We start from the raw sequence: 60,948 nt of genomic DNA on the forward strand, positions 1-60,948 counted from the left end.
TTCAGGTGCCGTCACTTTTAAGTTCATTTCAGATGTATAGATCATAGGTGCAGGTGCGTAAGCTACAAATGGGCTTCTTAGAACCTGCGCAAGCAAGGTTTTTTATGCTCAGTATCATTTATAAATCGAACGTAAGCACACCGTCGGAAATTATCTCACAACTAAGTTCAAGTATAAATCTAAGAACATTTTTATAAATGAGAACAATGGCCTCGACAATCACCCAACCTCAGCCCAATTGAGATGGTTTGGGATGAGTTCAACCGCAGAGTGAAGGAAAAGGAGCCACCAACAAGCATTCAGCATATGTGGGAACTCCTTCAAGACTGTTGGAAAAGCATTCCAGGTGAAGCTGGTTGAGAGAATGCCAAGTGTGCAAAGCTGTTATCAAGGCAACGGGTGGCTACTTTGAAGAATCTCAAATATTAGATATATTTTAATTTGTTTAACACTTTTTTAGATTCAATGTGTTATTTCATAGTTGTGATGTGTTCACTATTATTCTACATTGTAGACAATAGTAAAAATAAAGAAAAATCCAGGAATGAGTAGGTGTGTCCAAACTTTTGATTGGTACTGTATTATTTAGTTGCTTTGACAAGGTCATTTCTGAAGATCATTATTTATTTGATGAGATTAGTAATCAATTTAAGGTCCAAAAACCCCTGTCCCTTGTTTTAAAGGGGCAGTGCAGTCAAAAATGGGATGCTAGATCTTAAAAAAAAGATGTATTTCCACACTATGAGGTTGAATTAACACTCTGAAATTGTGAAAATGATAACACCCTTTTTGAAGAAAAAAAACCCACCTGGAATTTCAGCCTGTTCAGGTGGGATGGAGTTTTTGGCCCACAGCATGACATCACAATCGGATTATTCTGACCAATGACCACTTATCTTTTATTTGCATATGTAACCTCCTACTTTAAATGGGTAAATTGGGTAAGCTATAGAGTTTAGACGATCCTATCCGTTAACCAGGGATGTGTATGTAAATCTATTTACATTTTTATCAGCACCCCCACACGATCAGACTGAGCATTTTAATGGCAAAAGTACCCTAATTTAAGTCATCAACCCTGTTGCTTTATTTGGCACTTAATAGGCACTTACTATAGTATTTTTTAAATTCTTGAGATGGCAACTGTTTGGCGGAATGACCCTGCTGCCTTGCTCATTTCAACATCGTTTGAAATTCCCATGCAGTACACATGGCTTGCTTCTAGAACACTTGGCTGTAATGTCACCCTAGTCCGCTTGATTTTTCCATAGTATGGTTTCCTCAGTGATGTTTTGTTCTTTATGTTTCGGTTCTTTGTTGCCTTGTTCAGCCCTCTCCACAGCCAGCAACATTTTCTCCAATGGAAACCTGGACCCATGGGCAAATGGAAGAGTAATATATGAATAAAGTGTGTATGATTTTTGTTCTGTAGGTGAGAAAGTCCTTAAGCTCATCACTGATTGCATCTTAGAGGGGGCTCACCATTTGGATTTGAGGTGAGAGGACTTATGTCATTCAAAAATCACACTTGACTTTCTTCCACTCCACAATCAACTACTGTAAATTCAAACAGTATACAATTATTTACTCTAGAATATTATTTAGTATCTTTTACGGTACCACCACAGGCATGGTTTCAATTCAATGCTAATATTATACCATGCGATCTTACTTCCCAGAGAGGCCAATGACGCTGATCCGACATCTGTTATAAAGGCCTGTAAGATGGAGTCAGATTCCATCACCCAGTGGGTGAAAATGGAGAGATATTGATGAAATGCCTTCGACATGGATTGTAATGATCGAGTGACAGAGTTGTAAAATGTTCAATAAAAGTATTTTAATGTTGACATTTATACAAAATTAAAGCAGGTCCATGGTTTAATAAAACTAAGTGACATGATTCATAACACATTTTGAAAGGCCATGACTTAAAAATAGTTCACAGACACAGAAACACTGGTCTCATTAGCTCCCAGCCCTTGGTTTAGCATGTTCATGCCCAAGTTGAAAGAGATTTAAATCAAGACATGGGTGTACTACTTTCCATCTGAGTCAGTGGTGTTGCAGTCTCATCACACGGGCTGTTCCAAAATACAGTGTTGCAAATGTCATAGGCGCATAGTTGAATTGAAATGGAGAGATTCTGACCAATGTGTAACATTGACTGCAAATGTTTACAATATGCAAGAAAAATACAAGAACTTATATTTCTTATTTTGCCTTGAGGTCCCAGGTGGGTATATGGCATTAGCAGTTTGAAATAAAAAAGGTCCTCCACAGCTTGAGGGAATCAGAACAACAGCAGACGTGATTAACCAAGACAGTATTAACACGCTGTTGACCTTGGTTAGCCAACAGCTGTCAGCAGGCTGCAGCTGACTTCAGATGCTGTATCAAAAACTCCAATAGTCCTTAGTTACATTGTTATAAAACATGGCTTAGGGAAATGGCGTATTGTGTCATTCCTCACAGAATGAAGTGTAGATTCATTCCAGATATTGTAATAACCAGGATATCTTTGGTTTATAAACGTTTAGAATCCATTGGAGAAACATCAGAGTTCTAAAAAAAGGAATCTGAAATCCAACCAGCAGTATAATAACTGATCAGAAATGTGAAAGAGGGATAGCAAGTAGAGAGCCCTTATTTGTGATATGTGCTATAAGTGCATGCACAGTTTGAAAGTTACGGAAGTACATCCAGCAAATGGTTGAAAGACTGCTGGAAAATGACAATCCTTATTCCACACCATGAATATGTAAAACAAAAATCTGTGCACAACTATCCACATTTCCATAACAAAACAGCAATTTATGAATGATGTCAAAATAGTTTCATAAGGTTATCCAGCGCAACGTTGAAGGCACAAGTGAAGCAACATTGAAGGAGGAGAGCGCTGAACATTCCAATTGGGAAGAAAACTAAAATCTCACACTATACACCTAGGATTTTGAATTGCGTCTCAAAAAGGTTTAAATAAAATACTACTACAAATAGAATCATGAGAGTGAAAAATGTACATATTACATTCCCCATAGATATTTACAGGAATGATACAGCCTATCCAGATATACAGTGCCTTCAGAAAGTAGTCACACACTGACTTTTCCCACATTTTTGTTGTGTTGCAGTTTAAAATTTCGAGTAAAGTATTCAACCCCTTTGTTATGGCAAGCCTGAATAACTTCGGTAGTAAATATTTGCTTAACAAGTCACATAAGTTGCATGGACTCACTTTGTGTGCAATAATTGTTTAACATGATTACCTCATCTCGGTACCCCACACATGCAATTATCTGTAAGGTCCCTCAGTTGAACAGTGAATTTCATACAGATTGAACCACAAAGATCAGGGAGGTTTTCTAATGCTTCGCAAAGAAGGGCACCTATTGATAGATGGGTAAAAAATTGAAAAAGCAGACATTGAATATCTCTTTGAGAATGGTGAAGTGATTACACTATAAATGGTGTACCAAAACACCCAGTCAATACAAAGATACACTTCATATTTTCAAGCATGGTGGTGGTTGCATCATGTTATGGGTATGCTTGTCATTGGCAAGAACTAGGGAGTTAATGATAAAAAAAAAACAGAATAGAGCTAACACAGGCAAAATCCTAGTGGAAAATCTGGTTCAGTCTGCTTTCCAACAGACACTGGGAGACAAATTCCCTTTTAAGCAGGACAATAACCTAAAACAAGGCCAAATAAATCAAATTAAATGTTATTGGTCACATACATGTGTTTAGCAGATGTTATTGCGAGTGTAGCTAAATATACACTGGAGTTGCCTAGCAAGATTACATTGAATGTTCCTGAGTGGCCAAGTCATAGTTTTGACTTAAAATCAGCTTGAAAGTCTATGGCAAGACTTGAAAATGGATGTCTAGCAATGTTCAACAACCAACTTGACAGAGCTTGAAGAATTTTGAAAATAATAATGTGCAAATATTGTACAACCCAGGTGTGCAAAGCCCTTAGGGACTCACAGCTGTAATCGCTGCCAAAGGTAATTGTATTGACTCAGGGGTGTGAATACTTACGCATTACATTTCTTTATAAATTTGCTAAAAACATGGTTTTCACTTTGTCATTATGAGGTATTGTGTGTAGATGTGTGAGAGAATACATTTATTTAATCAATTATGAATTCAGACTACAACAACAAATTGTGGGATAAGTCAAGTGGTATGAATACTTTCTGAAGGTACTGTAGTATACCACAATACACTAAATTAATTCAAATGATACTAACTAAATTCAACTTACATCTCAAACATTTGTATAACTAAAATGACCCAAATGTCCACTCCAAATTCCACTAGTTTGACCCCACAACAAAGGAAAGCATGACAAATAAGGAAAACGTAACATTCATTAAATAGAATAGCAGCTGAGTCAGTCAAATTCAAAACACAAGGAAATTAAACAATACGTGCTTGCAGTCCCCATACACAAAAAGGTTCACAGTATGCAATTAAAAATCAGACTGATTCTCTTTTCAAAATCTGTATAAACCATTTCTTAAGAATGCGATCAAGAGACCGGAGAGTGAGAGGATCCAGGGACACAGAATGTTTTATCACAATACTTGGTCATTTACTGTAAACCCACATACATTAAAAAAAATGAATACTACAGTACATACTATAGAATTCCATAGTAAGCTGTAGTATGTTATACTACACACTGTAGTATCCCTCAATTATGTGTAGAACTTACTATAGAATGTTGTAGTAAATACTACAGTAATGTCCACAAAAACACTACACTTTTATAACTATAGTAAATACTACAGTATTTAATTAGCATATACCCTGCCCGTTCCCCTCCCCAATATCCCAATTTGCACCACCCATAAGTGAGAAACCTATATGCCAAGTATAGACTATATATTGTGTTCCCTACAGGTTATAGAAAAGAACAGAAGCTCTGAACTCTCCATTCAGACCCCAGTCCTACCTACCTACAGGTTATGGAAAATGTGCTTCATTAGTGATTCTCCAGTAGGTTTTTGGAAGGAGAAAGCCTCCCCTTCTGTGTCAAAGATAATAAAACAAAAACACTATAATAAATACTACAGTATACTACTGTTTTCCTTTACTGCAGTATTTATAATATAGTTAACTGTAAATACTACCGTATACACTACAGTGATTTATACCATAGTATACTATAGAATTTATTCATGTGGGAAGTCCATGATAGGGAGTGTCACTGGTCACTCAGTGCTGTATTCTGTCAAACTAGCACTTCCTCTCAGGCTGCTGCTGCCTCCAATCTAGGCACAGCTTGGAGTCCAGTCACGCTCATATCTTTCTCTAGTGTTGGTGTACAAAATAACCATGATGATCCAAGGACATAGCTTGGCTGCCTGTCATGTTTTCCACTCTTCCTTCAGAGTAAACAACAGTCATCAGAGGATAGACAGGCCCCCTCAGCAGCAATGTGGCGAGAACAGACAAAGATAACCAAATATACAGTGGGGCAAAAAAGTATTTAGTCAGCCACCAATTGTGCAAGTTCTCACACTTAAAAAGATGAGAGGCCTGCAATTTTCATTATAGGTAGACTTCAACTATGACAGACAAAATGAGAAAAAAAATCCAGAAAATCACATTGTAGGATTTTTAATGATTTTATTTGCAAATTATGTTGGAAAATAAGTATTTGGTCAATAACAAAAGTTTATCTCAAAACTTTGTTATATACCCTTTGTTGGCAATGACAGAGGTCAAACGTTTTCTGTAAGTCTTCACAAGGTTTTCACACACTGTTGCTGGTATTTTGGCCCATTCCTCCATGCAGATCTCCTCTAGAGCAGTGATGTTTTGGGGCTGTTGCTGGGCAACACGGACTTTCAACTCCATCCAAAGATTTTCTATGGGGTTGAGATCTGGAGACTGGCTAGGCCACTCCAGGACCTTGAAATGCTTCTTACGAAGCCACTCCTTCGTTGCCCGGGCGGTGTTTGGGATCATTGTCATGCTGAAAGACCCAGCCACGTTTCATCTTCAATGACCTTGCTGATGGAAGGAGGTTTTCACTCAAAATCTCACAATACATGGCCCCATTCATTCTTTCCTTCACACGGATCAGTCGTCCTGGTCCCTTTGCAGAAAAACAGCCCCAAAGCATGATGTTTCCACCCCCATGCTTCACAGTAGGTATGGTGTTCTTTGGATGCAACTCAGCATTCTTTGTCCTCCAAACACGACGAGTTGAGTTTTTACCAAAAAGTTATATTTTGGTTTCATCTGACCATATGACATTCTCCCAATCTTCTTCTGGATCATCCAAATGCTCTCTAGCAAACTTCAGACGGACCTGGACATGTACTGGCTTAAGCAGGGGGACACGTCTGGCACTGCAGGATTTGAGTCCCTGGCTGCGTATTGTGTTACTGATGGTAGGCTTTGTTACTTTGGTCCCAGCTCTCTGCAGGTCATTCACTAGGTCCCCCCGTGTGGTTCTGGGATTTTTGCTCACCGTTCTTGTGATCATTTTTGACCCCACGGGGTGAGATCTTGCGTGGAGCCCCAGATCGAGGGAGATTATCAGTGGTCTTGTATGTCGTCCATTTACTAATAATTGCTCCCACAGTTGATTTCTTCAAACCAAGCTGCTTACCTATTGCAGATTCAGTCTTCCCAGCCTGGTGCAGGTCTACAATTTTGTTTCTGGTGTCCTTTGGTCTTGGCCATAGTGGAGTTTGGAGTGTGACTGTTTGAGGTTGTGGACAGGTGTCTTTTATACTGATAACAAGTTCAAACAGGTGCCATTAATACAGGTAACGAGTGGAGGACAGAGGAGCCTCTTAAAGAAGAAGTTACAGGTCTGTGAGAGCCAGAAATCTTGTTTGTTTGTAGGTGACCAAATACTTATTTTCCACCATAATTTGCAGATAAATTCATTAAAAATGCTACAATGTGATTTTCTGGATTTCTTTTTCTCATTTTGTCTATCATAGTTGAAGTGTACCTATGATGAAAATTACAGGCCTCTCTCATCTTTTTAAGTGGGAGAACTTGCACAATTGGTGGCTGACTAAATACTTTTTTGCCCCACTGTATATTAAAGCTACTACGCTTCAATCTCACCCCAGCACTGCTGCAACCCCTCCCCATCATGGCTATAACAATCACTTTTTAAACAAACAATGAATTCCGGCTTTTAAAAATAGGCATTTTTCCAGAGTTTTCGATTAAGGAGAGGGTAAACCAACCCAAATTTGAGTCACTGAGATATGCAATAAGGAATAACAAGATATATTGGTGGTAGCCAAGCCCTGAGCTGTGATGTATTACTGTATATGTGCTTCATGTTGACTTGCCCTGTGTATCTCTCACTGTGCAGTGGGCCAGATGGGCAGGGGGTGAGCCTCTGTGTTGAACACATACTTGTCCAGACTGAGCAGCTCCGGGTCATCGGAGAACAGCAGGTAGAAGTATTTGAGAGTCTCCCCCAGGAAGAAACTCTCCATCTTGTCCCGGGGGCTGGGGTACTCTGGGTCCCGGACGTTGTTGATGGACGTGTAGCCACCAGTAGAAACCTGGTGAGACACACATGTTATTACGTTATCACATGTTGTTATCACACGTTATTATAAGAAGGATGCGTAACGTCTGTGGAATACTAACTCAATTAACACATAAGGATTCATCACTCACTTTAACAATGCATTTCTCAGTAGCCTGGTTCCAGATGACTCCTATTGTCATGCCAAACAGATCTGGGACCAGGCAGGTTCATTTACTTACAGTATTTACAGTAGTCTAGGCTGGTTAGTGACTGTGCTCGCTCACCTTGGTGTACTTGTTGAAGTTCTGGAGGATCTCCCAGCCCCAGTCCCTGTACTTCCTGTCTTTAGTGAACCTGTACAGATAGAACAAGCTCTCCACCGTCTCAGGGCGCAGGAGGTTGTGTCTGTCTGCAAGCTGAAGTAATGACACACACACGAGAAACAATCATATCAATTGCATCAACAGAAAAACACACTTCACAACAGTGAAATAAATTGTCAGGAACCAAATAGCACTTCAGTTGGGTGTTGATCATAACCATATCTCTGCTGTGAGTGTTGTTCAGAGCACACCCCTACCTTCACGTCAACATCTCCGATGCTGCCCTCGTGCATGTTAAAGTGGACAATCTCAGGGCTCAGGCCAGTCTCCATCTGGGCATACATCTGGTAGCAGGTCTCCATCAGCTGCTTGGCCAGCTCCATGTGTTCTGCTGGCAGGCCGTGGTGGGCCCCTAGAGCCAGGGTCCCAGGGAGGAAACACACCAGGTGGTCCTGACATGGGGGGGGGGGGGGGGGGGGGGGGGGGGGGTTCAGTGGAGAATGACCATGTCCATGTTACACAATCTAGAGAAAACAGCAGCTTTTTCAACACACACTCATCTAGTGTGCATAGTCAGTATCCTAACCATTTTGGGGCTGAACCTGCCATGGGAAAGCTCCCCTACGAAGGTCAGCCTGTTCGGAGAGGACTTCTTCAGCAGGTTCTTCTTCACTCCCTCCAGGGCCTGCAGGTAATCCTCCAGCAACCTGAGGAACACACAGTCACAGCTTTATAGCCAAGCACTCTGGAGCACAACCCGAGGAACACCCAAAACAGCCACAGCTTTACAGCCAAGCACATCTGTTTATGTGTACTGCTCTGTATAAGCACAACACTGCTTTGACTTAAATGAATATAGCCTATAACTTCACAAATACTGAGAAGCAGTCAGCTTAATGGTACTTGCGTAGTTTTCTGTTATTTTATACGTGTCCCATAGAATCCACAACACCAACTGATACAGCACTGAGCCAAGAAAAAAAAAATACAAGGATCTACTTTAAAAACATAGTACAATAACTCAAATCTGTCCTCAAGCTGTGCTGGGTCTGAGAGAGCTGTTCCAGGCAGCTCTGAAGACCTAGTTGTGCATGAAGTTGAGCAAATATCACCAGACAGAGTCATGAAATTTTCAGTCTTATGCACAGCCTGATACGACATACAGCTAGCTGTTCCTTCACATCCACACAGCTTGTCCAGCACTACAGGTAACAGAGAGACTTGGGCTGTTTAAGTCATCTCAGTTACATCAGGGGAGGGACAGCTCTGAGGAGATCAAGCTATGAGACTGTCAAACATGACAGCAAGCTAGAGCAGGGACAACTCCGCTGCCTGCCCCCAGTACTTAGCAGGGAGCCTAGACAAGATCAGTAGGACCTGAGTGGCTAGACCTGACTCAGAGAATTAGCGTCAGCCTAAACTTCATATACAGCCTTGAGAAAAGTAGACCGGAAAGTGTTTAGAAAAGAGTTTGACTCACGCCGTCTCCTTCTTGCCTCCCTGGATCCACTGTTTGAGGAGGTATTCGTAGTAGCTGTCTGCCCGTGCACCCAGCGTGAACATCCCCAAATGGGTGAACTGGCCGCTGTTGGTATTGATGAACATGGGGACGAGGCCATCCTGCTTCCCCTCCAGCTTGTGGACTTTCTGCATGACCTCATCCACTGCAGCCTGTAGAAGAAGGGATGGAGAAAGTCAGTTAAATGTCATCAGAGATGATTGATAGAGTGCTGTATAAATCAAACCTGACGTCAAATCGAGTCCTGCCATTGGAACATTGCTTTTGAGTGTTGGTATGAACATTACCAACAGATCCTGATACTCTGTTGTGGCTTGGTTTACCTGGTAGCGTGTGTCCTGAGTGAGGCGACTCAGCTCCCTAAATTCCAGCTGGATGCTTGTGACCTCCGCAACAGTGCTGTCCGACGTCCATCGAGGGGGGTGGGCCGTACCCTTCCCAATGTTCACATCTGAGTAGGGGATCTTGGATGGGGTGTTGAAGGCAGGCATTAACCTCGTTCCTATATCTTTCTGCAAAGTCATAAAAATAAAATAAAAAAACACAAATGCCCATCAATTTGGTTTCCTTAACCAGACCCCCATCTCCCAAATATGTTTTTCTTAATTTCAGGACTTAATTCATATGACCAGCAGCATTAGCAGCAGCCCATGAAAGGGTCTTTGAGAGACAGAGGGACTGGAGGAGGAAGTGCCAGAGGCCCAGCAGCAGAAACAGTAAGTGCCAGCTCTCTATAGGTCTCCCTGTACGTGACTCACAGCCTTGTCCAGGAACAGAGTGTCTCCAGTCAGATGGTAAGTGCTTAGCAAGCCGCCCAGGATACGGATGGTGCTCTCAAACAGGTTCACGTCCACGTCTTTATCAAAGGACAGCTCTGTGGACACCCAGGTCTTAGCCTCCTCAAACTCTGTCCAAAAGAGGGCAAGAAACTTTAGTGGTCTAACTCCATGAAAACTCTGATACAGAAGGTATATAGAAAAGCTGGATCATGAATGTACTGTAGGTACCTTTTTTGAGGTTGAGGATCCACATTGTATCCAGTGCATCAATTAGGGTCAAGCCTAGGCCAAACCACTCTCCATAGGACTTAGACATGGGCCTCAGCTCATCTTTCCCCCAGGCAAACTCTTTGTAGCCCTTCCATGCATGTCTGAAAGCATCACGTACTGCCTCAAGCCTATCGACTTCTGAAACACACACGTGCCAAGATAATAGGCCACCATCCAAGTCCGTTCCAGAATTATGAATTCACTACTTCTATTTAAGTCTCTTTCAGGCCATGCACACATCAAACTCAAAGTGTGGTTAATAAACTCAGCTGTTGTTCATGGTCATGAAGGGGTGCTATGGAGGGTTTGAGCAGAGACAGAGAGAGACAGTAGGGGCATAAACATGGCAAAGACCTGGCTCCTTGTGTGAATGGCCCTCTTGCTCAACCTCTGGGACATCCACCTTGTTCGCTGCTTCCTTGGCAGTTCTTCTTTCAGTGGCTTGGTCAATCATGGCCACACGCCAGCTAAACACACATAGGGGCCAGTCAATGAGATGAGAAGACAAGAAAACATGTATATATTTGCTTGGAATCGAGTTGTATATTTTATTCAGATTACGCATCACAATCCACTTCTCTAACCCATGCAATAAAGGTGTATCAGTATGTTGTTATCAATCAGTCCATCAGTTCTCTCCACTGATTAGAGGCTAGTCTTACTTCTCTCCCTCCTCTTTCTCCACCTGGGTATCTGACACATTCCCTTTCTTTTGCAGTCGGTTCTGCAGGCCGGGTGGCCCCCGCTTGTGGGCTGCCCTCTTCTGCTTCTGAAGGAAGAGACATGGTAAAGGGAGGGAAAAGCTTTACTTCAGAAACCCAGCTTACTGGATGTGTCAATCCACATATTTTCTCATAGTCAAAGGTTGGCTTTAGTAGTAAAGCAGAGGAGTGGAATGTACCAACCTCTGAAGGTGACTCTGGTACTAACGGTCGGTTCAGTTTGTCCAACTCAGGTTGGACCTCATGGATGGCAGGTTTCAGAGCATGGTCCCCTTCCTCCTTCGCAACAACAGCCAAGCCTGGGGAGGAAGCAGAGGGGAGAATGCTCAGTCTCTGGTGCCTCGGGAACAGTCACCACCATACATTATAACAATTCCATTGTTTTGCTGGACTTACCTCGGAAATGTTCTGTGACACTGGGGTTAGTAGCAATCCCACAAACTAACATGAGAGCCACGGTGAAGAGGATTAGGTTGCGCTGCAATCTGGATAACAGTTTCCATTTCTGTGGATATATGGGTGCAATTTGGGTGAGAGAGAAAATGACAAAGCCATAAGCACAGGGTGAATTAGATTAAAAACTCATTTGTAAATTGACTGCGCTGGCTTGTCCGTCAGGAGAGACAAACACACGGTCAACTAGAAATACAGAAGAATCACTGAATGTCACACACAGTGCTACATGTCTGATCAACTGCGTCACTATAGTAACATGCTGCTACTATACAGAAGCACTGCAGCGTCGTATTCTTCTGATAAACAACGGTCATACCTCTACTGACTAACAGTGACAGGTCTGAGCACCAGTCATGTCCTTTCTGAGTGGCTATCACATGATATTATGGTTATGATCACAATTATGTCTTTGAGACATTTTTTTTATTCAAGTTAGTAAACCATTAAAATGTCATGCTACATTTGATGTACCAAACATTCAGTGCGATATGCCTTACAGCATATAAATAAACTGTAAATAGCACATAATGAGTCATCGGATCAGTGTGTGAGATAAGTAAGTTGGTTGACTTCCTTCAGCCATCACTCACCCTCCAGCAGGACTGTCTTCTCCACTGTTTATTGTTATTATAGATGCCACTTCCTTGTCCAGTGAGGGTTAAAGACACAAAGTCCGTCCTTGATGGTGGGTTCATGTCTCCAGCCCACCCCACGGTGAAGTCATAGGCACAGTGCTAGAGGGAGAAAGTGGGCTGCCAATTAGAAATGACAGCAGATGCAATATATAGGCAACACATTATCTTCTCTGATACAAACTCAACTGTAGAGATGTGGTTTATTAGATCAAAACAGATTGAGCTACTTTTAATATTGAGGACACATGCATACATATATATATATATATATATATATATATGATCACTTTGTTTTAATAGAGAAATAAAACTAATCTGAAAACAAAGCAATGCAGTTTCGTTTACATTTTGCTGCTGTCACTTATTGCAGTCTGTCAGCCACTTGTCCTCACTATTGAAAATATTTCTTACATTTTTTCCTAAACAAGTAAATTGAGTTTAGAAAGGAAATGCATGCCTTTAGTTGTGTAATACTGTATGCCATCTGACGAGGAAGCCTGGAGGCTATTCACCTCAGGAGTCCTGGCGCAACAGCTGTTAATTACGATGTGAAACATCAGCGCCAAACCTACATAATCATTTACTGTCTGCCAATAAAACCCAGGCTAAAACTACAGATGTTGAATTTAGAAATACCTTTACATTTTAAACTACAACGTATCGTCTCTTGTGCTCTTCGGAGCTCCCAATTCCAATGTCCTGGGTCTTGAGCGAGGCTTGACGGATTCACAGAGCGACTAGAGACCGAGGCATTACGAGGCCTACAGCCTAAAAACAAGCCGTTACACGAGTACAGTCAATTCGCAATAAACGAGGAGCATGTCTTACAGGATAAACGCAAGTGTTTGTTTAAAATGATTGCCTACCTTGAAGAGAATGGTCCTCTACTCAACAGCAGCAGAAATGTCTATGCTCAGTGTCAGGAAAAAGTCATCTGAGCGATCAGAGCAATGGCAACAATGTCCGAGGACGATACACTGTAGTTATCGCCTTTCTCTCATGTCAACACTTCGCCCGATTATTTTCATGAAACATCATAGCTTCTTCATCGGTAGTCAATGTTCATTAATCTAATGTAGTCAAATCACATCGCTTTTTAAGTGCTTTAAGTTTTAATTAAAATGGCTTATATTTTCCACTTGTTTGGGTGCTTTTTGTGTAGTGGCAATACCAATGAATTATGAATAAATTAGTACAATACTTTAATTTATTCATATATTTCAGTTGAACCCCAAACAATTACTGGTATCTCGTGTGCATATTACAAAACATGAGAGCATATGGATTATATATATATATATATATATATAGAGAGAGAGAGAGAGATCGATCATTGACTGGATACTTAAAACACTTGAAGAAAACTGGCCAGCAAATAAATTAAGTAAATCACACAATTTACAAACACACACCTTTCAGCAAAGATGAAACTGAGCAACACTTTAAAGATACCTTTGTCTCTGTCATTGAAGTTCCATACCATGTTCAAAGCCTGCTGCATGCAATCCAGTATCAATTGTAAGCACATTATCAAGAGCAGCCACCACATAAAGTCCCTCCTGGAGTTTTTCCATTCGAATCAGAACTGTTTTTCACAGAACTGGGGAATCATTTTTCCCTTGTCAAAGCTTCTCAGGTTGGGGTTCATGATAGAATAAAGCCAAGTAAGGGTGTAAAATCATGTGGTAAATTGAAGAGGGACAAAGATAAACCTCTAGCAGGGACATCATAATAAGGTGCAGTGAGGTAAAAACACAGGAGACACAAAGGATCTACAGAAAACGTCAACGTTGGTCTTATTGAATGACCTATATACATCAACTTTGTTTTATAGTACCGCAATGTTCCTCTGTATCAACAGACATCAGAACATTACAATTTCACAAATGGTACTTAGGCTACTGCATCTATCAGGTGCTGCAATAAAATGTTATCACCAAATACAATTAATTGCCATAGCTCCTAATAGTTCTAATTCTATTAGTCTTCCTACTTTTTGACCAAGGGATCAATATTGATATGTTCCTTAGTTTCTAACTTGGGATGTAAGGGTAGAGTGAGCACAGATTTGGGAAACATTGTTAAGTTGCGGCAGTGAAGGTTGTGTAAACCACAGTGCTCTTGGTCAAGAACATACCTGAATTAAGTATGGGAATGTTTGTAAAAAACTAAATTATAGCACCATAAACATTTAAGGAAACCACCATCATTTAAACCAATTACATGAATAAGCATGTTTCAATATCACAAATGAAATCAGTGTACACAAAATACAAAGATACTTTCATTCAGGAATATCCCTGGCAACAGACCAACCAGTTCATGTTTGTTATCTGGTTAACCTTTGGAGAGAGAAAACAGACACTTTGTCCTGTTGGTTGGTACTTCTACTTTGTCAATAAACAATTCTGTCATGAGAAGTGGAGAAATGCTGATGCCTTTCTCTGTCTCTTTCCAGTATCTCAGTCATTTCCCCACTAGCTGGAGGTTGTCTGGTGATTGTCTCATTGTTGTCTCTGCTCTTATCAGTCCTTAGAGAGAGTGTCTCTTTTTCCTTTAGCTGAAGCACACAGACCCGACAGTGAATCCAAACTCCTGTGTGAGGTCACTGCTTCCGAACACTGCCAGATCTCTCAGTGGAAGCAGATCGAGGTCCTCGCTCTCAAACTGGAACCCTGACTCACGACGGTCTCCGGAATCCAGCTCCTCAGAGGACTGCGAAGGAAACACAAAGTAAATTACAAGCACTGAAGTGACACTCTTCACCATCCCTCAACAGCCCCCTCCTCTACATCATCATTTTGCTACACCCGCAATAACATCTGCCAATTGTGTATGTGACCAATACAATTTGATTGATTGATCACCATCATCATCATCATCATCTAATACAGTACATGGTAATCATTATAGTCTGAAAACATACCACACACTCTCGTAATGTCCCCAGGTAACTTTGTCTTTGTGTGTCTGCCAGGAACTTCACCTCTCTTTCCCCTGGTCCCTGTCTGTCCCAGGCTGGCAGGAGTAGGTCATGTTCTGACTGGTGAGCCTGCTGTTAACCTAAGGAACCTCATCTGCACTACATCCGGTCCTGGATACTCAAACTGGGAGAGGGAATGGAAGGTGTGGTTTCAAAGCATCAAATCAAACTAAGGACACGAGAGCAAGACAGAATCAAGGTTGGATTTGAGCCTCACTTGAAAGCCTCTTTCCATTGAACTCAACCAATGAAATTAGATATTTGTCCTAGAATCCTTCAGCCATGCCTTCATTGGCACCTGTGGTTTGAACGAATTTCAAACACACATAGCATATGTTATTACCACATGAAAAAATATCTATAGTTCAGAGGGTCCCAGAGCCAGAGGTGTGTGTGGAAGTACCTGAGGCTGGAGCGGAGAAAGACAGCTCTTTGGTGCTGCAGTGAAGTCACAGTAGACCAGAATGACATCAGCTGGGCTGCCCTGGTTAGGATCAATGTAACACATCCCTGGAACATCCTTCACGTCAAAAAATGATTAGAGTTTAATCTCTCTGCTGCTGTAGAGTACAACTGCTCCCACACAAATCTAATAAACACATTGTACATTTTTTTTGTAACAGTATTTTTATTGGAATTTCACAATTTTCACCCATATTAAGAGATACAACAGAGACAAAGCACACAGAAAAAAAGCAAGAAAAACAGCACCCACTTACACATATCTACGCGTATATATATATATATATACACATACACACACACACACACACACCCATACATATACATACATACTCATGCATATACACACATATACGCGTACGCACACACACACCCATACATACGTACACCATTTTCCTCTTCCCGCTCGGTGCTTCTCTCACCCTATCACCATCATTGCGTCTCTCAATACATACATTTTAAACAAACTTACAAACAGAAATTAAACAAAAAAAGCTCAGTTTAAACCAAGAGGTTAGGTTCCACACATGGAACGTACAGTGTAGTTCTGAAATACATAGATCCCCGCCATTCTACGAGAATCCTTGCAGCATAATAGCTGATACCTCAGGTTCTAGGTAATTTAGATAAGGTTCCCATACTTTGTAGAACTGGTCTGTTTTAGAATGCAATGTACGTGTCAGATATTCCAGAGGCAGCCATTCAAATAGTAACTTATGCCAATCTTTAATAGATGAGCCTTATCACTAATCCACTGTAAAAGGATGTTTTTCCTCGCTGCGAAGGTAAGGATGTTGTAAAGCCTCCTTTTACCCACAGAAGTAACATGCCTACTAGGGAGACCTAACAGTAAAGAAACTGGGTCCAATTCTAGATCAACCCCTAGGATCTTTTCAATTTCTTGCAGAACACCAGACCAGTATCTTTGTATTTTGGTACATGACCATAAACAATGTGTCAGGGTGCCTGTATCAGTTTTGCATTTAAGACACTGAGGGGAAGAGGAAGTGGGGCTAAAAGCATGTCTGCGATTTGGGGATATATGCAATCTGTGTATTATTCTTAATTGGATTGCTCTAGTACGATTACATATAGATATTGTTTTTGCATATCTCCAAATGTCCTCCCACATCTCTTTGTCAATAGTAACAGACAATTCTTTCTCCCACACTTGTTTCACCCTCTGTGTGTTGACAGCAGAAAGGGACCTTAAAGTATCATAAAACAGACTTATAGACATTTTCCTTTGTGGGAAAAAAAGCATTCTTTCAATGACAGATACATCAGGGTTACCAATTAAGGTGGTGCTCTTCAGAATATAATGTCTTACTTGTAGGAAGCGGAAAAAGTCCTGTTTTGGGAGTCGATATTTCTCGACCATCTGCTCAAATGACAACAAAATTTTATCAGCAAATAAGTCATTTAGCCTGCGTATGCCCTTATTAAGCCAAAAGTTAAAGCCAGCATCCAGCAATCCTGGACTGAAATCTGGGTTGTTAAGAATTGGGGTAAGAGCAGAGGTTAGTTTGGACCTTCCCAGGAAGCGTTGAACTGACCTCCATACTTTGAGTGTGTTAAGTGTAACGGGATTATTGCAGTGATCTTCTACAGACTTGAAACTTCTGAAAAATAAAAGATCCTGTAAGGAGTATTTTGAAAGAGAAGTCTCAATGTCTAACCAAATAGAGGAGTCATCATTTGTGATCCAGTCAGAAATATAACAAAGGTGGGCACACCATTGATAGAACCTGATATTGGGCAGGTCCAAGCCGCCCATAGAACTTGAACATCACCAATGAGCAGCCCCTGTATAGCAGGCGTTGCCCTGATGGCCTCGGCCAGTGGTTCCATAACGAGTGCAAAGAGGAGGGGGGATAACGGACAGCCCTGTCTGGTACCTCTATGTATAGAGAAGCTATTTGACCGTAGCCCATTAGTAAGGACAGCAGCCTGAGGATCATCATATACAACTTTCACCCATTTTATAAAGTTGTCACCCAGACCAAATTTATTTAGAGCAAATAATAGGTAAGACCACTCCACACGATCAAATGCTTTCTCAGCATCTAGGGAGAGCACAAGACCATCCACAGCACTTTGTTGGTAGGCTTGAATTACATTAAGAAGCCGCCTGACATTGTTGCATGACTTACGGCCCTTAATGAAGCCAGTTTGGTCTCCTTTCACAATTAGTGGCAGTGAGTCCCCTAATCTTGTGGCTAGAATTTTAGAAAGCAATTTTCTATCCACATTGAGAAGGGAAATTGGTCTGTACGAAGAACAAGACTCTGGACATTTTCCCTTTTTGAGAATAAGTGAAATGTTGGCTTCTCTCAGCGTTTGAGGGAGTTGGTCATTTGAAAATGAGTGATTAAACATATCACGCAGTGGCTCAAGGATCAGGCCATGGAACTCTTTATAGAACTCACTACAAAACCCGTCTGGTCCTGGGGCCTTACCATTTTGCAGATTCTTAATTGCGAACATTATCTCTTCCTTGGTAATAGGGGCATTAAGGAGGGACCTCTGCTCTTCGGAGATAGTAGGGAGCTCAATCTTACAAAATAAGTTCTCCATTAATTTGGGTGCATCATTTGGCAGTTCTTAGGCATAAAGGTTTACATAAAATGTCTTAAATGAGTCACTTATCAATTTATTTTCATATAAATGATTACCATCAGAATCAGTAATAGTAGCAATTGACTGAGAGTCAGCTCTCTTTTCAGCTAAGTATGCCAAGTACTTTCCTGGCTTATCGCCATGTTCATATAGCTTTTGCCTGACAAATCTCATTTTCTTTTCAGCGTCCTGTGTTAGGAGAGAGTCTAACGTTGATCTAATGACTGATATTTCCTTTAATAGGGCAGGAGTGGGCGTTTTAATGTAGTCCTTCTCTTTAGTTCCTAATTCACCCTCTAACATTTTTTGCTTTTCACGCTTTTTCCATCTCTTAGTAGCTGTGTATGACATAATCAGACCCCTGGCATACGCTTTACAGGTCTCCCAAAGGAGCGAGGGGTTATCTGTTGATTGAGAGTTAATAGAGAAAAATGCTTTAAACTCTGTAATAAAATATGATGTGAATGTATGGTCTTTAAGAATGGTTGTGTTCAACCTCCAATGTCTTGACCGATTGAATGCCCCGTTGAGTTTTATGTCCAGGATCACCTCAGCATGATCAGATATGACTATGCTTCCTATCCTAGCGGATAAAACAGACTGCAGAGACGTCCTGGGCATAAAAAAATAATCTATTCTAGTCTGACATCCATGAGGTGCAGAGAAAAAAGTGAACTCTCTGTTGGAGGGATGAAAAGCTCTCCAGACATCCGCATACCCCAGATCATCACAAATAGCTTTAAGTGACTTAGCTTGAGGAGAGAGTGAAGCTATACCCCTGGGAAACCTATCAATAAGGGGGTTCAACAAGCAGTTAAAATCTCCTCCAACCACTGCAGTGTCCGAGTTTAATTCTGAAAAGTCTAGAAATACCTTAGTGAGGAAATCAGGGGGGTGAGCAGGGGGGAAGTAAATATTCATTATAGAAATGTTCTGCCCTTGTAAAGTACCATTAATTATAACAAAGCGACCAAATTTACCTTTCACACAATTCAAGACCTTAAGTGGTAAATTCTTCTTCACCAGAATTGCTACCCCTCTACTTCTGGATGTAAATGATGAGAACAACACCTGACCAAACCCCCCTTGTTGTAATTTCAGGTGCTCCTTATCATCCAAATGAGTTTCTTGCAACAGGGCAATATCAATATTTTATTTTTTCAAAAAAGTCAGTACCTTCTTCCTCTTAATGGGGTTATGGCTCCCTCTAATGTTCCATGTACATACGTCCGTTACCTGTCATTGTATCTTGACCATTCAATATCCAGGCTGGATCCCACTGTAAAAGTGGGGTGGTACCTTTTTCCATGTGTTGAACTCTCCTCTATCTCCCCGAGCATAAACAAACGATATGAACCCTGAACTCGAACTATAGTAAACCCAAAAATGAAACATGTAAAGATCCAAAAGGGGGTTTTCCCACTAGCTAACATGCAGGGGATTTCAACTCTCCAATGTAGACTTAAGTCCGCATTGACGCTCAATTGCCTCATCCTTTATATGTATGGAAAAGAAAATCAATAGAAGAAGATTGAGGCTCTTCCACCTAAAACCAAGCCTTGGCACCAATATGGATTCACACATATCTCAGCCTGAGCTATAGCGGCTATTACTTTAGCAAGAAAAATAATAAAGATACGAATATCACTGAGCCGGAGTACGTGAGGACTCCCACCACTGTTTCATGATCAGATTCAACCAAAAATAAACAAAGTTATCCAATGCTGCTGAGGTGCAGCTTAAAAGTTATTTACCAGACAGAGTCAATAAACGCAGCAGCCTCTTCAGGTGTGTAGAGCTTTTTAGGAGATCCGTTGACCATAACCTTCAATGTGGCCGGGTACAACAGTGCGTAGTCCATCTTCATTCTCCTGAGTCGAGCCTTCGCCTCATCAAACGCTTTGCGTCTTCGTACAACCGCAGTGGAATAATCATTGAAGAATGAGGCCTAGGACTTTTACGTTGACTACCATCAGAGCCGATGTTTCTAGCCATGGACGCGCTGCTTGTCGGTGAAGTTGTGGAACTTTATAACCACCGGCCGTGGGCGCTGATTGGGACCGGGTATCGGTGCTTGAGAGCGATGGGTATCGGTGCTTGAGAGCGATGGGCTCTGTCCAGCTTCACACGACCAGCATTAGTGTCCATTTGTAGGTAGCCAGGGATCCATTCCTCAAATAATTTTACTGAACGTGTCCCTTCAGAATTTTCCGGGAGTCCCACAACACGAATATTGCATCTGCGTCCTCGATTATCCAAGTCATCAATGTGCTCCGCCATTTCGCGCACCTGTTTCTCAAGTGCTTTTATCTTAGCGTCCATAGATGTAGTTTCCACTGCATCAATTCTTCCTTCCGCCTCAACAACACGTTTCACAACCCTCTGTAGTTCAGCTGAATGGCCTGCTATTGCTTCCAAGACCGTTCTTATCTTAGCATCGATCACTTTAGTAATGTTATCAGTCATATTTTGAATCACCAGGTCCATTGTGCCTGGATCCGCAATGGTGTTAGCCTCGCTAACGTTAGCTAGCTCCTCATGCACATCGACAGGGGTGGTGGTTTTGGTCGACTTCTTAGTAGTTCTGTTGGGCATGTTGTCGGATATTTTTGCGAAATAGCCGTCAAGACTCATTATATGGTAACTTATTTAGCCAATTCTACCACTTTTTTCAAGCTATGAGATTCATGTAAAAATATAAATGTACGAATGCCACGAGAGCTCGCTGAAACACCGTGTTCTCTCTACGGCGCCATTTTGTCCCCCACATATTGTACATTTAAAATGCTGTTAGAATATAATGGAGAAGGTGTCACATTGTGATGAAAATAATTAAATCAATGTAGTTCCTGTCAATGTTACCTCTCGTTTTTTTTTGACACCAAGCACATTTCAGGTCTGCTGAGCACGCAAACTTGAACGTTGTGAAAATGTTGTTCAACTTTCAGGGCGCATTTACTGTGAACACTGAGGCTGTAGCTGCTTTATGTTACAGTGGCCAAGTAGGCTAATGTGGCTATTTGATCATAATGTAGGCCTACCATTAAAAACAATGGATAAAATGCATTCCATAACATTTGAATATGGACATACAGCTGAAGTTGGAAGTGTACATACACTTATGTTGGAGTAATTAAAACTTGTTTTTAAACCACTCCACAAATGTCTTATTAACAAACTATAGTTTTAGCAAGTCAGTTAGGACATCTACTTTGTGCATGACACAAGTAATTTTTCCAACAATTGTTTACAGACAGATTACTTCACTTATAATTCACTGTATCACAATTCCAGTGGGTCAGAAGTATACATACACTAAGTTGACTATGCCTTTAAACAGCTTGGAAAATTCCAGAAAATGATATCATGGCTTTAGAAGCTTCTGATCGGCTAATTGACATCATTTGAGTCAATTGGAGGTGTACCTGTGGATGTATTTCAAGGCCTACCTTTGAAACACAGTGCCTCTTTGCTTGACATCATGGGAAAATCTAAAGAAATCAGCTCAAAGAAATTATAGACCTCCACAAGTCTGGTTCATCCTTGGGAGCAATTTCCAAATGCCTGAAGGTACCACGTTCATCTGTACAAACAATAGTACGCAAGTATAAACACCATGGGACCACGCAGCCATCATACCGGTCAGGAAGGAGACGTGTTCTGTCTCCTAGAGATGAACGTACTTTGGTGAGAAAATTGCAAATCAATCCCAGAACAACAGCAAAGGGCCTTGTGAAGATGCTGGAGGAAACAGGTACAAAAGTATCGATATCCACAGAAAAACGAGTCCTATATCGACATAACCTGAAAGGCCGCTCAGCAAGGAAGAAGCCACTGCTCCAAAACCGCCACTTCCAAATTTGTGGCAAAATGGTTTAACCTGTTGAGTGTAGGGGGCAGTATTTTGATGTTTGGATGAAAAACGTACCCAAATTAAACGGCCTATTTCTCAGGCCCAGAAGCTAGAATATGCATATAATTGTCAGATTAGGATAGAAAACACTCTAAAGTTTCCAAAACTGTCAAAATATTGTCTGTGAGTATAACAGAACTGATATTACAGGCGAAAACCTGAGGAAAATCCAACTCCGAAGTGCCTCTTATTTGGAAAGCTCCCTGTTCCATTGCATGCCTTCCCTCCATTTAAAGGGAGATCAACCAGATTCCTTTCCCTATGGCTTCCACATGGTGTGAACAGTCTTTAGACATAGTTTCAGCCTTTTATTCTGAAAAATGAACGATCACATCTCGTCAGTGGATGGCTGGGTGCCAGCAGAGTTTTGCATGCGCAACAGCTTGGAGCAGACATTTTCTCTCTTTCTCTTCTATTGAAAGAAATAATTTTTGTCTGCCCCGTCGTGACCGCTCGAGCCTGTGGATTTCTGAACAAAACGCGCCAACCAAATGGAGGTATTTTGGATATAAAAATAATCTTTCTGGAACAAAAGGAACATTTATTGTGTAACTGGGAGTCTCGTGATTGCAAACATCCGAAGATCATCAAAGGTAAGCGATTCATTTTATGACTTTCGTGACCAATCTACTTTGCTGCTAGCTGTTTGTAATGTTTTGTCTGCTGAGAGTCCTGGTCCTTACATAAACGCTTGGTTTGCTTTAGCTGTAAACTTTTTTGAAAGCTGACACACCAGGAGGATTAACAACCAGCTACGCTGTGTTTTGCTAAATTGCACTTGTGATTTCATGAAAATTAAATACTTTTAGTAATTTAATTTGAATTTGGCGCTCTGCAATTCAGCGGATGTTGATGAAAATGATCCCGCTAACGGGATGGGTGCACCAAGAAGTTTTAAGGATAACAAAGTCAAGGTATTGGAGTGGCCATCACAAAGCCCTGACCTCAATCCTATAGAACATTTGTGGGCAGAACTGAAAAAGTGTGTGTGAGCAAGGAGGTCTACAAACCTGACTCAGTTACACCAGCTCTGTCAGGAGGAACAGGACAAAATTCACCCAACCTATTGTGGGAAGCTTGTGGAAGGCTACCCGAAACGTTTGACCCAAGTTAAACAATTTAAAGGCAATGCTACCAAATACTAATTGAGTGTATGTAAACTAAATAAAAGCTGAAATAAATAATTCTCTAATATTATTCTGACATTTCCCCTTCTTAAAATAAAGTGGTGATCCTAACTGACCTAAGACAGGAAAGGATTAAATGTCTAGGATTAAATGTCAGGAATTGTGAAAAACAGAGTTTAAATGTATTTGTCTAAGGTGTATATAAACTTCCGACTTCAACTGTAGCTGTTCTATCATTCAGGCTACAGTAGCAACCAATGTGTGGTGTTCAATGTACAGTAGGCCTATATTCCATGAGCCTTTTGAAAAAACATGCAGGGCCTGACATTAACCTGTTTATCCACTTATCCTTCAGACACGGAAGTGACTGAACTTGTTGTTGTGTTGTTTGATGCAAGAAACCACTTTACAAAATAAAATGCATTATTATTCATACCATACCATTATTACAGAGAATCAGACAAATTATGCCTATTGGCTACTTTTGCTTATTCAGCCTGTCTCAAAATACAACACTGCCCCTTTAAGACAAAAGAAAATATCTTTACCTGACTTGCTTTTAAATGTACACACAATCACTCCCCTATTACTGACTACAAATGATCTATAACTGGGACTAATAATTTACTAACTAGCAAAGGATATGAACAAAATGTGGACATGTGGCTACATGTCAAAACAAGCTCATCTACTCACGACCACAGCTGTAAACACAGTCCAGTTCAAAGTAAATGTCACATATCCATATATGGCAATGGTCAATTTGCTATAGGCCTACTGCAGCTGTGACTGTTAATGCAGCACGAGTCTGTGTAGAGTACGAACTGATTCCTGCGCAATAGAATTCTACTCCAATGTGTTGTGCCTACAACAAAATCTATTGTATGGTTAGTTTTTTTTCTCGGTATGTTACATTGAAAGTGGCTACTATTGCATTGATTTGATCACAATTCCCACAGTAAAGAGAAACATTGATAGTGTTAAGGGGTAAAACTCTAGTTTTACGGGGTAAGGGGTAAAACTCTAAACTCTGAAGTTCAATCTCCTGCCCCTCTCCGTGGGCTGATATTTCTTCTGTGGGCTGATATTTCTTCTGTGGGCTGACATTTCTTCTTGCAGCAGTCCTGGGGGAGCTGCGTGGCAGTCTCGGGCTACTGCGAGCCCCAGCACGCATGCAGCTGAGAGGGAACATTGCTTCCTGTGGAAGAAGCCCATACCGTTAGTGAAGATCGCCAAGCAGGTGGTAGCCGGGTGTTCTTTGGTGCCATCTGGTGGATCTGTGAACAATCACAGGTTCTGGTGCAATGGGTCCAGCAGAGTCTGGATCAGGAGGTGGTTGGGCTTGTCTTACAAGTACATGAGGTCCTGGTCGGGGGGGGGGGGGGCCATAAAGATCATCAAGGACAGCAACCACCCGAGCCACTGCCTGTTCACCCCGCTATCATCCAGAAGGCGAGGTCAGTACAGGTGCATCAAAGCTGGGACCGAGAGACTGAAAAACAGCTTCTATCTCAAGGCCATCAGACTGTTAAACAGCCACCACTAACATTGAGTGGCTGCTGCCAACACACTGACTCAACTCCAGCCACTTTAATAATGGGAATTGATGGGAAATGATGTAAAATATATCACTAGCCACTTTAAACAATGCTACCTAATATAATGTTCCCTACATTATTCATCTCATATGTATATGTATATACTGTACTCTATATCATCTACTGCATCCTTATGTAATACATGTATCACTAGCCACTTTAACCATGCCACTTTGTTTACATACTCATCTCATATGTATATACTGCACTCAATACCATCTACTGTATCATGCCTATGCCGCTCTGTACCATCACTCATTCATATATCTTTATGTACATATTCTTTATCCCCTTACACTTGTGTCTATAAGGTAGTAGTTTTGGAATTGTTAGCTAGATTACTTGTTGGTTATTACTGCATTGTCGGAACTAGAAGCACAAGCATTTCGCTACACTCGCACTAACATCTGCTAACCATGTGTATGTGACAAATAAGATTTGATTTGATTTGATTTGGCTGAATTGGCCAAAAATGCATTTGAGTTGCAAACTATTTGGATTTGCTTTGACAGATTACCAACAACTTGCCTTGATCTGTGCCAGAGTAAGGTTCAGAGAGGTTCCAGGGGGGCCAGAAGGTCCAGGGAGACCCTGATATAAAAAAGGAAAAACAAGCACAATATAAAAGTTAAACTCACTGCCCCGGGATGCTTCCTACCTTCAGCCTATGCTCAAACCCTACATCCCAACACATCCGAGCACTTCGTTCTGCCACAAGAGGTCAGCTCCCGGTCAGCCCAGTCAGTGTTCTTCTCTGTCCTGGCACCCCAATGGTGGAGCCAGCTTACCCTGATGCCTAGGACAGCAGAGTCCCTGCAGAGTCCCTGCCCCTCTCTGAACCTTACTGTGACTGAGATATGTGTTTGTCCCACCTACATGTAGCTATCTCAAGATGAATGCACTAATTGTAAGTCGCTCTGGATATGCATGTTTACTAAATTACTAAAATGTAGATTGGGTCAGGAATCCTTTTTATTTCATTAAATAGAGGTAACGCAGCTGGTAATGTGGGGTGACGTGAGGAAGGTCATACTCACAGGCAGGCCTCACACTCCAACAGGACCTGATTTTCGGGCAAATCCTTTTAGACCCTGATATTCAGGTGAATAGTCCATTTAGTCAGTGCCCTCAGTCAATCCACCAATCTCCACATAATAAATGTACAGAACACATCAAGGTAAGCATTAAAAAAAAAAAACACATGCGGGTATTTTTATTTAGAGTAATATACCATTTGTCCAAACAAACCCTATAGACAGAGAAAAGGAATCATGTTAGAATTGAATTATTCTCTGTATAAAAATCCTACTTTATTTTTAGAAAAGTAAAGGAAATAGCAATAGCATATCACTGAAAGTCACAGGAAGTCCAGTTAGACCTGGGGTCCTCCACCCCCCATGAGGACCAATGTCTCCCTACAGAAGACAAATCACAGTCAGTACAGCTCAATAGCAATGCCACGAATAATGTTGCGTACTTAACAGAAAAACACTGAGTCAAGCTTTCAGAGTAAGACCAAATAGACAGACAGATATTAGATAGTACATCTCACCTGTTCTCCTCGCCCCCTATATCGAAGAAGTTAATGCCATCTCTCCCTGGCTCTCCCAAAGGGCCTTGTGTCCCCTGAAACAGACACACAGACACACCATGGAGCTGTGTCCATCATTGAATACAGGAAATGTATAGGGATATGAACATGGGAATGATGGAGGCAAAATGTATCTGTAGTGACTCTAAATAGATCAATTCATGCACAGTACATCGGACTCATGTGTAATATGCTTCTTGGGATAAAAAGAGTACCTTCAGCCCCTGAACTGCAGGAGGGCCTGTCCGTCCCATCTCTCCCTGCAAGTTCAGGGGAAAGACATCAGTCTGACATAGAATGAGCTTCTAGGAACGTATGGTTCAAAGTGCTGTACTTCTTGAATCATATGGTCACCCTGTTGATGCTTCATATTTACCTCGACTCCTGGTTCACCCATTTCACCCTTCTCTCCTTGTATGCCAAGTGTCCCCTTAGAGAAACATAGAAAGACATATATATAGAAACAAGGGTAGTTATGTCCTGAGTTTCGGGCACACAGTGATTGAGTTGTACAGCTAACCACCTGGCATTGAAAAGAGAGCACAGCATTTACAAAACAGATACGGTTAAATCTATATAAAAATGTTATACCCTGTTGACCTTACACAAAATCTCACCGCCGCAAAACATTAGCAGTGTTTTAAAGGTTAAATAAACATTATACTGTATGGTATGGCTAGTGCATAATCAGGCCCGAATTTCTCACAGTCAGTAGTGATTACCTTTTCTCCTCTCCCTCCTCTTCAGCCTCTGCTTCCAGATTTCACTATTTTCCCCTTACATGGTAACAAAAACAGCTTTTAGAATGAAGAATCAAGATCCATATACATTGAAATGAGAAATTGTAATATGTGAAAAAGGGATGGCTTCATTTTGACCCTCCTCCCGATGTGTCCCGTCTTTCCTGGATTCCCACTTCGACCATCATTGCCCTGAAAAAAAAAGCGAGCAAGCAATCCACAATCACATAGCTACAGTAAATGTAGATGAGGTGGATTTGATACAGGTAGGATGTCAGAGTAGGATAAATAGTGTTACAGAAGTAGATGTAAAGACAGGTGAATGGTGAAGCTTGACCTGACCTTTTGACCTTTCTGGCCTTGTCTCCCCTCAGGGCCTGGTCGACCTTTTGGTCCCTGAAGAGAAAAAAAAGGTCATGCTGACATGTCTAAAAACGCGGTAGACATTTATTTCTGGTGACCATATCTGAAAATGCATGTGTGTATTTTGTATCTGACGTGAGTTTATTGTAGCTGTAACGGTTTTCTGTATGTGAAGGAGAGTCGGACCAAAATGCAGCGTGTAGATTGCGATCCATGTTTTAATGAACAAACGTAAAACACGAATCAATGCAAACACTACAAAATAAAGAACGTGATGAACGTAACGAAAACCTAAAACAGCCTATCTGGTGAAAAACACATAGACAGGAACAATCACCCACAAACACACAGTGAAACCCAGGCTACCTAAATATGGTTCCCAATCAGAGACAATGACGAACACCTGCCTCTGATTGAGAACCATATCAGGCCGAACATAGAACTAGACAAACTAGACATGTAACAGAATGCCCACTCAGATCACACCCTGACCAATCAAAACATAGAAAATACAAAGTAAACTATGGTCAGGGCGTGACAGTACCCCCCCCCCCCCAAGGTGCGGACTCCGGCCGCAAAACCTGAACCTATAGGGGAGGGTCTGGGTGGGCATCTGTCCGCGGTGGCGGCTCTGGCACTGGACGTGGACCCCACTCCATGACAGTTTTAATCCCCCTCCTAAACGTCCCTAAATAGGTTACCCACCACAATGATAACATGGGACAGAGGGACAGCTCGGGACAGAGGTAACTCGGGACAGATGGGTAGCTCAGCACTGAGAGGAAGCTCAGCACTGAGAAGAAGCTCAGCACTGAGAAGAAGCTCAGCACTGAGAAGAAGCTCAGCACTGAGAAGAAGCTCAGCACTGAGAAGAAGCTCAGCACTGAGAAGAAGCTCAGCACTGAGAAGAAGCCCAGGCAGGTAGTAGAAACTACCAGAACCTGGCTGGCTGGCGGTTTCAGCAGATCCTGGTCGACTAGCAGATCTGGGAGAATCTGGTCGACTGGCGGATCTGGGAGAATCTGGTCGACTGGCGGATCTGGGAGAATCTGGTCGACTGGCGGATCTGGGAGAATCTGGTCGACTGGCGGATCTGGGAGAGTCTGGACGACTGGCAGATCTGGAAGAGTCTGGACGACTGGCAGATCTGGAAGAGTCTGGTCGACTGGCAGATCTGGAAGAGTCTGGTCGACTGGCAGATCTGGGAGAGTCTGGTCGACTGGCAGATCTGGGAGAGTCTGGTCGACTGGCAGATCTGGGAGAGTCTGGTCGACTGGCAGATCTGGGAGAGTCTGGTCGACTGGCAGATCTGGGAGAGTCTGGTCGACTGGCAGATCTGGGAGAGTCTGGTCGACTGGCAGATCTGGGAGAGTCTGGTCGACTGGCAGATCTGGGAGAGTCTGGTCGACTGGCAGATCTGGGAGAGTCTGGTCGACTGGCAGATCTGGGAGAGTCTGGTCGACTGGCAGATCTGGGAGAGTCTGGTCGACTGGCAGATCTGGGAGAGTCTGGTCGACTGGCAGATCTGGGAGAGTCTGGTCGACTGGCAGATCTGGGAGAGTCTGGTCGACTGGCAGATCTGGAAGAGTCTGGTCGACTGGCAGATCTGGAAGAGTCTGGTCGACTGGCAGATCTGGAAGAGTCTGGTCGACTGGCAGATCTGGAAGAGTCTGGTCGACTGGCAGATCTGGAAGAGTCTGGTCGACTGGCAGATCTGGAAGAGTCTGGTCGACTGGCAGATCTGGAAGAGTCTGGTCGACTGGCAGATCTGGAAGAGTCTGGTCGACTGGCAGATCTGGAAGAGTCTGGTCGACTGGCAGATCTGGAAGAGTCTGGTCGACTGGCAGATCTGGAAGAGTCTGGTCGACTGGCAGATCTGGAAGAGTCTGGTCGACTGGCAGATCTGGAAGAGTCTGGACGACTGGCAGATCTGGAAGAGTCTGGACGACTGGCAGATCTGGAAGAGTCTGGACGACTGGCAGATCTGGAAGAGTCTGGACGACTGGCAGATCTGGAAGAGTCTGGACGACTGGCAGATCTGGAAGAGTCTGGACGACTGGCAGATCTGGAAGAGTCTGGACAACTGGCAGATCTGGAAGAGTCTGGACAACTGGCAGATCTGGAAGAGTCTGGTCGACTGGCAGATCTGGGAGAGTCTGGTCGACTGGCAGCTCTGGCTGCTCCATGCTGACTGGCTGCTCCATGATGACTGGCAGCTCTGGCTGCTCCATGCTGACTGGCTGCTCCATGCTGACTGGCAGCTCTGGCTGCTCCATGCTGACTGGCTGCTCCATGCTGACTGGCGGCTCTGGCTGCTCTGGCTGCTCCATGCTGACTGGCTGCTCCATGCTGACTGGCTGCTCCATGCTGACTGGCGGCCCTGGCTGCTCCATGCTGACTGGCGGCCCTGGCTGCTCCATGCTGACTGGCGGCCCTGGCTGCTCCATGCTGACTGGCGGCCCTGGCTGCTCCATGCTGACTGGCGGCCCTGGCTGCTCCATGCTGACTGGCTGCTCCATGCTGACTGGCGGCCCTGGCTGCTCCATGCTGACTGGCGGCCCTGGCTGCTCCATGCTGACTGGCGGCCCTGGCTGCTCCATGCTGACTGGCGGCCCTGGCTGCTCCATACTGACTGGCGGCCCTGGCTGCTCCATGCTAACTGGCAGCTCCTTGCAGACTGGCAGCTCTGGCGGCTCCTTGCAGACTGGCAGCTTTGGCGGCATCCTGCAGACAGGCAGCTCTGGCGGCTCCTTGCAGACTGGCAGCTCCTTGCAGACTGGCAGCTCTATGCAGACTGGCAGCTCCATGCAGACTGGCAGCTCCATGCAGACTGGCAGCTCCATGCAGACTGGCAGCTCCTTGCTAACTGGCAGCTCCTTGCTAACTGGCAGCTCTATGCTAACTGGCAGCTCTATGCTAACTGGCAGCTCTATGCTAACTGGCAGCTCTATGCTAACTGGCAGCTCTATGCTAACTGGCAGCTCTTTGCAAACTGGCAGTTCTGAACAGGCGGGAGACTCTGGCAGCGCTGTAGAGAAGGAAGGCTCTAACAGCGCTAAACAGGCGGGAGACTCCGACAACGCTGGAGAGGAGGAGGGCTCCGACAGCGCTGGACAGGCGAGGCGCACTGTAGGCCTGATGCGTGGTGCTGGCACTGGTGGTACTGGGCCGAGGACACGCACAGGAAGCCTGGTGCGGGGAGCTGCTACCGGAGGGCTGGGGTGTGGAGGTGGTACTGGAAAAACCGGACCGTGCAGGCGCACTGGAGCTCTTGAGCACCGAGCCTGCCCAACCTTACCTGGTTGAATGCTCACGGTCGCCCTGCCAGTGCGGCGAGGTGGAATAGCCCGCACTGGGCTATGCAGGCGAACCGGAGACACCGAGCGCAAGGCTGGTGCCATGTAAGCCGGCCCAAGGAGACGCACTGGGGACCAGCTGCGTAGAGCCGGCTTCATGGCATTAGGCTCGACGCTCAATCTAGCCCGGCAGACACGCGGAGCTGGAATATACCGCACCGGGCTATGCACCCGCACTGGAGACACCGTGCGCACCACTGCATAACACGGTGTCTGTCCGGTCTCTCTAGCCCCCGGGTAAGCACAGGGAGTCTGCCCAGGTCTCCTACCTGGCGTAGCCATACTCCCTGTTAGCCCCCCCCCAAGAAATTTTTGGGGCTGCCTCTCGGGCTTCCTTGCCAGCCGTGTTCCCTCATATCGCCGGCTCCTCTCTCCGGCTGCCTCTGCTCTCCTAAGTGCCTCCACCTGTTCCCATGGGAGGCGATCTCTTCCAGCCAGTATCTCCTCCCAAGTGTAACAGCCCTTGCCATCTAAAACGTCCTCCCATGTCCATTCCTCTTTACGCTGCTGTTGCTGCCTGTTGACACGCTGCTTGGTCCGTTGGTGGTGGGTGATTCTGTAACGGTTTTCTGTATGTGAAGGAGAGTCGGACCAAAATGCAGCGTGTAGATTGCGATCCATGTTTTAATGAACAAACGTAAAACACGAATCAATGCAAACACTACAAAATAAAGAACGTGATGAACGTAACGAAAACCTAAAACAGCCTATCTGGTGAAAAACACATAGACAGGAACAATCACCCACAAACACACAGTGAAACCCAGGCTACCTAAATATGGTTCCCAATCAGAGACAATGACGAACACCTGCCTCTGATTGAGAACCATATCAGGCCGAACATAGAACTAGACAAACTAGACATGTAACATAGAATGCCCACTCAGATCACACCCTGACCAATCAAAACATAGAAAATACAAAGTAAACTATGGTCAGGGCGTGACAGTAGCACTAACCAGAGGTCCTGGTAGGCCAACTGCTCCTTGAGGCCCAGCCTCACCAGACACACCCTGAAAGTAGAGATGAGTACAAAAGACATCAACCAACATCTACCAACAGCTAAAGAAGTATTGTTTATTTCAGATACAGTACTCTTGTCTCTGTGTTCTTACCTCCAATCCAGGGGACGCTTTGGGCCCTCTGTTGCCCAGCAGACCCTCTGGCCCCTGGACACAACATAGCCATTCAGAAAGTCTTACTGACAGACTTACTACTGAGCATCATGTAACAGCTGTTCTCCTGAAGAGACAAATACATTGTAATGTCTAACTCATTATCACAGAAAATGTACATACATGTATATGTGCAATTAAGGATACTGTGCATGAGGTTTAGATTTGTAATGTTATCAAGATGAATTGCAATAGGATTTTGGATATACTACCTTTGGTCCAGATTTTCCCATGTCACCCTTCAATCCTCTTCTTCCTGACACGCCCTGTCATTAGAAAACAATAACTCAATCAAATCTACAGTATGTGTGTTAAATAGCTTTCTGTAATTCATACATGAATACAGCATCATTTTACAATTTTAAACCTGTACTGGCAATACGTACCTTAAGGCCTGCGTTTCCAGAATCCCCAACCACACCATAAGGGCCTTTGTCCCCCTAGACAAATTGGAAACTTCATGTTACTGTCCAGCGCCAGCATGATATCATCACCATGATAACAACGTGGTTACATCATTCCTATATCTGGTTACATCATACCTTCTGCCCTTGTGGTCCATCAGCCCCAGCCAATCCAAAAGGACCTGGAACACCCTGTAACAATAACGGGTTGACAGAGTATTCTACAAAGCCATTATAGACATTGTGAGTACTGAGCAATAACAGTTTTTCAAACCAATGTGGGTTTTGTCTTTAATGCCTCCCAGTCTACTTCAAACCTACTTCCAATCCAGACAAGCCTGACGGTCCAGCTTCCCCCATCAACCCCACCTGGCGCCTCCCCTTGGGTTGTGCTGTGGCGGAGATCTTTGTGGGCTATACTCGGCCTTGTCTCCGGATGGTAAGTTGGTGGTTGAAGATATACATCTAGTGGTGTGGGGGCTGTGCTTTGGAAAAGTGGGTGGGGTTATATCCTGCCTGTTTGGCCCTGTCTGGGAGTGTCATCGGATGGGGGCATAGTGTCTCCTGACCCCTCCTGTCTCAGCCACCAGTATTTATGCTGCAGTAGTTTATGTGTCGGGGGGCTAGGGTCAGTCTGTTATATCTGGAGTATTTCTCCTGTCTTATCCGGTGTCCTGTGTGAATTTAAGTATGCTCTCTCTAATTCTCTCTTTCTCTCTCTCAGAGGACCTGAGCCCTAGGACCATGCCTCAGGACTACCTGGCATGATGACTCCTTGCTGTCCCCAGTCCACCTGGCCGTGCTGCTGCTCCAGTTTCAACTGTTCTGCCTGCGGCTATGGAACCCTGACCTGTTCACCGGATGTGCTACCTGTCCCAGACCTGCTGTTTTCAACTCTCTAGAGACAGCAGGTGTGGTAGAGATACTCTTAATGATCGGCTATGAAAAGCCAACTGACATTTACTCCTGAGGTGCTGACTTGCTGCACCCTCGACAACCACTGTGATTATTATTACTTGACCATGCTGGTCATTTATGAACATTTGAACATGTTGGCCATGTTCTCTTATAATCTCCACCCGTAAAAGGGATGAAAAAGGGATGAAACCCAGTTATTGACTTGTTCCCCCTTTCCCCCTTTTCCCCAGACAGCCCCTCCTCACCAACTGTCCCTGGTGTGAATATTAAACATGGTCATCAATGTTAGCCATAATAGTACAATTGCTATTGCAAGATATGCCACACTTACCACCATGGAAAGTGTGGCATATCATACAACACCAGTCATATTGAAGGTGGATGGGTACATCTAAGAACAGACACCCAGATCCACTGCTGCCCACCTGCTGTCCGTCTAGTCCAGATGGCCCACTGTCCCCAACAGGCCCTGCTGCTCCCAAAACAGACAACAGTGTATCACTCAATGCAGTAGTGACTGTCATGATTCATGCTCTATTCCTTCCAATCTATCATTGAAAAACAAAAAAAAGACACGAGCTAGGGCTGGCATTGCACTCACCTGTTCTCCTTTTTCTCCAACCTGCCCCATCACACCATCCATCCCAGGAGTGCCCTGGATACAGTAAATAAAATACATTACCCAACTCAAAAGTGACTGTACATTGATAATACAGTTTCATCTCTGTGACGTTCATTAAAAAAATATATATAATCAACATTGAATAATAAATGTTACAAAAAAATTAAACTTTGGTGCAAGAATAGTATACAGAAAGGTCTGTCAATTATACATTTTTCATTGGGATGAAACAAGGAGAATGTTGAAAAGTACCCACTCACTGGAAACCCGATGGGCCCAGCTGACCCCTGTGCCCCCACAAGCCCCTGGTTTCCTGAAGGGCCTGGCTTCCCTGTCCTGCCCTCCAGCCCTGGGAGGCCTGGACGACCCTAAAACCAGTTACACGCAATCAACGTCTGTAGTAAACACTTAAAATGGCCAAATCGTCAGTTCTCAAGGTGCCATCCAAGAGCACCTACACCGTATCTGTGCAGTGAGATGTGTTGTTTTACAGGGTCAGCCATAGTAGTATGGCGCCCCTGGAGCAAATTAGGGTTAAGTGCCTTGCTCAAGGGCAAATTGAAAGATTTTTCACCTTATCAGCTCAGGTATTCGAACCAGTGAATTTTCAGTTACTGGCCCAACACTCTAACCGCCAGGCTACCTGCCGAGGACAATGACATTATCTAAAAGTGCTACTCACGGATGATCCCTGTATGCCATTGGGTCCAGTCTCTCCTTGACGGCCCTAAGGAAGACAAAACTAGAGCAATCACAATTGACTCACAATTAAGGCAGGTAGTGTACACAGAAGAACAGCTCAGCCAGTATGTCTGAAACATCAAATGAGTGAAGAGCTTTGAAGGACTAACGTTTCCTCACCTGAGGTCCATTTGGACCTCTCTCGCCATGAGGTGCCTTCAATCCCTGTAAGACAGCTCAAAATCATGCCTATGTATCAATTTACACCAGTATCAGTTTAGACTATTTTCTCCACAATGTGAATGTCAGTATAGTGTACTTTCCGGTGGTCCACTCTTCCCAGGGATACCGGCGGTACCTCTCACACCAGGTTCTCCCTTGGGGTAGACAGACAGACAGGTGGCATTCATGCAAACGAACAGCCATTATTACTAACATACCAGTGCAAGCATTCTGTAGAACTGTCGGCGTTCATACCCTCTCTCCAAAATGACCAGGTCTCCCAGTTAAACCCACGGCTCCAGAGTAGCCCTGTACACGGAATGGGTTTCCACAGTTACAATCGGTCCACCCAAAGTTGGTTTTTGGCAGCAGTAGGTACCCCTACACTAAGATTATAATAATTGATTTGAACATCTCTTTTACACGTTGTTTTGAAAAATAAAAGGTGACAGTAACACGTTCAGAGCATGAACTCTCACAGCGGTATTATAAAAAGACATTTCTAAAGACTTTAAGATAAATGAAACATAGGTTGTTAATCCCACTAGAACACCTTTTGGGAGTGGACAAGTCACACTTACATACATGCCCACTGGCCCTTGGGGACCCTGCATGCCAACTTTCCCTGTGAAGCCCTAGAGAACAGAGAGAGACTCATTTACGTTGAGAAATGTAGGTCATATTTATTTCTGAGGCAGAGGCTTTTGGCCTACAGTACTCAGTTTACCACTAGGTGTCCCAGGACTGCCGTCTTGTCTGGACTTTCCTGCAGGACCCTGTTAAAATCACGAAATAGATACAAACAGAAGGTAAGAATGAGTAAGAGTTGAGGGTGGTGACAGAATCTGCAGATTCAACAATGATCCTGTAGGTGGTTGATATTTTTTGTTGGACATACACGAGTGCCTGGGGGACCTGCTTGTCCTGGCTCTCCCCCCAGGCCTGAGAATCCCTGGATTTATGACAGAGACAAGGGAGGTTAAAGACACATTGACTGTTGAATGAATATACATCCCTGTAGCAACATATCAACACCCTAATGAAATGTGCCCTAGCAGCATCACATATGAATACTTTACAAAGCAGTGTTGATGACCCCCAGCGCATCCTTGGTTGTGCAATGCTGAATGTGTCTTGCAAGGACACTGACTGGCTCCGCCTACGAACCCCCTCGTCTGACATTTACGTGCTCCTATAAAGAAGAGAGCTGTAACAGCACCAGCCACCACAAGCCCACAGGCGGGCAATTACATCTGTGTCTAGGATCATCTGATACCTTTTCTAACCAAACTTTTCTAACCAACACATTACACATATTCTCTTTTATCATGTCATACATTCATTTGTATACACAGAACGTATAAAAAATACAGAAACTTTTACACACATTTATTTGAGTTTTTAGGCTATTTATTAATACTGGTTGGTTGAACTAGCTCAGCTAGTACCTATTCAATGAACTATTGTCCACTAGACAATTAAGGAGTCTGTTGAAAATCAAAGTAAGTGACATTAAAATATTAAAAGTTATAAAATGGGAACCTGTGTACCAGGCTTTCCTTCTGCTCCCTCAGTCCCAACGTGGCCTCTAAAACCCTGCAACATAACACACAGACATAGACACAAACACGTCTGGCATACATACCGTACAACACACAGCGAGGAGAGATGATTGTTACTATAGCTACAGTACAGCTATTGTCTGTCAGGTAATATTCACATGAGAATGAGTACTCTTCTCTTACCGGGATTCCAGGTATACCAAAAAGACCAGGCTGTCCACCACGGCCCTGGAAAGAAAAGACATCAGAGGGAAAATGTGATGAATCCCCCCCAACAACCTCCTTCAGAAGAGGGTATAGTCCTTTATCTACAAAGTTGTTTTGTTTGGAACACAGCCCTGCCATCACACAATTACTGTTGTTGTTTACGCAATCCAAAAACCTTTCATTATAAATCATATTCTTTGTCAGGTGGGCGTCATTTGAAAGGTCGTTCTATGGCCAACATCACTAGCTAAATTATCAAGTACGATCTTACAGTGTTAGACTTTCACGGGGCAGTTCAGAGAAACGGATAGTAATTTTAGTGATCATAGAATGGAGTCATGAGTGCATTCAGATGAGTGGTCCACAGCTCATGTTCTACACAATAGAGAAACACAGAAACACATTCTGTTCTGAACAACTCAGGGTATGACCCCATGTCATCTTGTAACTTGTAGATCAAACATAGTGATCATAAACGACACTGTATATGACGTGAGCTTTATGATGTGGAAATGTGAAATGCACATTTGGACTCACAGGGGTTTGGCTTGCTTGTCTAACATCAAAGTGATATTTATTATAATTCTCAACATCTTTCAAAATATATCTAGTCCTTTTAATTTACAGCATTTTCCTCACTCAGACAACAAAACACGGGCAAAGGTTGCCCCGTTAGAATGGAGGGATGGAGGCAACTACTTGTTGTGTGCGGTGCTCAAGTTCAGAACAGCTGTCAGTCAAAACCCATACAGCAATGTGATGCATAGAGAGTGACGTCTGACATCATTTATAGCATACTTCTGTACAGCTACTGCGTTCTAATTTAGGTGCTTCTCAGGGCACAAATCCACCATTTTCAACCCATATGGGCAGGAGTGTAAAGGGCTAGAAAGCATGCAGAAAAGATAGTGAGCTACATATTTTATTAGTTTCGTTTTTATTCCTAAAACCAGGCATTCAAGGCACATGGCCATTGGTTTCTCAGCTCCATACCAAACTGTGTAGAATTGCTGGAAATTAGCTTCAAAACGGCAAAATCTTCTCTCACCACCAAGATATCATTCCTTTAGGCCCCGACTTCCCATTGCGGCCTGGAGCTCCCCTGTGGCCCTTAGGGGCAAACAAAGAGAGACATTCAAAATCAAGACTTTCAGTCTGTAAGATATGACGTGATGCCAATGTATATGAACATGGCATGACATAGCTTGGTTATGCATCAAAATCTCAGTCAGTATTGTACTGTATTCAAACTCTATGAGACTAAATACAATCTTTGGGAAGCTGATCATACAATATTGGACAGAGGAGAGCTCTAACAGCACTAGAACAACAGCTCTAGTGGCTCCCTCGGGAAAGGAAGTTCCCTGAGGAAAAGCCATTCTAAGTCTAATCACTCCACTAGACTGCAATAAACTCTCCTGACCTTTGACCCTTCCTTTCCAACCACTCCTCGGAGGCCGACCTCTCCGTCTTCACCCTGCATCAGTATATAACAGCAAATGAGGTACAGTAGGAGGATAGGCAGAGTGTTATTATGTTAATAAAGGCTGTGAATTGCAGGTGTGATCCTGATGTTTACCTGGATGCCTTGGGGACCAGCTTGACCTCTGAGACCAGGAAGCCCTGAGAGGCCAATCTGAACCCTCTCACCCTGATGGCCTTGGATCCCTGACACACCAACAGAACTCTGAGGAAAGAAACACTAATGGTATCAAAACACCATATGATATGCAAATTCATGTTTTCAGAAAAACACGTTACAAGGGCTTCATGAACATGACCTTGTGACAGTCCTGATTCATTTACTACTGCTTCCAAGCGAAGGCTTTCCAAACCCATAATCAAGTCCTTACCCTGTCTCCTTTGGTTCCAGCATCTCCTTTGTCTTCATCTAGTCCTTTGAAGCCCTACAGGAAAAGTCAGATCTGATCAGATAGGAATCATAAAATAGAACATCACTCCTCTCTAATGATGCCACTTCTGTTTAATAAACAAGATAATAAATCTATACATCTTACTGTGCCACCTGGAGCCCCCTTCAGACCTGGAATTGCAGCAGTCCCCTAAAAGACAGACAGACAGACAGACATAGACAGAGAAAGGAGAGGTGGTAGAGCGAGAGAGTGAAATGTGGATTTGTTTCCCTCATAAGGTCACACAGGTGCTTTAGATTCATAACAATGTATCCCGGTGTATCTAGCTACATCTGATGGCAGGCCCATCATTTTTACTGAGATAAAATGATGACCCTTTTACTATATAATTTGTTTAGAGTAAATATAGGCATGACCTCATTCCAATAGGGAAACCCCTGTAGAATAGATTGGCATTTCCAAAAGAGGTTTTCCATTTCTGTTGTTGTGGCGCTTCAACTAAAACCCGGAGTGAGTGAAACACCAGCTGGCAGAGTTGTAAAATGGGTGAGAAGTCAACTCATGTTTCTTTATAAAATCCAGAGTGGGCCTTCAGATGCAAGCAACATGGAGATTTGTGATTTTCAAGAACTCCGTCAAGAACTCTTTATTGCTGCCGTGTGGCCATAAGTCAAACAACAAAGCTGGCGAATAAACCTTTTTATTCTGATGACCCAGTTTGAAAACAACTCTTAGAATCCGCTTTCAATAAAGTTTGTTATGTGCATTCACTTTTCCTTGGTAAATCGATCATCTGTCCAGGCACAACACCATTCTAAAGGTAATGTAGCTATTTGTGCCACTGTGGCAGCCAAACCTGTCTGCACACAAAACACAGCGCACCGTCCTCAAGACACCGTCAGTCACTTTACGGAAGACATCTTTGGAACTTCGGAATTTCTCCTCCTCTACACTCAGCCCTCCCCTAGTCAAGTCTCAACCCTGCACTAGCCTCACCTCTCCTCCTCTACACTCAGCCCTCCCCTAGTCAAGTCTCAACCCTGCACTAGCCTCACCTCTCCTCCTCTACACTCAGCCCTCCCCTAGTCAAGTATCAACCCTGCACTAGCCTCACCTCTCCTCCTCTACACTCAGCCCTCCCCTAGTCAAGTATCAACCCTGCACTAGCCTCACCTCTCCTCCTCTACACTCAGCCCTCCCCTAGTCAAGTATCAACCCTGCACTAGCCTCACCTCTCCTCCTCTACACTCAGCCCTCCCCTAGTCAAGTCTCAACCCTGCACTAGCCTCACCTCTCCTCCTCTACACTCAGCCCTCCCCTAGTCAAGTCTCAACCCTGCACTAGCCTCACCTCTCCTCCTCTACACTCAGCCCTCCCCTAGTCAAGTCTCAACCCTGCACTAGCCTCACCTCTCCTCCTCTACACTCAGCCCTCCCCTAGTCAAGTATCAACCCTGCACTAGCCTCACCTCTCCTCCTCTACACTCAGCCCTCCCCTAGTCAAGTATCAACCCTGCACTAGCCTCACCTCTCCTCCTCTACACTCAGCCCTCCCCTAGTCAAGTCTCAACCCTGCACTAGCCTCACCTCTCCTCCTCTACACTCAGCCCTCCCCTAGTCAAGTCTCAACCCTGCACTAGCCTCACCTCTCCTCCTCTACACTCAGCCCTCCCCTAGTCAAGTCTCAACCCTGCACTAGCCTCACCTCTCCTCCTCTACACTCAGCCCTCCCCTAGTCAAGTATCAACCCTGCACTAGCCTCACCTCTCCTCCTCTACACTCAGCCCTCCCCTAGTCAAGTATCAACCACTGGCGTGGGGCAGTTTTGTGAGGACCCCTCACAGGGTCTGTGCAAGGCCCCCCCCAAAATATATAATGTTTCATAGTCCAGTTTCATAGCTGACTTCACGCTATTCTAGACAATTTGCCAAGAGGCTGAGAGAAATTGTTGCTGTTTTAAAGCACATTTCCTGTTATTTTACACATTTTTGTATCTAAAGATGTACATCTAAAGACATTGAAGCAGCAAACGTTGTGAAAATTGATATTTGTGTAATTCTCAAAACTTTTGGCCACGACTGTATGTCTACATTTAGGGAAAACTACAGTACTACACATAGGCTACAGATGATCATGAAAAGTGAATCAATATAATCAATATGATTTAGACAATTATTCTAAGTATGTCTTTGAAAGTTAAAGCACATAACATATAAGCATGCTCCTAACAGGCTATACACTCTGATGGCGAGCAAAGCATCCATCCACTAGAGGACAGTGCAATAACATTTGTATGTACATGTGCAGCACAACATAAGCCTGCTTCCACTTTGAGTATAACAAACTTGGATACTGGATATTTTAAATGTTACCTTCTCTCCAGTCTTTCCTCTGTCTCCCCATGGACCTGTCTCACCAGTGAAACCCTGTAGTTCAGTGAGGAGAGACACAGGAGATGCCAGTGATGTTACTATAAACTAGTGGTTCCCAAACTGTGGGGCGAGGGGTCGGCAGGGGAGGAACGGAGAGGTAGGGGGAGATGAACAATTACAGAACAAGATTCATGACGATAAACCCTAACCTGCTGTTTGAAAAGCAGGCAGCATTTGCGTGGAATTGATCATTATCATCATAGGGGAATAGAATACAGTAGCAAACAAAATGTTATAGACTCCAGATGATGACGGCTTATTACTAGGGCCTGATGGTTCTCCAGGTCATCTGGTCAGGAAAAACTCCTGACACTAAAGTCAGACTGGTTGTTTCCACTGACTGAGTATACTCCACGACATATGAAATCTGACAGTAGGCACATTTTGTGTGCTTGTTTGACAGCCACTTCCCTGTGCTCATTTGACCTTTTGCTACTGAGTAGAACTTCCAGACATGTAGTGTACATTGAACTTGTGATCTCACCTCATCTCCTATCCCCGCTGGAGGACATTCTCTCCCGTAAAGCCTCTAGGACCCTGAAATAAAAACCACAACCATTACAGCAATATACTTTGCCTGTAATCCATGGCTTCTGGTTGGGGTATGTACGCACGGTCACTGTGGGGACGACGTCATCGATGTACGTACTGATGAAGCCAGTGACTGATGTGGTGTACTTCTCAATGGCATCGGAAGAATCTCGGAACATATTCTAGTCTGTGCTAGCAAAACAGTCATGTAGCGTAGCATCTGTGTCGTCTGAACACTTTGTATTGAGCGAGTCACTGGTACTTCCTGCTTGAGTTTTAGCTTGTAAGCAGGAATCAGGAGGATAGAGCTATGGTCAGATTTGCCAAATGGAGGGCGAGGGAGAGCTTTGTACGCGTCTCTGTGTGTGGAGTAAAGTTGTTCCAGAGTTTTTTTTCCATCTGGTTGCACATGTAACATTCTGCTAGAAATAAGGTAAAACGGATTTAAGTTTCCCTGCATTAAAGTCCGTGGCCACTAGGAGCGCCACCTCTGTATGTCTGCTATAAAAATGCACACAAAAATCAACTAGTTGTTCAGGGAGCTGGCTCAAAACAGAGCAGCACGTCTTGCCCTCACTGCACATTCAGAACTAACATCAACAACATATATGCAAGTCTTTTCTGGTTGACAGTTGACAAGAGACCAGTTGCTTCTCTCCTAGTTTTTATGAGCTCTATTACTGTGATAACAATTCTGGATTATCTGCATAATTAAATAACATTCAGCTCAGACACCCATGCGTCCCCCACAAGACATGCCACCAGGGGTCTCTTCACAGACCCAAGTCCAAAACAAATTCACAGCAACACACAGTATTTTACAGAGCACAGGAGTTTGGTGGCACCTTAATTGGGGTGGGCAGGCTTGTGGTAATGGCCGGAGCAGAATAAGCGGAGTGGTGTCAAGTACATGCCATTCCATTGGCTTCGTTCCAGCCATTATTATGAGCCATCCTCCCCTCAGCAGCCTCCACTGATATAGAGGCATGATTGCATGGAACTCCCTTCCATCTCCAATAACTCAAACAGTAAAATTACCTTTAAAAAAAAGAACAAACAACATCTCATGGAACAGAGGGGACTGTGAGGGGACACACACACACAGACAGACACACTGATACACAATTTGTATTTATTTTTTATTGTTTGTATATTGTACTGGACCCCAGGAAGAGTAGCTGCTGCTTCTGCAAAAGGTAATGGGTATCCAAATGAACAAATAAACTGTTTGCTAAAATTAAAATCTAAATCTTTCACAGGCCCCAGTGTGCTCCCAGCTGCCAGCAACACTGTGGAACATTCACACAGCTCTGGGCCTGTAGAGGGGGAAACCAAAGCACAGGGGATAAACTGTGGCGTCATACTGGCGGTTACAATGCACTATCCACTGACACATCAAGTCTCATCGCTGTAGCTAGCTACATCAGTGTTGCTGACGGAGCTGGGACATGCTTTAGTCTCATTCACATTTGCCTATCTAATCACATTGCAATGTATTTCTATCGCGATGAGGTCGGGGAAACATTCCAGCATTATTAAGATGTGGGAAATAAACACGACTCGAGAAAGTACCGTGTGAATGCAACGTATGCATTTCAAAATTAGATACAGGCGGCTCCTGTGCATGAAATCCATATCAGTCTTGTGTATGACTATAAGATACTTTTTTTGTGTGTGTCACAAATGTATTTTCCCGTTGATCACTGAAATATACTTTCAGTAACTTATCTGCCACGTCGACGGACTTACAAAATTTCAGCAATCAACTTTAATCAACATAAGATAATATATACAACTGCCTTCAATTACAGCAACCTGGGTGGAGTTGAGGACTGTGGTATTAAGGCAGGCTGACATTTCCAGTCCAAAATAGCCTGACTGGGGAGTCTAGTGAGAACACTGCCATGGCTGGGTCAGTGTCAGGGCCAGGGCTGCTGCTCTGCTGTGACAGCACATCCATCACCATGTCCTGGTGAACTGGGAGATCAAGCTATTCTTTGACAGCACATGCGCCAAAACTGCATGGTTACATTACGTTTCATAACACTCACAGGCAGGATGCTGTGAGATGGGTGGACAGTGGACACTGGAAAGACAGAAAGAATCTTACCCTGAAGAAAGTCCTGTCCTCCTGGGAGTTCCTCCACAGGTAGAGGGTTGGGGAGTCCTGGAGGACCTGGGAGGCCTGTATCATCTCTCCTGCCCTCCTGCCCTCCTGCCCTCTGACACCCTGAGATCCCCAGAGAATCACAGATAACAGAGCAGTCTATGACAATGAGTGACGATGCTCAACCAACTGCGAGTCACAACGCAGATTAAAAACACGTTCACATACATACCTGAAAATCCATAAGTCATTTGGGTTTTACTCATCATTCATCATCCTTATTCATCATTACTCAAAAATGTTCCAAACAATTATTTCACCAGAGATCTATTCACTTACCATGTTTCCTTTAAACCCAAGATTACCTTTTCTGCCTGCACATCCCTGCAGGAACGACAATGTGGTGAACACAGGGACAGATATTTACAGGAAGTTATAATAATACTGGAACAACTTGAAAAGATCACGGTTTGACAGTAAAACTAGAAGATGATGCAACAGAGTGGCAAAGTGTACATTTTGGTCTGCAGTACCATATTAATGCCACATCTTTTGAAATGCTTATTCCCTCTCCTGTCATTTTGTAGAGTGCATGAATCAGTCTATGTCCATGTCCTATGTGTAGATACAACCACAGCATTTGTACTGTATTTCCATGACCTTACTTATTTTTTTTTTTAGCATTACATGAGCTGCAGTGGGACATTTTTTTATTAAAATTATTAGAGGCCGTTATAAACCACTGATGTGTTCATTTTCCAATAGAGACAAAGATATCAGTGTCTTACAAGAAAACCATAGCTGAATAAAACCCCTGAAGACATACAGTTCTTCTCATGAGGAAGAAATGGATGACTGTTCCATATTCTAAGATCCCCACTCAAATGTCAGTTTCTTCTGCTTCTTGTCTCCATAAAATCATGTGTTCTGGTAACATAACTTTGCTTGTGTGAAATCATTCATTTTGATTCTATGTGGAGTGTAAGTCCTGATCATATTTAAAGGATCTGAGTTTTGAAAACAGATATCTATATGAGCATTTCTGACTCTTAAAACTGTGCGTTTCACTGAGAGATTCTTACTCTTTTTCCTGGAGGGCCACTCAGGAGCCTGTAAATCTTGTTGTCAGATCCAATTATGGCATCACCCTCACTGGGTGCCACTGTCAGCAGGCCTGTATGGTCAAAGCCAGTCTGTCTCTTCCCCTGGGCCCTCTGTGTGAGAGAACCACTGTTAGTCCTTCCCTGCTCCACTGCTGACCCTGCAGGAGGCAACATTTTCTCCTCCATGAAAACACTGGGGTCAGGGTGGCCAGACTGGGATGGGCTCTTCCGATCAGGGCGTTTCCTCTGGAGACTGGGCAAAGGGGTCGAGGGAGTCCAGGTTGATGATTCCATGTTGTGGCCAGTCATCTGTGTCTGCGGTGATGTTCTCATCCAAGGCTGTGACTGTAAACCAGTACTTGCTGTCATTGCCACCTATACCAGTGGGGTGTAAGGTAAGGATAGAGAGATTTGCATCATCAACTACCACAAGCACTTTCCCTTGTTGTCGAGTGGCTGAGTTCTGGGAGATAGGAGAGTTGCCTTCTGGGAGGGAGGAATCCTACGAAGAGAGAGAGATAACTATGCTTAATGGTTGCAGCCACATAACCCGATCCCACTGATACACAGTATCTAGAATGGTCCCTCACCCACAACAGATCTCTATCAAACAGTTCCATCAAATGAAAAACAACAAATAACTGAGACAGCATTAAATAGCTAAAAAAATTCCCCAAAACATTAGGAACACCTTTTCAATATTAAGTTGCACCCCCACCTTTTTCCCTCAGAACAGCCTCAATTTGTCGGGGCATGGACTCCACAAGGTGTCGAAAGCATTCGACAGGGATACTGGCCCATGTTGACGACAACACTTCCCACATTTGTGTCAAGTTGGCTGGATGTCTTTTGGGTGGTGGACCATTCTTGATACAAACAGGAAGCTGTTGAGCGTTGAAAAAACCAGCAGAGTTGACATTCTTGACACAAACTGGTGCATCTGGCACTACCATACCCAGCTCAAAAGCACTTACAGTTTTTGTCTTGCCCATTTACTGTCTGAATAGGACACATATAGTTGAAGTCAGAAGTTTAAATACACTTAGGTTGGAGTCATTAAAACTCATTTTTCAACCACTCCACAAATGTCTTGTTAACAAACTATAGTTTTGGCAAGTCGGTTAGGACATCTACTTTGTGCATGACACAAGTCATTTTTCCAACAATTGTTTACAGACAGATTATTTAACTTATAATTCACTGTATCACAATTCCAGTGGGTCAGAAGTTTACAGACACTAGGTTGACTGTGCCTTTAAACAGCTTGGAAAATTCCAGAAAATTATGCCATGGCTTTAGAAGCTTCTGATAGGCTAATTGACATCATTTGAGTCAATTGGATGTGTACCTATGGATGTATTTCAAGGCCTACCTTCAAACAGTGTCTCTTTGCTTGACATCATAGGAAAATCAAAAGAAATCATCCAATACCTCAGAAAAAAATTGTAGACCTCCACAAGTCTGGTTCATCCTTGGGGGAAATTTCAAAATGCCTGAAGGTACCACGTTCATCTGTACAAACAATAGCACGCAAGTATGAACACCATGGGACCATGCAGCCCTCATACCGCTCAGGAAGGAGACACATTCTGACTCCTAGAGATGATTGTACCTTGGTGCGAAAAGTGCAAATCAATCCCAGAACAACAGCAAAGGAACTTGTCATGATGCTGAAGGAAACGGGTAGAAAAAGATTCTATATCCACAGTAAAATGAGTATTATATCGACATAACCTGAAAGGCCGCTCAGCAAGGAAGAAACCACTGCTCCAAAACTGCCATTAAAAAGCCAGACTACGGTTTGCAACTGCACATGGGGACAACGATTGTACTTTTTGGTCCTCTGGTCTGATGAAACAACAATAGAACTGTTTGGCCGTAATGACCATGGTTATGTTTGGAGGAAAAAGGGGGCCGCTTGCAAGCCGAAGAACAACATCCCAACCGTGAAGCACGGGGGTGGCAGCATCATGTTGTGGGGGTGCTTTGCTGCATGAGGGACTGGTGCACTTCACAAAATAGATGGCATCATGAGGCGGGAAAATAATGTGGATATATTGAAGCAACATCTCAAGACATCAGTCAGGAAGTTATAGCTTGGTCACAAATGGGTCTTCCAAATGGACAATGACCTCAAGCATACTTCCAAAATGGCTTAAAGACAATAAAGTCAAGGTATTGGAGTGACCATCACAAAGCCCTGACCTCAATACTGTAGAAAATTTGTGGGCAGAACTGAAAAAGTGTGTGCGAGCAAGGAGGCCTACAAACCTTACTCAGTTACACCAGCTCTGTCAGGAGGAATGGGAGAAAATTCACCCAACTTATTATGGGAAGCTTGTAGAAGGCTACCCGAAACGTTTGACCCAAGTTAAACAATTTAAAGGCAATGCCACCAAATACTAATTGAGTGTATGTAAACTTCCGACCCACTGGGAATGTGATGAAAGAAATAAAAGCTGAAATAAATCACTCTCTGCTATTATTCTGGCATTTCACATTCTTAAAATAAAGTGGTGATCCTAACTGACCTCAGACAGGGGATTTTTACTAGGATTAAATGTCAGGAATTGTGAAAAGGTGAGTTTAAATGTATTTGGCTAAGGTGTACGTAAGCTTCCAACTTCAACTGTACACAAATCCATGTCTCAACTGCCTTAGGGCTTAAAAATCCTTCCTTAACCTTTCTCCTCCCCTTCATCTACACTGATTGAAGTGACATCAATAAGGGATCATAGCTTTCACCTGGATTGACCTGGTCAGTCTATGTCATGGAAAGAGCAGGTGTTCTTAATGTTTGTATACTCAGTGTAGGTGCATAACATAGAAACGCAACTAGACGTTTTTGACTATAGACAATGCTCAGCATCACTTACATGAGTTTAAAAATGGGTTAACAAGTCTGGGCCTGATGACCAACTTCAAAGAGAAGCTGGGATTACATTAGAGAGATAGCTGTGTAAAGGTGAGTGGCAGAGCTTCAGTCCACCTCAAACTGGCCTCTTCTAGAGCAGACAATGGGCCTTTATCTGTGATAAGATAGTATTAAATGTGCTCTCTCTATCTCAGCGACCTCTCTCAGATGAGCGGATACTTGATCTCCCTGGGCCTGAAACTATTTGTCCAACTAAGCTCCTTAACCTCCCTATAGCTCTGCCTCTCATCCCCAGGCTGAGCCCCGGAGTGGAAGCACTGGATTAGAGGAAAAGGGAGAGCAGTAACAGAATGATAGCGCAAGGGAGAGAGCATTGTGCTATACATGTTATGCACAAACCTACTATAGGAGGTTTGATGTCGTATGGAAACACTAAGGGAAATTACACTGTTAGCATCTGTAACAGAGAGGCTCCATACTCGGCCAACTGCTAGTGGCTGCAGCAGAACAGAACAAACTAGTGCAGTGAGGGAGTGAGTGAGTGGTTTGTGGGAACAATTGATCCGGGGATCCGGGTCTGGGGGTTTGAGCTGGAACTCTGCTCAACAGTGTGTACTGGAGATGAGCATGTGGCCAAGGAATACAGTACTCCAGACTCTTTGATCTCTGCAGTGGATCAATAATGACTCTGTCGTGTTCATCTCAGCATAGTACAGGACATACAGTACAAACTCAAATTGATTATGAAGTAATAAATCATGCATCTATTTCTAACCATGCCTTGCCAGATAGACACACAAAGCATTAGAAAAATATAAAGGATAATTTGCTTTTAGTGCAAACAAACACAAAACCCTGGTGAGAGATCCTTCCTGACTGATGTCTTGAGATGTTGCTTCAAAATATCCACCTAATTGTCATTCCTCATGATGCCATCTATTTTGTGAAGTACACCAGTCCCTCCTGCAGGAAAGCACTCCCACAACATGATGCCTTTCAGGTTATGTTACTCGTTACTCGTTTTTCTGTGGATATAGATACTTGTGTACCTGTTTCCTCCAGTATCATCACAATGTCATTTTCTGTTGTTCTGGGATTGATTTGCACTTTTTGCACCAAGGTACAATTATGTCTAGGAGACAGAACATGTCTCCTTCCTGAGTGGCATGATGGCTGCGTGGTCCCATGGTGTTTATGCTTGCGTACTATTGTTTGTGCAGATGAACGTGGTACCTTCAGGCGCTTGGAAATTGCTCCCAAGGATGAACCAGACTTGTGGAGGTCTACAATTGTTTTTCTGTCAAGCGAAGAGGCACTGAGTTTGAAGGTAGGCCTTGAAATACATCCACAGGTACACCTACAATTGACTCAAATGATGTCAATTAGCCTATTAGAAGCTTCTAAAGCCATGACATAATTTTCTGAAATTTTCCAAGATGTTTAAGGCACAGTCAACTTAGTGTATGTAAACTTCTGACCCACTGGAATTGTGATACAGTGAATTATAAGTGAAATAATCTGTCTGTAAACAATTGTTGGAAAAATTACACAAAGTAGATGTCCTAACCGACTTGCCAAAACTACAGTTTGTTAACAAGACATTTGTGGAGTGGTTGAAAAACGAGTTTTAATGACTCCAACCTAAGTGTATGTAAACTTCTGACTTCAACTGTATGTGTATAACCTGTTACAGTCTAAGGCCTGTCTAAGCCTGTAGAGGGAGGGTGTTCTATTAAGCTATATGAAAATCTTTTCCCAAGGATCATTTTTCTATTTGATTTTGAAATGTAAAACCCATTGAAGTATCCACTAAAAATATAAAAAACATATTTAATGAAAAATTATATTTCGCTTTATTGCTATTAGCCCATACAAGTGCATTGAATAACAGATTCACTAGATGGAACAACAAATTGTCCCCAAAAACAAATCAAAGGGAAGTTTGTTCTGAAGTATCTGACCTACATCTGAGAGATATAATAAGTGTTGGGGGGGGGGGGGGGGGGGGGGGCATTGAACAGTCTCCATATACAGTATTTTTAACCTGTATTTACATGTATTAACCTGTATTTACAGTTACATTTAACCTGTATTTAACAAGGCAAGTCAGTTAAGAACAATTTCTTATTTACAATGACGGCCTACACTCGCCAAACCCGGAGGACGCTGGGCCAATTGAGCACTGCCCTGTGGGACTCCCAATCACGTCCGGTTGTGATACAGCCTGGATAGTATACTTAATTCATTTTTTCAACTGGTACTAAGGGACCTTCAGACGAGTCTTGTGAGGCCTGTGGATGTCCTGGAGCAAAATGACATGTCAATGTTCCTGAATCTTTTCATAGAGGGGTCATAATAGTTTTTAGGCCAAACCGTTCGGACGCTACAGACACTTTTGTGAGAAGACCGCTTTTCAGGATGTCTCATGGTCTGTCAAACAGCGCTCTGGCTCTGTCACCTTTCACCGCAGATGCAGCAGTGCGACATCAGGGATGTGGTGGATGGAAACGCATCCAATGAAACAACAAAAATATATCTCTAGCTTAAACTGACAGGTATTTATGTTGGGATTTTGTTTATTATGATAACTAGATTTCCGCGGGGCACGGACATCGACCTTAGGGGGATAAACGAGCTCTAATATTTTCACCCATTCGGAACAGTGCTTGACTGATGAGACGAGTGCATTGTGCCTGTATCATGTAGCAGTGAGGTTTGAATGGGGACCGGTGCATTCTGCAGCCAGGAAATATTTTCATTAGAGGGAAGACATTTAGCTAACGAGGTTATCTCCGCTGGTCAGACTAGAAGATTTATGTCAACAAAGACCATTTCACCCAGAGACTCTGGTGTTGTGGGGCACCATTTGAGAGATTCCTGAAGAAAAGGCAGGGGATAAATCTGCATGGGCTGACCTAACAATAAATGATTAGGAGGACCATTTATCAAAGGCTTAGACACAGGTATGAGGATGCTCTTCACCGGCCATGTGTCTGAAAATGCAGCTGGGCAAATTCACTCCATCATCACGAGCTAAATACACTGCTCATAAAAATAAAGGGAACACTAAAATAACACATCCTAGATCTGAATGAATGAAATATTCTTATTAAATACTTTTTTCTTTACATAGTTGAATGTGCTGACAACAAAATCACACAAAAATGATCAATGGAAATCAAATTTATCAACCCATGGAGGTCTGGATTTGGAGTCACACTCAAAATGAAAGTGGAAAACCACACTACAGGCTGATCCAACTTTGATGTAATGTCCTTAAAACATGTCAAAATGAGGCTCAGTAGTGTGTGTGGCCTCCACGTGCCTGTATGACCTCCCTACAACGCCTGGGCATGCTCCTGATGAGGTGGCGGATAGTCTCCTGAGGGATCTCCTCCTGGACCTGGACTAAAGCATCCGCCAACTCCTGGACAGTCTGTGGTGGATGGAGCGAGACATGATGTCCCAGATGTGCTCAATTGGATTCAGGTCTGGGGAACGGGCGGGCCAGTCCATAGTATCAATGCCTTCCTCTTGCAGGAACTGCTGACACACTCCAGCCACATGAGATCTAGCATTGTCTTGCATTAGGAGGAACCCAGGGCCAACCACACCAGCATATGGTCTCACAAGGGGTCTGAGGATCTCATCTCGGTACCTAATGGCAGTCAGGCTACCTCTGGCGAGCACATGGAGGGCTGTGCGGCCCCCTAAAGAAATGCCACCCCACACCATGACTGACCCACCGCCAAACCGGTCATGCTGGAGGATGTTGCAGGCAGCAGAACATTCTCCACGGCGTCTCCAGACTCTGTCACGTCTGTCACATGTGCTCAGTGTGAACCTGCTTTCATCTGTGAAGAGCACAGGGCGCCAGTGGCGAATTTGCCAATCTTGGTGTTCTCTGCCAAATGCCAAACGTCCTGCACGGTGTTGGGCTGTAAGCACAACCCCCACCTGTGGACGTTGGGACCTCATACCACCCTCATGAAGTCTGTTTCTGACCTTTTGAGCAGACACATGCACATTTGTGGCCTGCTGGAGGTCATTTTGCAGGGCTATTGCAGTGCTCCTCCTGCTCCTCCTTGCACAAAGGTGGAGGTAGCGGTCCTGCTGCTGGGTTGTTGCCCTCCTACGGCCGCCTCCACGTCTCCTGATGTAATGGCTTGTCTCCATGCTCTGGACACTACGCTGACAGACACAGCAAACCTTCTTGCCACAGCTCGCATTGATGTGCCATCCTGGATGAGCTGCACTACCTGAGCCACTTGTGTGGGTTGTAGACTCCGTCTCATGCTACCATTAGAGTGAAAACACCGCCAGCATTCAAAAGTGACCAAAACATCAGCCAGGAAGCATAGGAACTGAGAAGTGGTCTGTGGTCACCACCTGCAGAAACACTCCTTTATTGGGGGTGTCTTGCTAATTGCCTATAATTTCCACCTGTTGTCTATTCCATTTGCACAACAGCATGTGAAATTTATTGTCAATCAGTGTTGCTTCCTAAGTGGACAGTTTGATTTCACAGAAGTGGGATTGACTTGGAGTTACATTGTGTTGTTTAATAAGTGTTCCCTTTATTTGTTTGAGCAGTGTATAATAATCAGAGATGTTATGAGGAAGTGTATTGATATTTGTAGAAGAGTTCAAAGGTGATGAATCATGATGTCATACAGAGATGAAGCACAATAGTCGGTACAAAATATTTCACACGCCCCTAGAATAATGTGTATTAGTTATAATATATTTGACTTTTCCCTTTGTTCTGTAAGTATAATTTCCATACCACATCTTGCGTTGGAGTCACATTCTATTTTAGGATAGATCCCAAAAGATGGCAGAATTTCAGATTTTCTACAACAAGGCCATAAGGAAACCTTTTTTTGACAATGACGTAACCGCATGTGCTGGCAAAGAAACAATTGCGTCATATGAATCTGTTTAGTGGAGTCTCTGTTTAGTGGAGTCTCTGTTTAGTGGAGTCTCTGTTTAGTGGAGTCTCTGTTTAGTGGAGTCTCTGTTTAGTGGAGTCTCTGTTTAGTGGAGTCTCTGTTTAGTGGAGTCTCTGTCTTCAGGCTAAAGTATTATACCCCAACGGCCAACTAAACAACAGCAAAGAAAATGTTAACAAGGCAAAATCATCTCAATGTCTGTGAGACGTAGGGGAAGCAAAACATGTCCTAATAACCATGATGAAAATGCACTGCACTACATCAACACAATCACAACCGTGGGTGTCACATCTAGGATTTGTAAGTACAATGGTGTCACTGTAGTCAGCACAGCAGCAAATGTATTTGACATTCACATCTACAACCTGATCATCACCACTATGAACTATAGTGAGTGAATTCTCCCTGAAGTATCCACAGACAATTTTCTTTGGGTTCCCTACCATGTGAGATGCTCTCCATCGACCCTCCACGCATGGTCCAAGCTGGAAAGAATCCAGCATTAAGCAGCCCAGTATCCAGATAAAAAACTGCATGGCTACAGTACAAGAGGAGAGCAACCACTCCTTCTACACCACTCCTCGACCACAGGAGTCCTCCCAGGCAGAGTATGCTGTGCTCTCTCCCAGTGCTTTCCTTGTGAGCAGGAACACACAGACACATGCTGGGCTGAGGTCCCCCTCACTTTATCACTCTATCACAGCTGCCCAGGGCGCAGGTGGATCTTAGGACATCCAAGTACTACGTGATATGAATGTGCTAATGTTTGTAATGAAACCCTTTGTATGATTTAACATACCAAGGGGTGAATGAGAGAACTTTGTGGGAAAATAGAAAGGATCACACACATACTGTAACTGGAGTCCAATTACTAATCGCAAAGGGACTTCAGAGCCGTTGAAATGGCACAGTGAGGCCACAGAGACAGAGATGTCATATGAAACTTGGTAGAAAACCGTAGCTGTGATCGGCTAACGATATGACAGAGGCTAATTTGATTTAAATAAAAGGATTACGCTGGAGACCTAAAGCATTCAGAATCAAATCAGCAGTGACCACAAGGTCATTAAAACAGGAGGGATTATGGGGATTAATGAGAAACCATGGAAACAGCATCAACCGAGGGGAAGCCACTGCAGAATATGCTTTACTTGCGAGTGGGAAAAATCCCTTGAGGTTTTCCCCATTTTCACTAGACTGGAAACTTAAGAGGAAAAGCCCTTGGCAAATAAACTTCCATCAGTCCCATCACATAATCTACAGAGGCCAGATAACTGCTTCCAGAACCAAATAAACTTCCATCAGTCCCATCACATAATCTACAGAGGCCAGATAACTGCTTCCAGAACCAAATAAACTTCCATCAGTCCCATCACATAATTCACAGAGGCCAGATAACTGCTTCCAGAACCAAATAAACTTCCATCAGTCCCATCACATAATCTACAGAGGCCAGATAACTGCTTCCAGAACCAAATAAACTTCCATCAGTCCCATCACATAATCTACAGAGGCCAGATAACTGCTTCCAGAACCAAATAAACTTCCATCAGTCCCATCACATAATCTACAGAGGCCAGATAACTGCTTCCAGAACCAAAGAAACTTCCATCAGTCCCATCACATAATCTACAGAGGCCAGATAACTGCTTCCAGAATCAAATAAACCTCCATCAGTCCCATCACATAATCTACAGAGGCCAGATAACTGCTTCCAGAACCAAATAAACCTCCATCAGTCCCATCACATAATCCACAGAGGCCAGATAACTGCTTCCAGAACCAAATAAACCTCCATCAGTCCCATCACATAATCTACAGAGGCCAGATAACTGCTTCCAGAACCAAATAAACTTCCATCAGTCCCATCACATAATCCACAGAGGCCAGATAACTGCTTCCAGAACCAAATAAACTTCCATCAGTCCCATCACATAATCTACAGAGGCCAGATAACTGCTTCCAGAACCAAATAAACTTCCATCAGTCCCATCACATAATTTACAGAGGCCAGATAACTGCTTCCAGAACCAAATAAACTTCCATCAGTCCCATCACATAATCTACAGAGGCCAGATAACTGCTTCCAGAACCAAATAAACTTCCATCAGTCCCATCACATAATCCACAGAGGCCAGATAACTGCTTCCAGAACCAAATAAACTTCCATCAGTCCCATCACATAATCTACAGAGGCCAGATAACTGCTTCCAGAACCAAATAAACTTCCATCAGTCCCATCACATAATCCACAGAGGCCAGATAACTGCTTCCAGAACCAAATAAACTTCCATCAGTCCCATCACATAATCTACAGAGGCCAGATAACTGCTTCCAGAACCAAATAAACTTCCATCAGTCCCATCACATAATCCACAGAGGCCAGATAACTGCTTCCAGAACCTCTGTCCGTGGAATAAGTTGCTCTCTACACTTACAACATTGAGGCCAGGCCACAGTACTGTATTAGAAATGTGGTTTCCATTATGGAGACTTTAGCAAGGCTGTGAATAGTGATGGGAAACAATGGGCTAGTAAAAAAGCAACACTTTTTTCAGCACCTTCTCATATACTGTTTTGTATTTGGCTGTAGTGGGTTGAACTGAGTTATAAACTGAGTGGTTCAAGTCCTGAATGCTGATTGGCTGACAGCTGTGGTATATCAGACCGTATACCACAGGTATGACAAAACATGTATTTTTTACTGCTCTACTTACATTGGTAACCAATTTATAATAGCATTAAGGCACTGCAGGGTTTTTGGTTGTGGCCATATACCACACCCCCTCAGACCTTATTGCTTAATTATAGCCCAGTGAATATGGTCTGAGGTGAAAGTCGCAGATGATAGACAAGGACTGCCATTATGTACGAGAACAAAGAGAGCTGTGTGGTACAGAAGCGCAGAGCAGAACTACCACAAGCAAGGGCCATATTTACTCTGCTTTCTAGTGAGGTACAGAAGCTTGGCAACCATGAGCCATGACTGTTTATTTCTTGTTCCTTCCCTTTGCCATTTCAATGATGTCACTTATAAGCTACCAAAGGAGGATGCACACGAGGGATACTGTATAATAATTTGCCCTGCTCCAATTGAAATCTAGGTTGCAGCCAATAAGTGGCAGAACAGTTAATACGTGTCATTTTGAGCCTGCTGCTTGGGATAGAATATAATAAAACACCACATAAGGTTGTGAGTCACGAGGTTGTGGTTTGAGTGAAGTAGGTGGCAAGTGTCAAACAGTTCTAAGGCTGATCTAGATTTGCATTGACTTGCAGGAAATGACCCCTGACCTGCAAGCTCACTTTTTATGCTATTGCCCTTTGTAAAGTAATCCCCTAAAAATCAAATCAAAACAAATTGTATTGGTCACATACAAATGGTTAGCAGATGTTAATGCGAGTGTTGCAAAATGCTTGTGCTTCTAGTTCCGATAGTGCAGTAATATCTAACAAGTAACAATTCCCCAACAACTACCTAATACACACACATCTAAAGGCATGGAATAAGAATATGTACATGTAACCGATGTGAAATGGCTAGCTAGTTAGCGGGGTGCGCATTAAAAGCGTTTCAATTGGTGACGTCACTCGCTCCGAGACCTTGAAGTAGTTGTTCCCCTTGCTCTGCTTCGAGGGTGGCTGTCGTCGATGTGTGCAGAGGGTCCCTGGTTCCAGCCCAGGTAGGGGCGAGGAGAGGGACAGAAGCTAAACTGTTAAACATACATATACATTTTTATTTATTTTTAATTCACCTTTATTTGACCAACTGCGACCTGGACAAGTTAAAGCTAAGCATTTCGACACACACAACAACAGAGTTACACTTGGAATAAACAAACATACAATCAGTAATAAAGCAGAAAAAATACACTGCTCAAAAAAATAAAGGGAACACTTAAACAACACAATGTAACTCCAAGTCAATCACACTTCTGTGAAATCAAACTGTCCACTTAGGAAGCAACACTGATTGACAATCAATTTCACATGCTGTTGTGCAAATGGAACAGACAACCGGTGGAAATTATAGGCAATTAGCAAGACACCCCCAATAAAGGAGTGGTTCTGCAGATGGTAACCACAGACCACGTCTCAGTTCCTATGCTTCCTGGCTGATGTTTTGGTCACTTTTGAATGCTGCCGGTGCTTTCACTCTAGTGGTAGCATGAGATGGAGTCTACAACCCACACAAGTGGCTCAGGTAGTGCAGCTCATCCAGGATGGCACATCAATGCAAGGTTTGCTGTGTCTGTCAGCGTAGTGTCCAGAGCATAGAGGCGCTACCAGGAGACAGGCCAGTACATCAGAAGACATGGAGGAGGCCGTAGGAGGGCAACAACCCAGCAGCAGGAGCGCTACCTCCGCCTTTGTGCAAGGAGGAGCAGGAGGAGCACTGCCAGAGCCCTGCAAAATGACCTCCAGCAGGCCACAAATGTGCATGTGTCTGCTCAAACGGTCAGAAACAGACTCCATGAGGGTGGTATGAGGGCCCGACGTCCACAGGTGGGGGTTGTGCTTACAGCCCAACACCGTGCAGGACGTTTGGCATTTGGCAGAGAACACCAAGGGAGGTCATACAGGCACGTGGAGGCCACACACACTACTGAGCCTCATTTTGACTTGTTTTAAGGACATTACATCAAAGTTGGATAAGCCTGTAGTGTGGTTTTCCACTTTAATTTTGAGTGTGACTGCAAATCCAGACCTCCATGGGTTGATACATTTGATTTCCAATGATAATTTGTGTGATTTTGTTGTCAGCACATTCAACCATGTAAAGAAAAAAGTATTTAATAAGAATATTTCATTCATTCAGATCTAGGATGTGTTATTTTAGTGTTCCCTTTATTTTTTTGAGAAGTGTATTTATTTATACAGTGTGTGCAAATGACGTAAGATAAGGGAGGTAAGGCAATAAAATAGGCCATAGTGGTGAGGTAATTACGATATAGCAATTAAACACTGGAGTGATAGATGTGCAGAAGATGAATGTGCAGGTAGAGACACTAGGGTGCAAAGGAGCAAAATATATAAATACAGTATTTTTTAAACCTTCATTTAACTAGGCAAGTCAGTTAAGAACAAATTCTTATTTTCAATGACAGCCTAGGAACAGTGGGTTAACTGTCTGTTCAGGGGTAGAACGACAGATTTGTACCTTGTCAGCTCGGGATTTGAACTTGCAACCTTTTGTTTACTAGTCCAACGCTCTAACCACTAGGCTACCCTGCCACCCCTGCTGCCATCCCCAGTATGGGGATGAGGTAGTTGGATGGGCTATTTACAGATGGGCTATGTACAGGTGCAATGAATGAGCGATGCCCGAGCGTCATATGCAAGATGCAATAGATGGTATAAGATACAGTATATACATATGAGATGAGTAATGTAAGATATGCAAACATTATTAAAGTAGCATTGTTTAAAGTGACTAGTGAGTCTCTATGTAGGCAGCAGCCTCTCTGAGTTAGTGATTGCTGTTTAGCAGTCTGATGGCCTTGAGATAGAAGCTGTTTTTCAGTCTCTCAGTCCCAGCATTGATGCACCTGTACTGACCTCGCCTTCTGGGTGGTAGCGGGGTGAACAGGCAGTGGCTTGGGTGGTTGTTGTTCTCAATGATCTTTTTGGCCTTCCTTGGACATCGGGTGCTGTAGGTGTCCTGGAGGTGAGGTAGTTTGCCGGTGATGCGTTGTGCAGACTGCACCACCCTCTGGAGAGCCTTGTGGTTGAGGGCGGTGCAGTTGCTGTATCAGGCGTTGATACAGCCCGACAGGATGCTCTCAATTGTGCATCTGTAAAAGTGTGTCAGGGTTTTAGGTGACAAACCAAATTTCTTCAGCCTCCTGATGTTGAAGAGGTGCTGTTGCGCCTTCATCACCACGCTGTCTGTGTGGGTGAACCATTTCAGTTTGTCTGTGAAGTGTACACAGAGGAACTTAAAACGTTCCACCTTCTCCACTACTGTCCCTTCGATGTGGAAGGGGGGTGCTCCCTCTGCTGTTTCTGGGTGATTCTCATGAACCCAGTTTTAAACATATCTGTAGCAAATTGAGTTACAAAACCATGATGCATCTGTAAAAATCAACTATCATTCTGAGGATTAAGATGTCTAGGGTTTGGCAGTGACTTACTTTAAATACATGCAACATTTTCACCAGAATTCTTTCACCCGAAATTCTCATTACCGAAATGTGCCCGGATTAAAGTAATTAATCAAATGAATTAAACTAGGTAATTTTGGACTGACCAATGTAGATAGTTTCAAATGCATGCAACTTAAAAGTTACACAACAAGACTTTTCGATTTGAAATCGTTTGGGCATCAGATCAGGGCAATCTTGAGGGAATCTTATTTGAGTCAGAAAAGGATGTTCATACGATAGGGAAGACACACAAAACCTTGCAAAGAGCATATACAACTGCCCATCTCTTAGAAAAAAGATAAACTGTTGGAACCAAAACTTAAAAAGAATTGATGGTGGCACAACATGGAGGGAAAGTTGGAGCATAACTAATAAAATTACAGTCAACAAAAATGTACACTTAATCCAGTAAATAACTAATGTATAGAATTTATTATACAAGAGACAACATTCTAAAATTCTATAGCACAACGGCCGAGTCCTAAGAGTACAACGAATGAAGTCGTGGGTGGAGCTAGAAAGCTGTCAGAAGCATTACAATGTAAACTTACTTTTAATCAGTCTGTCTGGACATTTCAAGACGTGGCATATGGGGGTGCAGTGAGATACCCAATGGGCTGGACGATTCTCTTCTCATCACTCATCTTGAAAAAACGTATACTAAAAACGAAATCAATCAATCCACCATCATCATTAACCCAAAGGAAAAATCGAATGGTTTATTATTGAAATAGTATGGGTTCGGTCGTGAAAAACAAATGCGTAAAATTTAACCCCCCAAAAAGAATCTCCGGTAATTTTTGACAATTTTACATATTCTAATAAAACACATAATTTTGCTGTAGCTTGTCCATAAATCATAACAATGGTATACTAGCTGAAGTTAACATTAAACCATAATATTTATTACGAACCAACACAGTGTCTGTGGACATGTGTCATTACCCTAACACTTTTTCAAGTTGCTGCAAAAACTCCAATTGATTTTTTAGAAAAGTTTTATTCACCCATGATGCATCTCGAGAAATAATAGAAGTTACGTTAATTTATTTGCTTATAAGCCTTCAGAATGAGGTTCTTATTCTCAAACACCCCCTTTACTTCGCATTCTCATTACCAAAATGGCAAAAAAGCTTTAATTGGGAAAAAGTCTGATTTTATTCTATAATAATTAACTTTTTATATTTTTATTTCCAGTGTTATGTTTAACTCAGGCATTTCTTGTTTGTAACTTTGAGTATTTTGACTGTTGAGGTAATGAGAATTTTGTGGAAATTGTGGTAAAATGCATAATATCTGATCAAAAAACAGTACAGATCCTAATATCAGTGATCCAACAGGACATTTAATGAAAAATGACATTTGAGAACCCAATTGTGGTTCATTAGTAGATTAACCCAGTATGTGTCAGATGAGCAGTCGCCTCACTTTCTCTTTCACTGCAAGACTCAGCAGTTCTGGGTAAATGGATTAGAGATGTAGTCCTTATCTGATCCTGAGTTGAAGTTCTTCTGTATAACAATCCAAAGGCCCATATCTCTCATCTAAACAGGAGAGAGTGAGTGTATCTGGACGGTCAGACAAGATTAATGTTATGTCACAGTTTGACCTTTCAACAAGTGAAGTGGAGCCCATAAAGCCATCTGCAAGTCTCAACACCTTGAGTTCAAGATACAAATCAGGACTTACCCTCATTTAGTGGTCGACTGATGATCTATACAGCAAGACAGGCTAGACAGGTATGGACTGGTGGAACAATCATTGTTGTACTAAAGGTCTGATGTTCTGGATCATTCGAGGACTCTCAGCAAGCAAGGCCAGTTCAAGAACACCCTTAACGCGATTCTCAGACATTCTATGTACGTAACACAGATCAACGAAGGCAGTACATCTTTTTAATGTATAGTACAGCCACAGACTGTTTCAACAGAATTTCACCACGTCTATTACAGCCATGGACAACCATATTGCAATTAGGCAGGGATCCCCAATTACATTCAGCAGTGGGACGATTTTTCCTTCAGCGGCTGGTCGGGTGGCCGGAACATATTTCCTAAATTAAAATCACTTTGACCTGATTTCCTGGTGATTTTACGGTCTTTTATGTCCAACAATGAAATGTTCTTTTATTTAATGATTTATTTATTTTTGCTCAGA

At 43.3% G+C, this 60,948-nt stretch overlaps 2 protein-coding genes and 2 long non-coding RNA genes across 12 annotated transcripts; all 4 read right to left on the minus strand.

Moving 5' to 3' along the window:
• Positions 1-7,024: 7,024 nt before the first annotated feature.
• LOC110535854 (endoplasmic reticulum mannosyl-oligosaccharide 1,2-alpha-mannosidase) lies at positions 7,025-15,532 on the minus strand. Of its 5 annotated transcripts, none has more exons than XM_021621189.2 (15): positions 15,156-15,532; positions 13,682-14,944; positions 12,185-12,328; positions 11,535-11,643; positions 11,322-11,437; positions 11,079-11,185; positions 10,771-10,883; positions 10,375-10,551; positions 10,126-10,274; positions 9,691-9,879; positions 9,329-9,519; positions 8,435-8,555; positions 8,106-8,300; positions 7,810-7,941; positions 7,025-7,556 (listed from the first exon to the last, which is right to left on the minus strand). In XM_021621189.2, the coding sequence occupies exons 2-15, from the start codon at positions 13,694-13,696 to the stop codon at positions 7,350-7,352; spliced, it is 1,965 nt and encodes a 654-aa protein (XP_021476864.1). In that variant the 5' UTR covers positions 13,697-14,944; positions 15,156-15,532; the 3' UTR covers positions 7,025-7,349. The 5 variants fall into 5 exon arrangements, with proteins under 5 accessions (XP_021476864.1, XP_021476863.1, XP_021476866.1 ...); XM_021621188.2 differs by having other exon boundaries at positions 7,026-7,556; positions 10,375-10,554; positions 15,156-15,528; XM_021621191.2 differs by lacking the exons at positions 13,682-14,944; positions 15,156-15,532 and adding exons at positions 12,872-12,997; positions 13,096-13,386 and having other exon boundaries at positions 7,026-7,556; positions 10,375-10,554.
• Positions 15,533-25,456: 9,924 nt separating this feature from the next.
• Positions 25,457-33,040, minus strand: LOC110535869. Of its 4 annotated transcripts, XR_005034665.1 has the most exons (14): positions 32,882-33,040; positions 32,699-32,752; positions 32,543-32,596; positions 32,369-32,422; positions 32,097-32,223; positions 31,941-31,994; positions 27,605-27,658; positions 27,245-27,454; positions 26,899-26,952; positions 26,738-26,782; positions 26,484-26,557; positions 26,283-26,346; positions 25,969-26,076; positions 25,457-25,522 (listed from the first exon to the last, which is right to left on the minus strand). It is a non-coding gene; the product is annotated as an uncharacterized LOC110535869 (long non-coding RNA). The 4 variants fall into 4 exon arrangements; XR_005034667.1 differs by having other exon boundaries at positions 25,969-26,346; positions 32,097-32,150; XR_005034664.1 differs by having other exon boundaries at positions 25,969-26,346.
• A 489-nt stretch (positions 33,041-33,529) lies between these two features.
• LOC110535868 lies at positions 33,530-42,620 on the minus strand. Of its 2 annotated transcripts, none has more exons than XR_005034669.1 (20): positions 42,454-42,620; positions 41,562-41,614; positions 41,018-41,071; positions 38,791-38,835; positions 38,626-38,679; positions 38,352-38,459; positions 38,196-38,249; positions 37,821-37,882; positions 36,749-36,793; positions 36,554-36,599; positions 36,083-36,195; positions 35,902-35,955; positions 35,731-35,779; positions 35,585-35,638; positions 35,259-35,312; positions 34,962-35,158; positions 34,783-34,827; positions 34,361-34,468; positions 34,080-34,133; positions 33,530-33,950 (listed from the first exon to the last, which is right to left on the minus strand). It is a non-coding gene; the product is annotated as an uncharacterized LOC110535868 (long non-coding RNA). The 2 variants fall into 2 exon arrangements; XR_005034668.1 differs by having other exon boundaries at positions 34,962-35,006; positions 35,222-35,312.
• Positions 42,621-43,581: 961 nt separating this feature from the next.
• Positions 43,582-53,278, minus strand: LOC110535863. Its single transcript, XM_036936621.1, has 4 exons — positions 53,089-53,278; positions 44,798-45,320; positions 44,055-44,099; positions 43,582-43,838 (listed from the first exon to the last, which is right to left on the minus strand). The coding sequence occupies exons 2-4, from the start codon at positions 45,185-45,187 to the stop codon at positions 43,656-43,658; spliced, it is 618 nt and encodes a 205-aa protein (XP_036792516.1). The 5' UTR covers positions 45,188-45,320; positions 53,089-53,278; the 3' UTR covers positions 43,582-43,655.
• Positions 53,279-60,948: the final 7,670 nt, after the last annotated feature.

This window comes from Oncorhynchus mykiss, chromosome 11 (genome assembly GCF_013265735.2).
Source record: "Oncorhynchus mykiss isolate Arlee chromosome 11, USDA_OmykA_1.1, whole genome shotgun sequence".
In the NCBI taxonomy this organism is placed as follows: domain Eukaryota; kingdom Metazoa; phylum Chordata; class Actinopteri; order Salmoniformes; family Salmonidae; genus Oncorhynchus; species Oncorhynchus mykiss.

Excerpts from the sequence above, each read along its gene's own strand:
- LOC110535854 (XM_021621188.2), bottom strand. Across the intron at positions 8,556-9,328 it reads GGAGGCAAGAAGGAGACGGC|GTTGCTGGAGGATTACCTGC; the intron begins GTGAGTCAAACT and ends TGTGTTCCTCAG. Across the intron at positions 7,942-8,105 it reads TCGGAGATGTTGACGTGAAG|CTTGCAGACAGACACAACCT; the intron begins GTAGGGGTGTGC and ends TCATTACTTCAG.
- LOC110535863 (XM_036936621.1), bottom strand. The coding sequence starts at position 45,187 with ATGACAGCAAGTACTGGTTTACAGTCACAGCCTTGGATGAGAACATCA. Across the intron at positions 44,100-44,797 it reads GTGGCCCTCCAGGAAAAAGA|GGATGTGCAGGCAGAAAAGG; the intron begins GTAAGAATCTCT and ends TCGTTCCTGCAG. Across the intron at positions 43,839-44,054 it reads TTGGGTTTAAAGGAAACATG|GGTGTCAGAGGGCAGGAGGG; the intron begins GTAAGTGAATAG and ends TGGGGATCTCAG.